This window comes from Anolis carolinensis, chromosome 5 (genome assembly GCF_035594765.1).
Source record: "Anolis carolinensis isolate JA03-04 chromosome 5, rAnoCar3.1.pri, whole genome shotgun sequence".
Lineage (NCBI taxonomy): Eukaryota > Metazoa > Chordata > Lepidosauria > Squamata > Dactyloidae > Anolis > Anolis carolinensis.
This window is the reverse complement of record NC_085845.1, coordinates 7,625,404-7,697,304: the sequence shown is the minus strand read 5'-3', so window position 1 is coordinate 7,697,304 and position 71,901 is coordinate 7,625,404. Positions and strand designations below refer to the sequence as shown.

Genomic DNA, 71,901 nt, shown 5'->3' with positions numbered 1-71,901 from the left:
ACAGATACAGTAGAGTCTCGCTTATCCAACGTAAACGGGCCAGCAAAACGTTGGATAAGCAAATATGTTGGATAATAAGGAGAGATTAAGGAAAAGCCTATTAAACATCAAATTAGGTTATGATTTTACAAATTAAGCACCAAAACATCATGTTATACAACAAATTTGACAGAAAATGTAGTTCAATCAGCAGTAATGCTACGTAGTAATTACTGTATTTATGAATTTAGCACCAAAATATCATGATGTATTGAAAACATTGACTACAAAAATGCATTGGATAATCCAGAATGTTGGATAAGTGAGTGTTGGATAAGTGAGACTCTACTGTACATGCATCCACCTTCATTGAGGTCTGATGCAAAAGACATACATCTGCTTTCATTTATGACCAAACACACATTGAATACAAAATGGAGTCCTGAGTCTGAACATGCTCAGTACAATCACATGTGTAAAATCCCTCCCACACCAAAGAGATAAGTCAAACTGGCAAATCAACATACACATAGAATACAGGTTAGTAAATATATATACATTTATAAATCAAATAGTGAGAGGCCTGAGAGGTTGTTATTTCCAACTTTCCCCTTCTTCCTTGACATCCTTTACCACAAATTTACAAAAGCACTGCTCAGTACAATTGAGAATCTGAGCCCTCCTGACAGATGGCCATCCTGCCTCTCTGTCTTCTACACGACCTCATTTCAAATATTTAAACATGGCTATCATGTCCCCTCTTGACCTTCTCTTCTCCAGGCTAAACATGGCCAGCGGCCGAAAGCACTCCTCATAGGGATTCATGGTTTCCAGGCCTTTTGCCATTTTGGTCGCCATCCACTGGACAGGATCCAGCTGGCCAATCTCCTTCTTGAACTGTGGTGCCCAGAACTGGACACAGGGTTATTATTCCAGGTGAGGAGGTCTGAGAAAAGCAGAAGAACGGGGTATCATCCCCTTGATATGCACACTATGCTCCTATCGATGCAGCTTAGGACCACATTGGCTTTTTTAGCTGCCGTGTCACGCTATTGACCTTTATCCACCTTGTTGGGAATCTATGAGCTGTTAGACTAAAAAAATAATCTTCTTTTGGGGGTGATTCTGAAATGGCAGACAAAGGTTTGAGGAAATGAGACAAAGAGAGTTCCAGTGGCTGTAGAAAAAAATGACGTTTATTCTCAATGGCCAGTGAGAATACAGCAATAAGAAAAAGGAGACCTTCCCCTGTAATCAGGAAAGCGAAGGTACTGGAACAAAGGATCACAGGTTCTTATATACCCTTTTCCCCTCCATCTACTATGTCATCTAGGCATTATCCATCAAAAAAGTGTCAAAAAGTCTTACTGGGCACTTAACTAAAAGCCATCTTTGCATTTTCCTAAAATATAGACTACTTCAAGACCTCTAACCCTCCATTAGGCGTTATCTCTGGAATTTCCCATCTCAGCTTTTAGGGGTTCTCATTAATTAAGGAGTTCCCCCTTATCTTAGCTGTCAGAGACCCATTAGCACTCCCCTCATGACGCCAGGACTTATCTTGACATCCCAAAAAGCCTTAATTTGTCTCTTGTCCATTAGCTTATCTATTCTTGTTGACACTTAACGTATGTCCCTGGCACTCAGAGTGAACTTTGGTCTTGCTTTTGCTGAGCAGAGTGTATTTTTAAGGCTACACACACAATCTGCTGGTGATTACATATATTCCTATTTCTATTTCTTAACATGATTACATTCAATATATATATTTTCCAATACAAGTATTATATTTTCCCAATACACCTTCATCAATTCCTCAAAAATACAGCAGAGTGGCAGAACCATGATTCATAAGCAGCAGAAACTTGCGTGAGGTGAGTTTGGGGAAGCCTTTGTTCCTGAGGATGGCAAAGGATTGCAAAGTCTCCTTGAAAGTTCAAAAAGCATTTATTGAGGTAAAAAGAAATCCATTGTGGATAGAAAGGGTTTAGGAGCTAACTAGCTCTCTAAGCTAGCACTAAGGAAGGTAAGCAGGTAAAAATAACGAAGAATATCCGAATAGCTACATTTTGCCAGGAGAGTGGCAAAATGTGTCCTTCTTAGAGTGAAGACAAAGGAGGAAGAGATATGGCTACTGGCCGCATGGTCCGAGCCTTTTGGGGCAATAAAAATTCCAATCTAGATAGAGGAAGTTACCTCATCCCTGAAGGATCACATTGGTAAAACAACATAAACGGGCCAGCAGAACGTTGGATAAGCGAATATGTTGGATAATAAGGAGGGATTAAGGAAAAGCCTATTAAACATCAAATTACATTTTGATTTTACAAATTAAGCACCAAAACATCATGTTTTACAACAAATTTCACAGTTCAATATGCGGTAACACTATGTCGTAATTAATGTATTTACGAATTTAGCACCAAAACATCGCAATGTATTGAAAACACTGACTACAAAAACATGGACTACTAAAAGGCAGACTGCGTTGGATAATCCAGAACTTTGGATAAGAGAATGTTGGATAAGTGAGACTCTACTGTAGGTCTTCTTTTGAGGATCTCAATTCTTGTTAATTCGGAGATATGAGATTTTCCATGTAAGCCATGAAGATGGAAATGCTAAATGATGGCCCGATTCCAGCTAAAATATTCAAATGTTTTTGGCCGCATCCTTTTGGATTTGAACTCAGTCCATCATCACAGCTGAGAATGTCTCCCAAATTGAATCTGGACCCCAGGTAGAAGGAAACGTGTACATTTTGCATCTCAAACCAGCCAGGCAGCTCCATAGACCACGGTCTCCTCTTCCTCTCTGAATTCAGGGCTCTGAAGATATCAAACTGTGTCACGGGGAGGACTGCACATATCTGAAGATCCCAAGAGACAAAATCGTGAAGACTCTCCTGGTAAGTAACAGGGAGCTTAGTTCGGAAGACCTCCAGAAGAACATCTCTCCCATTTTCCTTTACTCCGTGCCATTCAACATCTAGAACCACCCCAAATTGTAGCATTGTAGAACTATGCTATCCATCCATCACAGGGGTGTAGTGACAAGGGGGATGAAGCCATTGCATTGAGACGTGGCAAGTAGTGTCAAACTGAATTAATTCTACAGTGTAGGTGCAATCAAATCCCATCCACCTTAGCTGGAATAGCAAGTGCTGGGATTCTCAGGACTACAGCGTTTTGCCTAGCCCTGTTGTATGGTGTAATGGATCTGGCCTACCTTAGTAAGTTAGTATATGTCCCACCTCGAAGGATTGACGTGTGTCCATTTTGTAGGCCAGGGAGATAGGCAGCCATTTTGTGGGTCTTATTTGTGGCAAAGCTTGTGGGAGGAGCCTTCGAGCATCTATTTGCATAGATACTACTGGATTGACTGTATACAAATGAGAAGTTGCTGAGCCACAGGAGGTGGGCGGAGCCAAAGTGGCAGTTAGAGAGCTGACTGAACTTTCTTTTTCAGTTAGCTGGAAGCAGTTAGTTGAGTTGGCTTAGGCCAGTGATGGCCAACCTATGACACGCGTGTCAGCACTGACACGCCTAGCCATTTTTGCTGACACGCTGCCGCATCCATTGTTTCCATGGTGTAGTTCAGGCACATGCAAACTTGGGCCCTCCAGGTGTTTTGGATTCCAACTCCCACAATTCCTAACAGCCTCAGGCCCTTTCCTGTTCCCTCTCAGCAGCTTAAGCTTTGCCCAAGTTTGCCCAAGTCTGGTGTAGACATACCCTAAGTCAGTGATGGCCAACCTATGACACGCGTGTCAGCACTGACACGCCTAGCCATTTTTGCTGACCCGTTGCCGCATGCAGATTGATCGGATGACTAATGTCTTTTGTGGCCAAATTTGGTGTGATTTGGTCCAGTGGTTTTGTTGTTTACTCCATGGGAATTATGCACCTTACATATATCATTCTATTATTATTCTATTATTATTGTAGTATATTATTATATTATTACTATATTATTATTATTATTATTCTTTATTCATGACTACATTGAAACTACAATAGAGAGAAATCAGCGTGGAAACTGTAAGAGGCACCATAGATTGTTGTACATGGAAATAATGGTAGTAAATAGTTTTTGATTTATTAAATACAGTTATATATTACAATTATATATTTTTGTTATTTAAACTATATATATTGTGAAATTATGGTTTTTTTTCTCGAAGTGACACACCACCCAAATCATGCTAGGGTTTTTTTTGGTGAATTTTGACACACCAAGTGCAAAAGGTTGCCCATCATTGTTATACGACTATATTGCAATATTATTAGTAATTATACAATTATAATAGTGAATAGTGAATAGTGCTTAGGCAGTGAGTCAGGGAGGTTTTAAAGTGCAGTTAGTCAGGTTTTGGAAGTCCAGTTAAGAAGTGTAGGTTTTGGAAGTCAGTTTTAGGAGAAATATAGTAAATGCCTTTTATAGGAAGGAAAAGGCTGAGGAACTATATCGAACAAAGTCTCATAGAAACTAATGCATAAGGAATATCTTCAAATGAGAATAATCAAAAGCCATTGTTGTAACCACCAAGCATCTGTACTGTATATATATTACTGAAACCATTACACTTATGTGCCTCACAAGTGACAAATAAACAGTTGTTGTTTCACCTTATTCAAAGTCTCTCTCACTCTCTCTCCAAGTCCCAACATAATAAAAGTAAGGCTCCTGAACACATGAACGGTGGCAGCAGAGATAATATTTGAAAACCCATTGAGATATATATATATATATATACTAGTTGTGCCCGGCCACGCGTTGCTGTGGCTAGGACTTTATTTTTCTTTTCTTTTTGTTGTATGAACGTAGAGGCATGGATGAGAGGTTGTGCTGTCAATTTTCGAGGTTGTGGGGTGTTTAGTTTAGTTGTTTTGTCCGGTGCCGTGATTCCATTATCCATATATATATATATATATATACACACACACACACACACACACACACACACATATATAGGTGGCAATGTATTTTTGTGTTTTTAAATATGGCTTTCTTGGAAAAGGCATAGATGGTGGCATTTCGATCACGTGTATCATTATATTATCTTTTCTTTAAACAGGCTGACATGCTAGCAAGACTTCAGAAGAAAAAATGACTCTCTTTTGTGCATTTTGGTAAATGTTATTATGTGTCTAAAGACATGTGGCACCCACCTCTCGCCACCTTAATGTGCTCTTTTTTGTAGACGTTGTATATGTGCAAGCACATTTTTATAAACCCTGTAGTAGCTTCTATCCCTTTTTTTCTCAGCATGTAAACCTTCACTATATTAGCAGCAGAATAGTATTTCCGTTGAATGTATGCGATTGTTGAATAAAATATTTTATTTTGCTACATAGACCCATTTGTATGCATTTGTATTCTACATACCTCAACTATAACATGTTTAAGCACATTGCCAATGATTATAATAATGATGATAATGATGTGGTTCACAAGAAAGATTAGAATACTAAGAGATAAAGTAGAAAAAAAGTAGAAAAATGTGGGAGGGACAGAGAAAAGGTTGGTTTTGTAAAGAGTAGAAACAGAACCATTGAATCACAGAGTTGGAAGGGATCTGTAGTCTAAACCTCTACTAGCCTAGAAATCCATAGAATCATAGGATCATCCAACTCCCTACTATTTATTTATTATTATTTATTTCCATCATTTCTATCCTGCTCTAGTCCAGGAACTGATGATAGAATCATAGGACCATTAAGTGATAAGAATTTGAAGGCATCTCAAGGGACTTCTAGTCCAACTCCCTACTAGTCCAGGAACTGATAGAATCATAGGACCATTGAGTGATAAGAATTTGAAGGCATCTCAAGGGACTTCTAGTCCAACTTCCTACTAGTCCAGGAACTGATAGAATCATAGGACCATTGAGTGATAAGAATTTGAAGAGATCTCAAGGGACTTCTAGTCCAACTCCCTACTAGTCCAGGAACTGATAGAATCATAGGACCATTGAGTGATAAGAATTTGAAGAGATCTCAAGGGACTTCTAGTCCAACTCCCTACTAGTCCAGGAACTGATAGAATCATAGGACCATTGAGTGATAAGAATTTGAAGGCATCTCAAGGGACTTCTAGTCCAACTCCCTACTAGTCCAGGAACTGATAGAATCATAGGACCATTGAGTGATAAGAATTTGAAGGCATCTCAAGGGACTTCTAGTCCAACTCCCTACTAGTCCAGGAACTGATAGAATCATAGGACCATTGAGTGATAAGAATTTGAAGGCATCTCAAGGGACTTCTAGTCCAACTCCCTACTAGTCCAGGAACTGATGATAGAATCATAGGACCATTGAGTGATAAGAATTTGAAGGCATCTCAAGGGACTTCTAGTCCAACTCCCTACTATTCCAGGAACTGATAGAATCATAGGACCATTGAGTGATAAGAATTTGAAGAGATCTCAAGGGACTTCTAGTCCAACTCCCTACTAGTCCAGGAACTGATGATAGAATCATAGGACCATTGAGTGATAAGAATTTGAAGGGATCTCAAGGGACTTCTAGTCCAACTCCCTACTAGTCCAGGAACTGATAGAATCATAGGACCATTGAGTGATAAGAATTTGAAGGCATCTCAAGGGACTTCTAGTCCAACTCCCTACTATTCCAGGAACTGATAGAACCATAGGACCATTGAGTGATAAGAATTTGAAGGGATCTCAAGGGACTTCTAGTCCAACTCCCTACTAGTCCAGGAATTGATAGAACCATAGGACCATTGAGTGATAAGAATTTGAAGGGATCTCAAGGGACTTCTAGTCCAACTCCCTACTAGTCCAGGAACTGATAGAATCATAAGACCATTGAGTGATAAGAGTTTGAAGGGATCTCAAGGGACTTCTAGTCCAACTCCCTACTATTCCAGGAACTGATAGAATCATAGGACCATTGAGTGATAAGAATGTGAAGAGATCTCAAGGGACTTCTAGTCCAACTCCCTACTAGTCCAGGAACTGATAGAATCATAGGACCATTGAATGATAAGAATTTGAAGGGATCTCAAGGGACTTCTATTCCAACTCCCTCCTAGCTGATTCCATCTTCAGTATGGCCTCCTTTATTTATACATGGCTATGATGTCTTCCCTAAATCTTCTTGTCTCTAAACTATAGATACTGATTCAGGGAGGGAGACTCATTATTCTCATCCAGAAAGCCCTAGGGCCTCTGACCAAGCTACAAATCCTAGGATCCTTTAGGATGGAAACTGGCAGTAGAAGAATTATAATTTTGTAGGGTGAATTACTTGTGAGAGTTTATTAGTAAGCTTTAAGAGTCAGAAACCAATCCAAACATGCAGTAATTGCCATCAAAAGCTGAAACTTTTAATCACAATAATAAGGAAACAGTAGGTAAACATTTCACGTTCTTTAGAGGTTGCTTATATATTGCTTGAAAGTGTCCTTCTTGAATAAATGGCAGGTTCCATCTGCATAGAGAAGAAATATGTGATATATTAACATCTGATCATAGGCAGACTCTGCCTGTATTTCCACAGTCAGAAGAAGAAGAATGACCAGGAGTGGATCTACATCAGGCATGGGCAAACTTGGGCTCTCCAAGTGTTTTGGATTTCAACTCCCAGAATTCCTAACAATTCCTGTTAGGAATTGTGGGAGCTGAAGTCCAAAACACCTGGAGGGCCCAAATTTGCCCATGCCTGATCTACACTGTAGAATTAATGCAGTTTGGTACTACTTTAATTGCCATAACTCAATGCTATGGAATGCTGGGATTGATAGTTTGTAGTGCTCTATAGCATCCTTTGGCAGAGAAGGCTCGCAACCTTGCAAAACTACAACTTCCCTGATTTCATAGCATTGAGCTGTGACAGTGTAAGTGGTGTCAAACTGCATCAATCCTACAGTGCAGATGCACCCAAAGCGAGGCAAAGACTTGTGCCCGTATCCGTCTTAATGCAAGACCTACTTGTGAGATGGAACTTGTGGGCAGGAGATGGAAATGAGAGCTACTCCCGGATCCTCCTCTTTGTGGGTATATACGACTTATGTAACTGAGCTTCACCCTAGAAGAAGAACATGATGAAGAGACACAGCAGAAAATCATGTGGTGCCTCAAGATTATATCCGTCATTACAGTATACTTGTTATGTTGTAGATGACGGGAGAGATAACGCAAGAGAGATCCTTTTGAGAGGCCAAAAAGTCCGGTTTATTATATTCAGCTGAGTCTCTGGAAGTGGAATCTCTTCCAAAAAGCAAACCAGAGCTCCGATCAAGGCGTGGACTTGCCTTTTATACATTTTCAGACAAAGAACATGCTTCTACATACATCTCCTCATTAGTACGTCACTTCACATGCTTACATACATGGGCATAAAAATCACGATCAGCATTTTCCTATCTTAAGCACTCTTAAAAGCCTGTAGCAAGTCACAGACACCAAAAGAGAGATCCATCAAGAGGCTACTCTTGACCTGTCAAGCTGTACTAGGAATCAATTCACACTGGAATGTATAGAAAACTGGCCCCCCTTCTCCCAGCTTGTCCTAAAATTTAACACAGAGAGTCTGATTTTTCTACATTTCACTGCTTCTAATGTGCATACAATATATATCTAAAAATCCATATTTTTCAGTTCCTCATCAGTTACAGTTGACATTATGAAATTCCTGGAAATGTAAGCTAGAATTTCATAAATAGTCCCTATGAACTGAGATTCACATTAGGATATTTCTCTGATTTTTTATTGTGAGAGGGCTAAGAGCAGACCCCAGGACAGAATCTTCACTCAACAACAACAACAACAATAACAACAACTTTATGGCCAAACAATAAAGTGTCACCAGCCAGAAGCCTATAAATATCTGGGCATACTATAGCTGGACAATATCAAACATGAACATGTGAAGACTGTGGTCAGCAAAGAATACACACAAAGGGTCAGAAAAATTCTCCAAAGCAAGCTCAATGGAGACAACACTATCAAGGCCATAAACACCTGGGCCTTACCTGTCATAAGATATACTGCTGGTATCATAAATTGGAAAAACAATGACATACAAATACACAGGACAAAGGTAAAAACTTCCCCTTTCATCTCAGCCTTTCTGGAGCCGATGCTCAACTCTGGCCATGGGGAGGTGCTCTTGTTCCATTTCCAAACTGGGGAGCCTGTTGTCCATAGACACCTCCTGGCCGTGTCGCCGGCATGGCTGCATGGGCACCTTATTACCTTCCCGCCGAAGCGGTACCTATTGATTTACTCACATTTGCATGTTTTCAAACTGCTAGGTTGGCAGGAGCTGGGGCTAACAACGGGAGCTCACCCTGACTTGCAACTTCAAACTGCCAACCTTTAGGTCAGAAGATTCAACAGTTGAATGGTTTAACTTGTTGCGCCACCGCAACCCCTTATAGCAACTCAACAACAACAACAACAACTCTATGATTTTTTGTTCCTGGGTTATAAATGTCATTTCCTAATTAGTTCGATCGTAAAAACATGGAAAAGGTTTATTAAACTGTAAAAACTTTGCTTGTGCGGGAGGGACATCCTGCAGCATATTTTGCACTAGCTTTTCAATGAATATCATTTCATCATCAAGTCTCAACCAATTCAACCTCATTTGTGCCACAAAAACAAAGCTTTTGGAGTAGAACAACTACTATCAAAGTGAGGACCACACAATTAAACAAGCAATAACACTTTCAATCCGGGAACAGAATTTCTTTTCAAATTTTGTTACATAGCGATAGGTGATAGTAATTAATGGCAGGAGGCTTCTGCAGATATGCCCACTCGTTTACATAGTGCTAGATCAGTGGTTCCCAACCTTTTTGTGACCAGGGACCACTTTGACCAGAGCCTGGAGTAGAACCAAAAGGGTTACGAATCAGCTTTTGATCAACTTTAGATTCAGTTTGGTTATTTGGGGTGCTGATTCAGAAAATTGCATTGGATAGACCACACCAGCTGTAGTTTATGATACAGAACATATGCCATCCAGTAGTCGCCATCTGCTCGCCTGCAAAAAACCATATTTAATAACCTAGAGATGATGTGGTCTATCTGATGCAATTTTCTGAATCAGCACCCCAAATAACCCCAGGAACAGGTCTAAAAACGAAAACACGAAGGCTTCCAGGTGCCACATGGAACGGCTCCGCTCAGGGGGAGGGAGAAGGAGGAGAAGCAGCAGTCAGGAGGCTTGTGGTTGTGCCTTTCATGGATAGTCAGCCTCTCCTCTTGACATCCTAGTTGCCTCGGCACTATAAGATGGTTTCATGAGACCAGTCGCTCTCATTGCAACGATGTGGTAACTAACGGTGAGGTCCCCAAGAACCGTATTTTAGTTCTTGGGGACCTCAGGTTGGGAACCACTGTGCTAGACGCATAGCAAAATCGAGATTCGCTTTTTTGGATTTCACCAAAAAAAATTAAATCCTGCTGACTATTTTAAAGCTTTCATTGGTTGAATTTGTGGGTGCAGAAGCCATGGATCTAGAAGGCGGTGAGCATCATATACCCACATCATTCTTGATTGATCTCTTTCCTCCTCGGGGGCAGTTTCTTATATAGCATGGTTCTGGGGGAGCTTCTTCATTGCAAAGTTCGCAATCGTCTGTGGCTCCTGGAGAAAGCAGCAAGGAGAGAAGGCAGAGGAGGCAAAGGACAAGGGCCGTCTTCCTCATTGCGACTCAAAAAGCCCAGCACAGCACTCAGAGACTGGCTTGATCTTCTGTCTCCTCTTCCAGTTTCTATATCCAGTTCCTATCCAGCAGTCCTCTAATATTTATACCAAGCACAGCAAAAAAAAAAAAAAAAAGTCTGGGGATGACAAGTGGACCTTTCTAGTCCCACGTCATCATCTTAATGCTTCGTATAATTATTGCAAGTAGCGCCTTGAGCAGGTTTGCTAAAGAGAAGGATTTGTCTCTTCCTCCCTTTGTCCACATTAAATGGCTTTGATTCTTCCTTTTGCGAGTCAGCCCAGCATGCAAGGAACTCATATTTTCCTGCATGGCATAAATCCAGAGCCATTAGGTTGGCTATAAGGATGTGCATTGATGCCCGTCAAATTCATAGCTTGGAAAGAGAGAGAGCGGGAGAGCCAACCTGCCCAAGATGGTCCTTGTGATAGTAATGCCATGCAGTCAGTGAGGATGAAGAAGATGACGTGGAACTAGAAAAAGTCCATTTTACGATCTACTCAAGTTAGGCACAGATTACACAGCACTGTCTCTTTGCGGCACTGTGTTGTGACTCAGCTGGAACCTCAGAGTGACTCTGATGGGGATTATGGGATTCAGGTTCAAAATGATTCTGATGGGAATTATGGAAATTCAGGTTCAGAGTGTCCCTGTTGTAGAAGATGAGGAACAGGGAGTTTTTCCCACAGCAGGGAATGATGCTGATACTGAAACTAAAAGGTAAAGGTTTCCCCTAAGTCCAGTCATGTCTGACTCTGGGGCTTGGTGCTCATCTCCATTTCTAAGACAAAGAGCCAGCGTTGTCCGTAGACTACTCCAAAGTCATGTGGCCATTGGCATGACTGCATGGAGCGCCGTTACCTTCCCGCCGGAGCGGTACCTATTGATCTACTCATATTGGCATGTTTTCAAACTGCTAGGTTGGCAGGAGCTGGAGCTAACAGCAGGCACTCACGCCGCTCCCGGGATTTGAACCTGGGACCTTTTGGTCTGCAAGTTCAGCAGCTCAGTGCTTTAACACACTTCACCACTGGGACTCCAGATACTGCAAATTGACTCAGAAAACGAGAACAATTCTCAGCCTGATACCCTGTTTCCCCTAAAATAAGACATCCTCAGAAAATAAGACCTAGTAGAGGTTTTGCTGAATAGGCTAAATATAAGGCCTCCCCCGAAAATAAGACCTAGCACCGTTTGTGTTTGGAAGCATGCCCGCCAAACAGAACACCAGAGCATGCAGGTTTGGTAAATGTACGTACAATAGATTGATGTACATGGAAATAATGGTAGTAACAAGAAATTCTTGATAAGATTCACAGTTTGGCTGGTTATGCTGGTTTGTGGTGACAACTAATGTACAGTATATAATAAATGTTCATTTTTTTGTTCAACAATAAATGTGAATTTTTCTTCATGGAAAAATAAGACATCCCCTGAAAATAAGACCTAGAGCATCTTTGGGAGCAAAAATTAATATAAGACACTGTCTTATTTTCGGGGAAACACGGTAGTTCTCAGCCTGATAGCTTGCAGACAGATCATAGAATCATAGAATCATAGAATAGTAGAGTTGGAAGAGACCTCATGGGCTATCCAGTCCTACCCCCCTGCAAGAAGCAGGAAATCGCATTCAAAGCACCCCCGACAGATGGCCATCCAGCCTCTGCTTAAAAGCCTCCAAAGAAGGAGCTGCTAACGAGCTGGCCGGCCTTGAATCTCTAGATCGAACTGGCTGTTTGGAATTCAGGGTTCGAAGGAGTGTCAGAATAGCAAACAAGAAGGAGGTCAGAGGCCAAAGAAATGCTTTCATGCTATGCAAAGGGCATTAAAACAGCATGTTGGGAGATAAACCTTTGTCAAAGCAACTTCTTGCTCAAGTCAAGAAGCAAGTTCTTGTTTCCTGGATTATCTTGCAGCCTTTGTGTATTCAAGTTCATGGGACTTTGTCATGCTCTCTTGGGACCTTGTGTATTCCTTATGATTTCTTGGATTATTCTTTGAAGCCTTGTTTTGTAATAATCTTTTGGAACTTTACTTTTCCTTTTAAAGAACTATTTATCTTCTATTTCCTAATAAACTACAAAAAAACTTCAACCTTGTGTGCAGCCTGGTGTATATAGCAAGGTGTAACTAGCCTGAGGTGCGACACACTGCAACTTTGGACATCTGAATGTGCAACAAAATGCTGTATGCTCAGTGAGCATCCATGGACAATATGTGTCCATACACAAGGTACATGGGCAGCAATACACAGCCATGTGAAACCATTTCCATAATGGGAGGGGGGATTTATAAAAAGATTCTGGCCATATAGTAACTTTTTATTGTGTCAGAAGCAACTTGAGAACATACAGTAGAGTCTCACTTATCCAACATAAATGGGCCGGCAGAATGTTGGATAAGCGAATATGTTGGATAATAAGGAGGGATTAAGGAAAAGCCTATTACACATCAAATTAGGTTATAATTTTACAAATTAAGCACCAAAACATCATGTTATACAACAAATTTGACAGAAAAAGTAGTTCAATATACAGTAATCTTATGTTGTAATTACTGTATTTACGAATTTAGCACCAAAATATCATGATGTATTGAAAGCATTGACTACAAAAATGGCTTGGATAATCCAGAGACTTGGATAAGTGAGGCTTGGATAAGTGAGACTCTACTGTATTTACTAATTTAGCACCAAACTATCACGATGTATTGAAAACATTGACTACAAAAATGCGTTGGATAATCCAGAACGTTGGATAAGCGAGTGTTGGATAAGTGAAACTCTACTGTACTGCAAGTTGCATCCGGTGTGAGAGAATTGCCCATCTACAGAGACATTGCCCAGGGGATGCCCGGATGTGTTACCATCCTGCTGAGAGACTTCTCTCATGTCCCCACAAGCTACAGCTGGCAGATGGGAGCTCATCCCATCTCACAGATTCGAACCGGCAACTTTCAGGTCAGCAGTTCAGTCAGCACAAGGGTTTAACTCAGTAACTGGGGAAAATATAAAGAAACTGGTGTTGTCTTGGGACCAGACAGAACTCAGCAAAGGCAAACGAACAATGGGAATTGCATACCAGAGTTACCAAAATCCATTTGGTAGAGGAAATATTCCTTTGGACTAATTGCAAACCAAGCAGAGAAAGGTGCCTCAATGGGATACCTGTGATATATATATATATATATATATATATATATATATATATATACACACACACACACACACACACACACACACACACACACACACACACATACAGTAGAGTCTCACTTATCCAAGCTAAATGGGCCAGCAGAAGCTTGGATAAGCGAATATGTTGGATAATAAGGAGGGATTAAGGAAAAGCCTATTAAACATCAACTTAGGTTATGATTTTACAAATTAAGCACCAAAACATCACGTTACACAACAAATTTGACAGAAAAAGTAGTTCAATATGCAGTGATGTTATGTTGTAATTACTGTATTTATGAATTTAGCACCAAAATATCACGATATGTTGAAAACATTGACTACTAAAATGGCTTGGATAATCCAGAAACTTGGATAAGCGAGACTTGGATATATATATATTCTCCCACAACTCCCTCCAGGTTAGAGCAGGCATGGGCAAACGGGTTTTGGACTTCAACTCCCACAACTCTCACTTGAGTATAAGCTGAGGGGGATTTTTTCAGCCTTAAAAAGAGTCTGAAAAACCTGGCTTATGCTCGAGTCAGGGCTGGCCTTAGGTAATTTTCAAGTGTAAGCAAGCAGTATTTTTGGGCCCCCCCCCCCCCCCCCCGACAAACCAATCACTGAAAAATAAAAGGTAGAAGGTAGAGGTGAATAGAACACACACACGGCACATATGGTCCCTGCATATGTGTTTGTATGTGTGTGTGTATATGTATCTTATATTATATCTTATCTTATACACATACACACAATGTGGAAAATATGTAGCAAGGTAGATAGATAGGTAGGGAGCCACGGCAGAAGAACCTTTCCTGGAGCAAGGCCTAGTAATAATAATAATAATAATAATAATAATAATAATAATAATAATAATAATAATGCAGACTGTGCAAGGAAACCGACGAAACCATTGATCATATCCTCAGCTGCTACAAGAAAATTGCACAGACAGACTACAAACAGAGGCACAACTATGTGGCCCAAATGATCCATTGGAACCTATGCCTGAAGTACCACCTCCCAGCAGCAAAGAACTGGTGGGATCACAAACCTGCAAAAGTCTTGGAAAATGAACATGCAAAGATACTGTGGGACTTCTGAATCCAGACTGACAAAGTTCTGGAGCACAACACACCAGACATCACAGTTGTGGAAAAGAAAAAGGTTTGGATCATTGATGTTGCCATCCCAGGTGACAGTCGCATTGATGAAAAACAACAGGAAAAACTCAGCCGCTATCAGGACCTCAAGATTGAACTTCAGAGACTCTGGCAGAAACCAGTGCTGGTGGTCCCGGTGGTGATGGGCACACTGGGTGCCGTGCCAAAAGATCACAGCCGGCATTTGGAAACAAATGACAAAAACATTGACAAAATTACGCTCTGCCAACTGCAAAAGGCCACCCTGCTGGGATCTGCACACATTGTCCGAAAATACATCACACAGTCCTAGACACTTGGGAAGTGTTCGACTTGTGATTTTGTGATATGAAATCCAGCATATCTATCTTGTTTGCTGTGTCATAATAAAATAATAATAATAATAATAATAATAATAATAATAATAATAATAATAATAATAATAATAAATCACACAGACCTAGACACTTGGGAAGTGTTCGACTTGTGATTTTGTGATACGAAATCCATCACATCTATCTCGTTTGCTGTGTCATACAACGTCGTTGTGTCAATAATAATAATAATAATAATAATAATAATAATAATAATAATAATAATAAATCATCCCAACAAAGAATTCCCCCAGGCAGGAAGCAGCCAAGCAATTGAAACATTTATACCTGCCTCCTACAGACAAGAGTTCTTTCTTTCTCCCACCCTGGACTTTCCGCATATATACAAACCCACTTGATTAGTTTCCAACCTCTAAGGATGCCTGCCATAGATGCAGGCGAAATGTCAGGAGAGAATGCTTCTGGAACATGGCCAGACAGCCCAGAAAGCTCACATCCACCCACTTGTCTTTACTGTATTACACAAATGTAATGTGCACCTCAATTTTGGAATAGTCATTTAGGCAAAAAAAAGGTGTGGCTGAGATTGATGCAAATATGATGATTTTAGCCTTCTTACTCAGATAGAAGCTTGAATAGGGCTACAGTAACTAGGGTTTGGCATTTTAGATAATATACTCAGCATGATAACTATGGTCCTTGTCCTCTGCTGAGCATGAGAATGATGAGCAGACCTTCTTTTCAATCTCTGACAACTCTGATGGCAAAGCTGGGGTGATTTACTTGAAGTGGGGACAAACTTAGTAGATGTGGGCGAAACGTCAGTATTTTAAAAACTCTAAAATCAGGACAGTAAATAAAGAACCCCACAAAGGAATTCCAGACAGGAAACAATCAGGACCAGCTAACACCTCCCAACAAGGCAGAAAGCAGCCAGGCAGGTTGTGGCACCACAACATTACATCAGTTATTACAGTATCATTGTTGCCGTCAGTTGCATCAAAGGTCTGAAAACATAAACCTGAATTTCATGCATATCTGTATAGTTCTCATGGACTTAAAGGCACATTGGGATCTTTCTCTAAATGCATGTTGTGGGAGGGATAAAATGATATCTCAGTCCAGAATCTTAACATCATGATGATGATGATGATGATTTCTTACCTGCCTCTTGTCAGGGTATTGTGTTTTGTGAAATGTTAAAATCAATCTGGGTTATTAGAAATGCCTTATGTGTTAGTTTTTCCGGCAAGGCATTTCAGCAGTTATGGAGTTAATGAGAGTCTGCTATGATTGATGTATCACAGGACCAATAGGGTCAAGTTTGTTTTGACCGGGACTTTCTTTCTTGTTCCTGTGGAATGCAGAGGAGTTTCCTGAGCAGAAGAGCAGTGTGCTGTGTGTGCATGAGTCACTTCGGCAAGCACTCATGGAGAGAAGGACTGATTTGCTCTGTTTGTATATAGACATGTAAATAAAGATATATTGCCGTTGGATTTCCAACCGAACCCTCGACTGCTGGAGTGTGTTTGTCCAGTGCTGTTTTTCCACACCGGGAGACAGTCTGGAGAAGGAGGTGAAGACCGGGATGGTGAATTTTTGGATTTCACTCTGCTACCCATCATCCCCTGACACTCTCCTCCTGACTAGAGGCAGAGAACAACATACCGTATATACTCGAGTATAAGCCGACCCGAATATAAGCCGAGTGTGATGACTCATGGGCCTTGTAGTCCTGCTCAGGACATTGTAATTCCTGATGAAGATGAAAACTTGGGTTTTTTACCTTCCCAGTCTGAACTGGATTCCTCTCAGCCAGATCTTTCCCAGGCAGATCTGGGAACCTTGCACCTGCAAGAAAGTTGTCTCCCAGAAGTATGTCAAACAAGCCCAGAGCCTACTTCTCCCGTATTCTTGCGCCGGGAGTTTTGTAAACAACAGAGAAGTTTAGATTCAGCTTCGCGCAGGAGTGCGAGGATTGCAGCTAAGAATGTGGCCAATTAAGACTGCTTCTCGTGAGAATCTTTGGGGAGTCTCACATCTGGTCTCAGAGTTAGCTTTCGGTTCTGATTCCCAGAGAACTGCTTCGGCGGGAAGCTAGACTCTATTTAGGTGTTTTACCCGCGTAGTAACTTCGCGGAGTCAATTCGTCAGCCTACGGAGCGAGTTGTGTCTGGACAGCGCGCTCCGGTTCAAGCCTCGCTCCTGCTCAAGCCTTGCCTTGCTATCCAGCCTTCGCCTTGCTTCCCAGCCTTTGTTTATCTACGGACTTTGCCTTGTTTCCCAGGATCAATCCTTGCCTTGTTCCACGGATTTATCAAGTTATTCCACGGACCTTGTTCTTGTTCTTAGTTACCTTGTTCCACGTTCAAGCCTTGTTTCAAGTATCAAGTTATTTCCTAGCCTCGCTCAAGTTTCATGGACTAAAGGACCTTGTCATCTCCCCTCACTTTGCTTGGCAAAGTGAGTGTTTCGGTTATTGGATTACAACTTTGGACCTTAATATTTCTTATTGGACATTGCTTTTTTGGACTAATTCTGACCTTTCCTGAAAGGTCTAATTCTGGACTATTTTCTACACTTGTTTTTATTAACTTTATATATTCCTACAATAAAGATATTAGATAGATTCTGGCCTCTGTGTATGGTTATTGGTGCTCTGCAGCCTGGGTCGTGACAGTTTGACTCCGCCACCCTAAGCACCAATTAACCTCGGCCAGAATGTCTACCGGAACCGTACCTGGGCCGAGCGGCCAGCCGATTACCTACACCATCGACAAGGAAGAGGTGGACCGAATCCGTGATAAGCTCAATGCACAGGATGGAGAAATAAGGGGTTTGAAGGAACGCGGAGTTCGTCTTCCGGCCATGGCGTTGCCAACCAAGTTTACTGGAGAAGCTTCTAAGGTTCATGTCTTCCGTCGCCAATGTCAAGCTTATCTGGAGGCCCGTGCTGCCGAGTTTCCCCAAGAAGACATCAAAGTGGCATGGGTTTACAGTCTTCTAGACGGGCCAGCGGCCAGCTGGGCGACGGCACTGTTCGACCAAGCCTCTCCACACCTAAGATCAGCGCAACACTTCTTGGACCACCTCAAGGAGACTTGGGGAATCGAGGACAATTTGGAGGCAGCCGGTCACAAACTCCGTCGCCTTTTCCAAGGAGACAGACCTATGTCTCAGTATATAGCCGAGTTCCGAGTGCTGGCCCACAACACCGGCTGGAACGATGTAGCCCTCAGGGGACAATTCCGGGAGGGTCTCAACATTGAAATGCTGGAAGAAATCTCCAAGGTGGATCCTCCCCAGACCCTCGAGGCACTCATTGATCAATGTTTACGGGCTGAAGTCATGATTGCCAACAGGAAACAGTGGGTTCGAGGCCAGGGCAGTAGAGCCGGGGCAAAACCCCCCGCTCCCGCCAGCGTTCAGCCACGTCCGGTGTGGAGACCCCCACCGCCAACCCCATACCCCAGAGGAGGCGAGGAGGTGCCGATGCAGTTGGGCAATGTGCGTCCCAGACTAGATGCCGCCGAGAAGGCCCGTCGTCAACGCTTAAACCTCTGCTGGTACTGCGGGAACGGGGGCCACTCCGCCAGAGAGTGCCCAGCCAAAGGGAAGCCTGCCGCCCGTCTTGCGGCGGCGTCCTCCACGGAGACGAAGGCGTCTGAGCCGACTGGCACACAGCCGGCGGGGGAAGCCAACGACCGGGTGTAGAGGGGCTCGCCAACCCGGTCAAAAAATCCATCCAAGAGCCGCCAACCGGGGTCCTGTTCCTTCTCGTGGTCACATTATGGTCAGCAAAAAGGGGACCCGTCATGATCCACGCCATGATAGACTCTGGAGCTACCAACAATTTCATCGATAGAGAGTATGCCGACTCTCTGGGATTACAATATCATGATTTCAAGAATGCCCGTGTGGTGCAAGCCATAGACGGCCGTCCCCTCAAGACGGGCCCCGTAAGTCAGTGGTCGGAACCCACCAGGATGTGGATAAGGGAACATATGGAAGAGATTTCCTTCTTTGTTACCGAGGTTCCCCATTTCCCTGTGATTTTGGGAATTCCATGGCTGACTCTCCACGACCCTAACATCTCCTGGTCCAACAGAGAACTGCAGTTTGCTTCACCGTACTGCCAAAACCATTGCCTCGTAGCCAAGGTATGCCATGCCACAGACACCGAGCCCATCATCACCTTGCCAAAGAAGTACTCCGAGTATTGGGATGTATTCAATGAGAAAGAAGCCGAAAAATTACCCCCACATAGACCTTATGACTGTGCCATTGACTTGGTGGAGGGGGCCCCGATCCCGCGAGGGCATCTCTACTCCCTGACTGAACCAGAGCAAGAAGCTCTCAGGGAATTCCTAGAGACAAACCTTCGCAAGGGATTCATCAGACCCTCTCAATCCCCAGCCGCCTCCCCAGTGATGTTTGTGAAGAAGAAGTCAGGGGAACTACGCTTGGTGGTGGACTACAGAGCATTGAACAATATCACCAAGCGGAACAGCTATCCCCTGCCTTTAATCTCGGATCTACTGGATCGGCTTCGAGGAGCCAAGGTTTACACCAAGCTGGATCTTCGGGGGGCTTGCAACTTAATTCGCATCAGGGAAGGGGACGAGTGGAAGACCGCCTTCCAGACCAAATTCGGATTATTTGAGTCCCGAGTTATGAATTTCGGTTTATGCGGAGCCCCCGCAACGTTCCAGCATTTTGTCAATGACATTTTTCAGGACTATCTAGACAGGTTCTTGATAATCTACCTGGACGATTTTTTGGTGTTTTCCAGATCACAATCAGAACATGAGAACCACGTCAAAATGGTGTTACAACGATTGCGGGATCATGGACTTTATGCCAAGCTGGAAAAATGCGCTTTTGATCTACAAGAGGTAGATTTCCTTGGTTACCGCATCTCGCCTCTAGGGCTTTCCATGGATCCAGCCAAAGTTTCAGCAGTATTGGAATGGCGGCCGCCAACTAACAAGAAAGAGGTGCAGCGTTTCTTGGGGTTCGCGAACTACTACCGCAAGTTCATTCCAGATTTTGCCCGCTGGTCCGACCCCATCACTAGCTGCATCCGTGGAAAGCAGCCTTTCCGCTGGACTGATCAAGCAGAGAAAGGGTTCCAGCAACTAAAGAAACTATTCACCTCCCAGCCAATTCTACAGCACCCAAATCCTGGAACCCCTTTTGTGGTGCAAGCGGACGCCTCTGATGTGGCAATTGGGGCTGTACTCTTACAACCGGTGGGAGATCACCTCCACCCCTGTGCCTTTTATTCTCGTCAACTAACCACACCAGAGAGGAATTACACCATTTGGGAAAAAGAACTACTGGCCATAAAGGCAGCCTTTGAAACTTGGAGACATTGGCTAGAAGGGGCCAAATTTCCCATTGAAGTCCACACTGATCATCGTAATCTAGAACATCTAAGAACTGCCCGCAAACTAAATCAGAGGCAGCAACGTTGGGCTTTATTCTTTGAACGTTTCAACTTCCAGATCCATTATGTGACCCCAGCCCAAACCAAGCAAGCAGACGCCCTGTCACGTAAACCGGAATACGCTGCAGGACGCAAGGAGACCTTTGAATCCCAACTGCTACAACCTGAGAACTTTGCCACGCTCACGGTGGGGAACACCAAATCCATTCCCATTGGTTCAACTTCCCCTACTCCAGGACCCATCTGTGCTCAAGAAATCAGGGCTAGTCAGCAAGCAGATGCCTGGGCGCAGGACCAACTTCGCCAAGGTCTGCATTTCCCCTTTTCGCTTAAAGATGGGCTGCTCTGCTATAGAAATCATGTCTATATCCCACCCGGACCGGGCAGGGAAAAGGCGCTTCGTCTGTGTCATGACTGCAAACCAGCAGGGCACTTCGGACTATTTAAAACTATGCATCTGATCCTAAGGGATTTTTGGTGGCCCAAGATCCGCAAGGATGTGGAAAAATATGTCAACACCTGCCCAGTATGCCAGCGCTCCAAGATACGAAGGGAAAAGCCCTCAGGGCTTTTACACCCCCTTCCTACCCCATCTCGCCCATGGGAAATAATTTCCGCGGATTTCATCACTGACCTACCACCTTCCTGTGGGTTCACCACGATCTTAGTGGTGGTGGACCTATTCACCAAGTTAGCCCATTTCATTCCCTGCGAAGGCCTCCCCACGGCCAAGGAAACTGCGGATTTATTTCTTCAACATGTCTTCAGACTACATGGATTGCCCAAGAGTTTAGTCACAGACCGTGGATCTCAATTCACCTCTCGTTTTTGGAAGGCACTACAAAAACTATTGGGCATAGACTCTCGCTTATCTTCAGCTCATCATCCCCAAACAGATGGGCAAACGGAGCGCACCAATGCCACTTTGGAGCAGTATCTTCGCTGTTATGTAAACTATCAACAGGACAATTGGGCTTCTCTGTTACCACTGTCTGAGTTTGCCTACAACAATGGAGTTCAAGCTTCTACAAAAGAAACGCCGTTCTTTGCAAACTACGGCTTCCATCCACGTTTCTTTCCCCCTGTCATTGAAACTTCAGAGGTTCCCGCAGCAGAGGATTGGCTGCAGGAACTCACAGCGGTGCAACAACTTTTGCTCCAGCAACTGGACCAAGCCAAGGAGGACTATAAACGCCACGCTGACAAACATCGCCAGCCGGGTCCCGAAATCAAGGTAGGAGATCGGGTTTTCCTGTCCACTCGCTTTCTGCCCTCCCACCGCCCTTGCCGGAAGTTAGATGCCCGTTTCATTGGCCCCTATCCAGTGGTGGCGCAATTAAACCCCGTGACTTTCAAACTCCAACTTCCGCGTTCAATGCGCATTCACCCAGTGTTTCACCGCTCCCTGCTCCTTCCGGCGGATGGTGTGCGTCCTGATACAGACCAACCGGCCCCCCCTCCTGTTTTGATGAATGGGGAGGAGGAGTTCGAGGTTGAGGACATTTTGGATTCTCGCTTTCACCGCCGCCGCCTACAATATCTCATTGACTGGGTGGGTTTTGGCCCTGAAGAACGCTCTTGGGAAGACGCCTCCACAGTCCATGCTCCTGATCTAACCCGTCGCTTTCATCAGACCTATCCCGCCAAGCCGCGACCTCGCGCCTCGGGGAGAGGGCCCCAGTTTGGGAGGGGCCTTGAGGAGGGGGATAGTGTGATGACTCATGGGCCTTGTAGTCCTGCTCAGGACATTGTAATTCCTGATGAAGATGAAAACTTGGGTTTTTTACCTTCCCAGTCTGAACTGGATTCCTCTCAGCCAGATCTTTCCCAGGCAGATCTGGGAACCTTGCACCTGCAAGAAAGTTGTCTCCCAGAAGTATGTCAAACAAGCCCAGAGCCTACTTCTCCCGTATTCTTGCGCCGGGAGTTTTGTAAACAACAGAGAAGTTTAGATTCAGCTTCGCGCAGGAGTGCGAGGATTGCAGCTAAGAATGTGGCCAATTAAGACTGCTTCTCGTGAGAATCTTTGGGGAGTCTCACATCTGGTCTCAGAGTTAGCTTTCGGTTCTGATTCCCAGAGAACTGCTTCGGCGGGAAGCTAGACTCTATTTAGGTGTTTTACCCGCGTAGTAACTTCGCGGAGTCAATTCGTCAGCCTACGGAGCGAGTTGTGTCTGGACAGCGCGCTCCGGTTCAAGCCTCGCTCCTGCTCAAGCCTTGCCTTGCTATCCAGCCTTCGCCTTGCTTCCCAGCCTTTGTTTATCTACGGACTTTGCCTTGTTTCCCAGGATCAATCCTTGCCTTGTTCCACGGATTTATCAAGTTATTCCACGGACCTTGTTCTTGTTCTTAGTTACCTTGTTCCACGTTCAAGCCTTGTTTCAAGTATCAAGTTATTTCCTAGCCTCGCTCAAGTTTCATGGACTAAAGGACCTTGTCATCTCCCCTCACTTTGCTTGGCAAAGTGAGTGTTTCGGTTATTGGATTACAACTTTGGACCTTAATATTTCTTATTGGACATTGCTTTTTTGGACTAATTCTGACCTTTCCTGAAAGGTCTAATTCTGGACTATTTTCTACACTTGTTTTTATTAACTTTATATATTCCTACAATAAAGATATTAGATAGATTCTGGCCTCTGTGTATGGTTATTGGTGCTCTGCAGCCTGGGTCGTGACACCGAGGCACCTAATTTTACCACAAAAAAACTGGGGAAACTTATTGACTCGAGTCTAAGCCGAGGGTGGGAAATGCAGCAGCTACTGGTCAATTTCAAAATGAAAATAGACCCCAATGAAATTATATTGAGGCATCAGTAGGTTAAAGGTTTTGAATATTTACCGTATTTCAAAGAAAAACAGTAAACTTGCTCTCTAAGTGGAAAAGTAGGGTAAAAAAACAATAATAATAACAACAACAACTTCATTTGTACCCTGCCCTATCTCCCCATGGGGACTCAGGCCAGCTTCCAACATAGTAACAGGCAAACATTCAATGCCTACATAAACAATGCAGAGCTAGATATAGATCTATAATTATATCTACTAATTTCACATATGCATTTCCCCCTGAAACGTTTGCAAATCCTCTCTCTATATGTGTGCAGTTCCCTCCTGCAATATTTGCAAGCCCTATATATCTATATTTATATATATCTATCTAGACATCTCTCTCTATATAGATAATTATATCTGTATAGGATTTGCAAAGACTTACAAACATATGAGGGGAAAATTCATATATAAAACTAAGATAGATAGATAGACAGATAGATAGATAGATGATAGATAGATACAAATATTTAGGCACATAGGGATTGCAAAGGTTTGCATTGGGAAATGCCTATATATCTGTAGTAGAGATTAATAAATATTTCAGGGGAAAATGCTTTTATAAGATTAATGGGTAGATATATATTCTTCTTCCTGACTTGAAAGGGCTTCTTTCCCTTTTCAAAACATTCCCTTGGTTAAGAGTGAGGGAAGCTTTGGAAAAGTAAACACTGATAAGGGAGGGTAAGATGAGAGATAAATATATCATATATTGCAAGCAACGGCCTCCAGGCTCTGCTGTTGGCTTGATCTTGACCCGATTATAAGCCAGGGGAGGCTTTTTCAGCTCATAAAAAGGGCTGAAAACTCGGGTTATCTTTGAGTATATACAGTAGTTTGAATACATGCAAACATAAGACCATTGAAAGACTTATATTAAAATCCTATTGTTTATCAAAGAGTTGGAGGAAAACTCCCAATGCTTCCCTAGAAGATAGCAACTCTATTGCCACCTAGTGACAAAATTATATAATGGCATTATCCACCCCATAAGAATTCAGGCAGCTAGTGATTATTGCAAGAAGGAGAGAAAATAGCCTTTGAGGGTTACTTTCAAGGGGATTTTGGGTACCTAACATTCTAGATTTCTGGGACCTGTATACTTCTGTTTCTCTTGTTATTTTCTGTTATTTTCTCATTGCTAGCTAGACAGTATGAATGGAGGCTGCCTGAGTCTACCAGAGAGGCTAGAAGACACTGAAACTTAATGAAGGATGATTGATGGGTGAAGAGTAGCAATATGGTATCTCTTATATAAAATAGGAGACAGCTCATTGCTGAATAGAATCTGAGGCTTTTGAGGCTTCAATATTTTCAAGTTGAATCCGTGGATGCAAAACCCATGAATATGGAGGGCCAATCTATATATATAAAAGAGTGATGGCATCACGGCAATTCACAAAACAACAAAAGTACAGGCCCCCCAACCTCAAAATTTGACAACACAACCCATCATCCACGCCTCAAGGTTGATACAACAAAAAGAAAAGAAAAATAAAGTCCTAATTAGAGGGAGAGCAATAATTTTTTTTATCCAATTGCTGCCAGTTTAGAGGGCTAATCTCTGCCCACTTGGTTGCCTAGCAACCATGGGACAGCCAGGTTTCAGTTAGGGGACAGGCAGATTTAGGCCTCACTTAGGCTTCTTCCACAGATTATCTAATTTGCACTGGATTATATGGCAGTGTAGACTCAAGGCCCTTCCACACAGCTATATAACCCATTTATAATCTTATATTATCTGCTTTGAACTGGATTATCTTGACTCCACACTACCATATAATCCACTTCAGTGTGCATTTTATACAGCTGTGAAGAAGGAGCCTCAGATAATCCAGTTCTGAGCAGATAATATAAAATTAGAAATATAGAAATATAGAAATGCTTTTGTAGTCAGTGTTTTAAATTCATTGTGATATTTTAGTAGTAAATTTGTAAATACAGTACAGTAGAGTCTCACTTATCCAACATAAACGGGCCGGTAGAACGTTGGATAAGCAAATATGTTGGATAATGAGGAATTAAGGATAACCCTATTAAACATCAAATTAAGTTATGATTTTACAAATTAAACACCAAAACATCATGTTAGCCAACAAATTTGTCAGAAAAAGTAGTTCAGTACACAGTAATGCTATATAGTAATTACTGTATTTATGAATTTAGCACCAAAATATCACGATATATTGAAAGCATTGACTACAAAAATGCGTTGGATAATCCAGAACGTTGGATAAGCGAGTGTTGGATAAGTGAGACTCTACTGTAAATACTACATAGCATTACTGCGCATGGAACTACTTTTTCTGTCAAATTTGTTGTATAATATGATGTTTTGGTGCTTAATTTGTATAACGATTACCTAATTTGATGTTTAATTGGCTTTTCCTGAATCCCTTCTTATTATCCAACATATTCACTTATCCTGCCGGCCTGTTTACGTTGGATAAGTGAGACTCTACTGTATATTTCTAATCTTATATTATCTGCTCAGAACTGTATTATCTGAGGCCCCTTCTTCACAGCTGTATAAAATGCACACTGAAGTGGATTATAAGGCAGTGTGGAGTCAAGATAATCCAGTTCAAAGCAGATAATATAAGATTATAAATGGGTTATATAGCTGTGTGGAAGGGACTTGAGTCTACACTGCCATATAATCCAGTGCAAATTAGATAATCTGTGGAAGAAGTCTAAGTGAGGCCTAAATCTGCCTGTCCCCTAACTGAAACCTGGCTGTCCTTTGGTTGCTAGGCAACCAAGTGGGCAGAGATTAACCCTCTAAACTGGCAGCAATTGGATAAAAAAATTATTGCTCTCCCTCTAATTAGGACTTTATTTTTCTTTTCTTTTTGTTGTATCAACCTTGAGGCGTGGATGATGGGTTGTGTTGTCAAATTTTGAGGTTGGGGGGCCTGTACTTTTGTTGTTTTGTGAATTGCTGTGATGCCATCACTCTTTTATATATATAGACTTAATGTCAGGGGAAAACCTTTACCCTTTACCTTAACTACCACCAATTCCTCAATACTTTATTTCCCATACCACCATACTTCGCCACAGCAACGCGTGGCCGGGCACAGCTAGTAGTATATAGAATGGGAATGTATAAAGATAAAGATATAAAGATTGTCTCAAAAAGAAATGAATATGTAAATGAAAATAATCCTCGTGTTGATGGTGGCATCTCTCGTATAAAATAGGAGACAGCTCATTGCTGAAAAGAATCTGAGGCTTTTAGGGCTTCAATATTTTCAATATTTTCAAGCCATTGATGGTTGAATCTGTGGATGCAAAACCCATGAATACGGAGGGCCAATAGCATCATATACTTACATCATTCTTATTGGATCTCTTCCCCATCTCAGGGCAGTTATGCCTAAAGCACTCTTCTGGATCGAGATCATCATTACAAAGTGGACAAATCACTGTATTTCTGGCTTCTGGCAACAGAGGCAAGGGAAGAAGGCACAAGAGGCAAAGGACGAGACCCGTCTTCCTCATTTTTATTTTAAAAGCCCAGTGTTGCACCCAAAGACTGGATTCTTCTTCTAGCTCTTCCTTGGGTTTCTCTATACAGCTCTCATCTGAAGGTCTTCTGATATTTATACCCAGCCAAAAAGGCTTGGGGTGGCAAACGGACCTTTCCAGTCCCACACCATCTTCTTTGTCCTCATTGTTGCTTCATATCATGACCACAACGAACCTTTTAAGCAGAGAAGAAACTGTCTCTTCCTCTCTGTCTCCAAACCATAAATTTAAAGGGGATAAATGCACATCCTTATAGCCAAACTAATGACTCTGGGGTCATGCCGTGCAGGAAAATATGAGTTCATTCCATGCTGGGCTGATTCGCAAAAGGAAGAATCAAAGCCTTTTAGTGTAGAGAAAGGGAGGAAGGAACAAGTCCTTCTCTTTAGCAAACCTGCTCAAGCCGTTCCTTGCAATAATGGTATGAAGCACAAGGAAGACAACATGGGACTAGAAAGGTCCCCTTGTCATCCCCAGACAATGTGTTTGGTATAAATACTAGAGGGTTGCCAGATAGGAGCTGGATATAGAAACTGAAGAGGAGACAGAAAATGGGTATGAATACATTTCCTTGTAGACAATTTAGTGTTTCTGGGGTCATGCCATCCAGGAAAATATTGAATTCCTCCCATGCAGGGCTGATTCGGAGAAGGAAGCATCAAAATAATGTAATGTGGAGGCAGCAAGAGAAAGAGACAAGGTGTTGTGGTTCAACCTGAGAAAATGCTGGAACCAGATGCAGCCAAGGAGGGGGGAAAGGAGGGGTTTTTAGAGCAAGATGCTGTCTCTGAGACTCCGTGTGAAAGTAGAGATGTTTTGAAATCCAACAACCAGGAAGGTGATCTTTCAGCTACAAGCAGTCCTGATAACATTAGCTCATTCAGGGGAGCAGTTGACTTAGGTACAGATTCGAGACTGCTTCTGAGGGAACAGAGATTCAGGTGCAGAAGATCAGAAAGAATTTGTGTGTGAGAGAGTTAGAAGCTGGCCTCTCAAGGTCAGAAGAATGTGTTCATGTTTTGCAGTCCTTAAAGCAGAGAGAGTTCTGTCGGGATTTTAGATCAAGCAACATTGCGATCCATGTGAAGTACTCCAGTCTCATTCCTAACTCAGGCCTTAGCTCAAGACCCAAAATTCATGCTTATGTTTTGGCTCCTTGCTTCATGGAATGTTTTGGGATTCATGGTCATGTTTTGCTCCTTGTTTTCTGGATTGATCCTGTGATTTATGTTCACGTTTTAAGCCTTGTTTCCTGGATTTATCCTGCCTTTGGGTTGTTTTCTTGTGTACAGTTTTACCTGGCTTATTGTGATGAGATTTGCCTTCTATATTAACTCTTCGATTTTGCACTTTACTTCCTTCATGGTGTTTTTTCCTTTTTATATGTGTTTTCTTAATAAACTGTTTTGACTATCACATTTGCTTTTTTGGTGGGTGCTGTGAGCAAGGTGAAACCCTGCTGAGGTGCAACACAAGTGGGGTATTATGTGGTTTCCAAGTTGTATGGCCAAAGTGTTCTAGAAGCATTGTCTCCTGTTGTTTTGCCTACATTTCTGGCTGGTTTCTTCAAAGGATCTGATGGAAATAAAGCACGTGCAGTATATATAACTGTGGAATGTCCAGGGAGGGCATAAGAAACTACTGTCTGTTAAACAAGTGTAAAGGTTGCAATTAGCAAGCTAGATTTGTGTTGTGACTCAGCTGGAACCTCAGAGTGACTCTGATGAGGATAATGGGATTCAGGTTCAAAATGTCCCTGCTTTGGAAGATGAGGAAGAGAGAGTTCATTTTCCCACAGCAAGGGATGATGTTGATGATACTGAAACTAGTCAGGTGCAAATTGACTTAGAAAAGGAGGACAGCTCTCAGTCTGATAACGAGGCTCAGCAAAATAACGAGCAGGCTGGCCTTGATGAAATGGGCTCCTTAGATTGAGCTGAACGTTTGGAATTCAGGGTTCGGAGGAGTGTGAGAATCGCAAACAAGAGGGAGGTTAGAGGCCAGAGAAATGCTTTCATGCTTTGCAAAGGGTATTAAAGCAATGTGTTTGGAGACAAACCTTTGTCATAGCAACTTTCGTTCAACCAAGAAGCAAGCTCTCGTTTTCCTGGATTATATTGCAGCCTATGTGTGCATGTTCCTGGGACTTTGTCATGCTCTAATGGGACTTTGTTTATTCCTTGTGAGTTCCTGGTTTATTCTTTAAGGCAGTGATGGCCAACCTATGACACACATGTCAACACTGACACGTCTAGCCATTTTTGCTGCCACGCTGCCACATGCAGATTGATCGGATGACTAATGTCTTTTGTGGCCAAATTTGGTGTGATTTGGTCCAGTGGTTTTGTTGTTTACTCCATGGGAATTATGCACATTACATATATATATATATATATATATATATATATATATATATATATATAATATCATTCTATTATTATTCTATTATTATTGTAGTATATTATTATATTATTACTATTATATTATTATTATATTATTCATTATTCATGACTACATTGAAACTAGAATAGAGAGAAATCAGCGTGGAAACTGCAAGAGGTACCATAGATTGTTGTACATGGAAATAATGGTAGTAAATAGTTTTTGATTTATTAAATACAGTTATATATTACAATTATATATTTTTGTTATTTAAACTATATATATTGTGAAATTATGGGGTTTTTTCTCGAAGTGACATACCACCCAAGTCATGCTAGGTTTTTTGGTGAATTTTGACACACCAAGTGCAAAGGTTGCCCATCACTGCTCTAAGGCTTTATTTTGTAACCCACTTTTGGAACTTTACTTTTGCTTTTTAAGAACTTTTTATCTTCTATTTTCTAATAAACTGAAAAGACTTCAACCTGTGTGCACTTTGGTGTATATACTGTGTTTCCTCTAAAATAAGACCTCCCCTCCGTCCTGGCCCTGCTCCCTTCGCCCCCAAGGCTTCTGATTGGCTCCTGGAGCCAGGGCAAGGGAGGGTGGGAGGGAAGGAAGAGGGCTTTCCACTCGTCCTGCTCTTTCTGCTTCTTAAAGGTACAGGACGCATAGGGATTCTCCTATCATCCTTATTCCTATCCTATGCCATGAAACTTATTATTTTATACTATTATTCTATTACCATATTATTATCATCATATCTGTTACTATTATTATATCCCATTATTATATTATCCTATTAATATATTTTATATCATTATTGTCAGCTCACCACAGCCGCTCCTGAATGAACACACGAGACTCTCTGTGGTATCACCAGGAACTTTTACTGTAGGAAACATGAACATCAGAAAAGCCAAGAATGGGAGGCTCCGGCCAACCCTCCTTTATATACCCTCCCCCTCATTTGAACAGTCTCTTCCCGCTCAGTAAAACCCCGCGCAAATTCCCCGCCAAGTCCATCAGCCGTTTCTCCTCCGAGTCCTGGGACGCAGGTGTCTTATCAATGTCAGTGACCCTGAAACTCAGAGCCACATCCAGGCTCTAGTAGCAGGGTTCTGACATGGCGTCCTCCTCCCCTTCGTCCTGGAAGGAAAAGATTAAACACAACTATTGTTCTCCGCTGTCCAGAGTTCCTTTATACTTTTTTAACAGGCTGCAATGGAATACCGGGTGTACCTTTCCTAGGTCCTTTGGTAGCCTCAGCTCATAGGTCACTTCGTTTATTCTTTTTGCTACCCTGAATGGCCCTATATAGCGTGGAGCCAATTTCTTGGATGGGAACCCCAATTTCAGGTTTTTTGTGCTCAGCCAAACCAGATCTCCTTCGCCCAATTTGTCCCCCTCTCGGCGCCTACGATCCGCAAAGAGCTTGTACTTCTTTTGTGTTTCCCGCAATGCCTCTACCACGGTTTGCCACCCTTGCTTGATTTTGGCCGGCCATTCCTCGTCGGTCTGGCCCTCCCCTTCCTTCCACTCGGGTAGCCTGGGGAAAGGTGCCACCTCCTGTCCGTATACTATTTCGAATGGGGCACGACCTGTGGCCGAATGTACGGCCCCGTTAAAAGCCATCTCAGCAAACGGAAGAAGGTCCGCCCAATCATCCTGTCTATAATTGGTGTACATCCTTAAGAATTGGCACAGTGTCTGTTGGGTACGTTCGACCCCCCCGTTGGTCGCGGGATGAAAGGCCGAGCTCAGGTTCCTTTCTGCTCCTAACAGCTGTAAGAATTTTCCCCAAAATTTTGCAGTAAATTGGACTCCCCGGTCACTAATTATCTTGTCGGGACACCCATGTAGGCGATATACATGCTTCACATACAAATCAGCAAGTTTTTCAGCTGAAGGGAGTTTTGGCAGAGCCACAAAGTGTGCCTGTTTTGAGAATAGGTCCAATATTGTCCAAATGTATCTGTGGCCTCTGCTGGGGGGTAGTTCGCCTACAAAATCCATGGCTACGCATTCCCATGGCCTCATGGGCTCCACCACCTTCTGCAATAGCCCCTGGGGCTTCCCCGGTGGTGTTTTTCCCTCTGCACATAATTCACACTGCGTGACGTATCCCCTGGCGTCTTTCCTCATTCCGGGCCACCAGCATTGTTTGGCCAACAGTTTAATAGTCCTGGTGGGGCCTAGATGACCCGCACCCTTGTTATCATGGTACTTCCTTAACATTTCTCGTCTTAAACATTCAGGAATATACAATTTCTTATTTACAAACACCAAATCCCCACACAATTCTCCCTTTTCTTTGTTTGTTTGTAACCATTTGTCCATTCCATACGCTCGCTTCAACTCTTCCTCCCATATTTCTCCTCCCCCCGTGGAAATGGCAGTACGTTTGTTTTCTTTGGCCGCTTGTGCTCGAGTTAGTACTGCCAGGCCCCATTGCTTATCAAGAAAAATACTCCCTTCAGATTCCTGAATTCCTCCCCCGTGCTGAGGCATCCGAGAGAGAGCGTCAGCGAGTATATTATGTTTCCCCTGGAAGAATCTGAGTCTGAAATCAAAACGGCTGAAATATTGGGCCCATCTAATTTGCTTCGCTGATAGTTTACGAGGGGATCTTAGATACTGTAAATTTCTATGGTCAGTCCACACCTCAAACGGTGTTCCACTTCCTTCCAGAAAGTGTCTCCAGCACTCTAGTGCTTTTAGAATCGCTAAGGCTTCTCTCTCCCAAATCGGCCAGTTTTTTTCTGTATCGCTAAACTTTTTTGACAGATAGCCACATGGCTTCAGGTTCCCCCCCTCGTCTTTCTGTAGCAGAACTGCCCCATATGCCCGGTCTGACGCATCGCAATGTAATACAAAGGCTTTAGACATATCAGGGTGCTGTAGGACAGGCTCCTCAGTAAAACGCTTTTTAAGGGCTTCGAAAGCTTCCTGGCATTCTATTGTCCAGGTCAGTTTGGCCCCTGGGGCCTTCACTTTGGCTGTTTCTCCCCTACCTTTAGTCTTTAACAAATCCGTTAATGGCAAAGTGAGGCGCGCAAAGTCCTTGATAAATGTTCTATAGAAGTTTGCGAACCCTAGGAAGGATTGCAGCTGCTTCCGTGTTTTAGGGGCTTCCCACCCCCTCACGTCTTCTACCTTCGCAGGGTCCATCGCCACTCCCTGGGAGGAAATCCTATACCCCAGAAAGTCTATCTGGTCTTTATTGAACTCGCACTTGGCAAGCTTCGCATACAGTTTTGCTTCTCTCAACTTTTGCAGGACTTCCCTGACTAGTTCTATGTGTTGCTCCTTAGTCCGAGATACTAACAATATGTCATCTAAAAAAACAAAGACTCCCTTGTACAACAATGGATGCAACACTTCGTTGATTAATTGCATGAACGCGGCGCCTCCGCCGCACAAACCGAAAGGGAGCACACGATAATTGAATAATCCGAATGCACAGGAGAAGGCCGTCTTCCACCTGTCCTCTGGTTTAATCTGCAATTTATGGTACGCTTCAATTAAGTCCAATTTAGTGAATATCTGTCCCTCCGATAACTGGGCGATCAAGTCCTTCACTAAAGGTAGGGGGTATTTATTTCCAGAACTGATTGCATTCAGGCCCCTGTAGTCAATGCAGAGCCTCAGCGTTTGGTCCTTTTTGCGCCTGAACAACACAGGCGCCCCTAGAGGGGAATTTGAAGGCTCTATGAAACCCCTCGCTAGGTTTTTATCAATGTATTTTCTCAGTTCCTCCTTTTCCCTAGCCGACATTGGGTATATTTTTGCCTTAGGAAGCTCTGCTCCTGGGACTAGCTCTATCTTCACTTCAACTCTCCGCTTCGGTGGGAAACTGTCTGCTTCCTTCTCATCAAATACGTCCACAAAATCCCGATACTCTGGGGGTAATTTATCTGCCAGTTCTGCTATCCTGATAGAGTCTTCCTCCCCCCTTTTCCCCGGCTCCCTTTCCACTTCCTGGCTCCCTCCTTCCAACTTCATCCTGAAGATCATGCTCTTATCCTCCCAGTTGATTTGCGGGTTGGCCTGCCCCAGCCATGGCATGCCTAGTATAACATTATAGCTGGCTATTTGTGATATCACAAATGACACCTTTCCTTCCCAACTCCCTATCTTACACTTTACATCTTCGGCACTGTACTTAGCTAATGATCCCGATGCTGTGGATCCGTCCAACTGCGAAAAAGCTATTGGGGATTCTAGGTTCGTTCTTTCGCATCCCAATCCCTCGGCTAATTCAGGGGAGATGATGTTCCTGGAACATCCACAATCCACAAATGCTTTGCAGGTTGCTTGTTTGCTGCCACTTTCCAGCTGAATGGGGACCACTATCATGGCTTTGTCCTGACTTACCAACCCCCCCGAGTGGTGCCTCATCGGTGGTTCTTCCTCGGCGCGTTTCCCTGCCACGGCTCTTGGTTTGGGCGGGCCTCCGCCTTCCCCTTTTCTCTGCCAGCACTCGGCAGCCCTGTGGCCCAAACGGCCGCACACGAAGCAGCCCCTCCTGCTGGTGCTCACGTTCCCTGTCGGCTCCGTTCTCCTCCCGGCTGGGGTTGATCCCTCCTTCCGGCTCCCCTCTTTCATCTGCGGCCGCTGCTGTAGCCCTCCTCGGTGCCTCCTCGCCTGGGCCAGCGATGTCTCGATGCGCCCCGCCAGCTGAATCCATCCGCGCAGTGTGTCAGGCTCATCACGATGCACCGCCCAGGAGAGGATCTCCCGCCTGAGCCCCTCTTTGAAGAGTTCTATCTTTGTCACTGCAGACCATTCCGGCACCTTTTCAGCGAGGCATTGGAACTCCTCCGCATACTCAGATACCGACCTCTGCCCCTGGGAGACGGTCTTCAACTCCTCCCTCGCCCGGATCTGCTCCAGTGGATCTCGGAAACGGGTCTCCAGGGCCCCCATAAAGCGTCGGAGTGACCCCAGACATGGGTCGCGCCGCGCGTGTAGTTGAACGTACCAGCTGGCCGCTCCCCTCTTCAACACTGCACCAATGGCCCGTACCCGGCTGGATTCCGTTCTAAAAGTGTGGGCGTTGTCCTCCATATAGCCCCTCACCGTGGTCAGGAAAAAATCCAGTTCAGAGGACTCTCCCCCAAACTCGATCCTTAGTTCCTCTCGTCTCGGTAGGGGTCCCTGTGGTGGCAATCCCCAATTCTCCGCCCGTCGCAAGCCCCCTTGCGGGCCAGTGGGCCCCGCTGCTGCTTCCCTTTGTCCTGTGCCACGCCCGGCATTCGCCAGGGGCACCAGGGTCTCAGTTGGGAGCGTAGCCGGGATTCTCGGAGGCTTTTCCCCTTCGTCGTCACTCTCCTCCACCCGCGTCAGGCTCGTTTGGATCTTGGGCCGGGCACCGGGCTCCTTTCGCATTTCCCTTCCCTTCGGGGCTGGGAGGTCTGCAAAGCCCTGGCTGCTTCCCATGCTCACGTCCCACATTGAGCTAGCCCGGAGTTCCCTTCCTCGCTCCGGCTCCGCCAAAACCGCCAGGCGCTCCATCGCCCTCGACATCACTGCCAGGGTGGTCTCCATCGCCGACATCCTCTCCTCCAGAAACACCATCTTTTGCGGGCCTGGGGAAGGTGAACCTTCCTCTCCTCCGGTGCTATCTCCCCGCACCACTCCGCGCCTCTGGGTTACCCCATTTGGCTGGGCATAAGCGGTGGATGACGCCAGGGCCGCCAGCTGGTGGAACTCAGCGTCCGTCTCGGGAGTGGCCCTTTCCGACCTTCCTCCTCCGGCGCCCAAGAGCTCTTCATCCTCCACTTGCATGTTACACCTCACCGCTACAGCGGGATGGTGTCCGATTCTTGGCTTAGTGTCAGCTCACCACAGCCGCTCCTGAATGAACACACGAGACTCTCTGTGGTATCACCAGGAACTTTTACTGTAGGAAACATGAACATCAGAAAAGCCAAGAATGGGAGGCTCCGGCCAACCCTCCTTTATATACCCTCCCCCTCATTTGAACAGTCTCTTCCCGCTCAGTAAAACCCCGCGCAAATTCCCCGCCAAGTCCATCAGCCGTTTCTCCTCCGAGTCCTGGGACGCAGGTGTCTTATCAATGTCAGTGACCCTGAAACTCAGAGCCACATCCAGGCTCTAGTAGCAGGGTTCTGACAATTATATTATTATTCTATTATTATTCTATTATATTTTCATATTATTATACTAGCTGTGCCCGGCCACGCGTTGCTGTGGCATTGTCTGGTGGTGTTGGTGAGAAATTTGAGTTAGTGGTGGTATTGAATGTCTGTTGTATAGTTGTCTTTATGTTTAGTATGTATTTGGTTGTTTGTGTAATGTGAAAGTGGTGAGAGTAGAGGGGGTCTTGGTCGCTGTGTAGTATTGTATAGTATACATACGTTGTCCAAGTGTTGTGAATGGTTAGATTGTGTCTTGGTGCATAGTAGAAAGGGTTGGGCTGGATGGCCGTTAGGGGTGTCTCCAAAGTATTGGATGGTATAGTTCTATGATTATTATTATTCTTATTATTGTTGCTGTTATCATCATGATTATTATCTTTATTATCATCATTATTATTGTATAGTGGGTGGATGGCCATCTGTCAGGAGTGTTTGGATTGTGTGGTCTTGTATGGTAGAAGGAGGTTGTACTGGATGATTCTTAGGGGTGTCTGCAAACATAAGGATTCCGTGATATTGTTATTAGTATTATTATTATGAAGAGGCTGTATGGCCATCTGTTGGGAATGTTTGGATTGTGTTCTCCATGGCAGGAAGGGGTTGGACTGGATGGCCTTTAGGGGTCTCTCCTATCTGTGTGACTGTAGGATTCTATTATTATTTTTATGGTGGAGATTGTGGAGATATTGGATGGCCATCTGTTGGGAATGTTTGGATTGTGTTCTCCATGGCAGGAAGGGGTTGGACTGGATGGCCTTTAGGGGTCTCTCCTATCTGTGTGACTGTAGGATTCTATTATTATTTTTATGGTGGAGATTGTGGAGATATTGGATGGCCATCTGTTGGGAATGTTTGGATTGTGTTCTCCATGGCAGGAAGGGGTTGGACTGGATGGCCTTTAGGGGTCTCTCCTATCTGTTTGACTGTAGGATTCTATTATTATTTTTATGGTGGAGATTGTGGAGATATTGGATGGCCATCTGTTGGGAATGTTTGGATTGTGTTCTCCATGGCAGGAAGGGGTTGGACTGGATGGCCTTTAGGGGTCTCTCCTATCTGTGTGACTGTAGGATTCTATTATTATTTTTATGGTGGAGATTGTGGAGATATTGGATGGCCATCTGTTGGGAATGTTTGGATTGTGTTCTCCATGGCAGGAAGGGGTTGGACTGGATGGCCTTTAGGGGTCTCTCCTATCTGTGTGACTGTAGGATTCTATTATTATTTTTATGGTGGAGATTGTGGAGATATTGGAGGGCCATCTGTTGGGAATGTTTGGATTGTGTTCTCCATGGCAGGAAGGGGTTGGACTGGATGGCCTTTAGGGGTCTCTCCTATCTGTGTGACTGTAGGATTCTATTATTATTTTTATGGTGGAGATTGTGGAGATATTGGATGGCCATCTGTTGGGAATGTTTGGATTGTGTTCTCCATGGCAGGAAGGGGTTGGACTGCCTGCCTTTCCTTTTCCCTGCCAGCCTTGTGATCGAGGTGACCACCCTCCCCCCCCCAGGACTTTGTAAAAGATAGTTCAAAAACCAAGACTTTATGTTCTATATTCCATATATTTATAGTAGAAGGTGATTGAGACTTTTTTACTGGAGTTTACTGTGGATTATCCCTGCACTCTGAGGCAAGAGATAACAACTTCATGAATTGTAAGATAAAACTTCACTTTAATGAATTTCCATATTGGGTTCCCCAGATGTTGTGAACTTCGTTCTTATCAAATGTTTTCAATTGTTTATATCATTCATGATTCCCCTTTATGCAATGTAACCCACCTTTATGGATTCTCCCTTATTTCCTCGAAATCTATCTATCTGCCTATATGTGTTTGTACTCTTTAGGATCCCCGGAAAATATGTATTTTTCCCAGCTGGGTTTATGTTCCAACTTTATTTTATTTTTCATTTTATTTCACATAATTGGCAAATCATGAAATCAAATGGGAAATATTTTGACCCCAACATGAACCCTAGCCCCTATGACCCAGGCCTCCCTTCCCAAAAACAAAAGGATAATCTGCTACAGCTTAACCCAATCTAATTCAGATTGCATGGACAATATAAGGCTGAGTCACCAAATTCGGAGTATAGTCCTAAAGGTGATTCAGCCCCCAAGGCAAACATTGTCATATCTCAGGAAATTCCAGGATGCCCCACGTTGAGCGCCCTGTGGAGCCTGTCAATTTTGGCTCATCATCACCCATCACCACTTCCCGTCTGACACCCCAAGGCATATCTAAAATCTGTGAATGTGACAGGACCCTGGACATCCTTGATGGGTGCCATTAATTCCTTTAGAAATCGGCCGGGCAAGGATTAATCTGATATTTCCTGTCCTGTCACTTCATTGTTTCAATAGCTCCCGCCTCCTCCTCTCTGATTGGCCCGAGTGGGGACAAAAAGCGGCTCCCCATTGGGCCAGCAGAGCGAGGCGGGAAACGAAAGCCCGCCTCGTTCAACCTCCCAGCCTATCCGCGATCAGATGGGCGGGGGAGCGGGGCGGGAAATTCAAAGGGCTGTCAGACCGAAACATTGTATAAATATGGCTTTATTTGAAACATATGATACGCTAGTAGACTGAATGATCACTACTAGTGTCCTTTTCAGCTGAATTGCTCAATAAAGATTCCTTGGCGGATTTTCCTTCATCTTTGGCGGACCTTCTTCATTTCGGCTCCAGGTTGTATTGCGGCTCATATTCTCCTTTTGGCTTCGCCAAGGTCCGTTCCCTCAGGACCGGGTCGGGTCTCTCCTTAAGGGCCCGATCCCCTAAAACGCGGTCGACAACAGCCTGGAGAATCCAGAAACTTGGATAAGCGAGGCTTGGATAAGTGAGGCAGTATTGTAAATAATTCAGAGGATGGGCGGGCGCTAGGACCCAGGGGACAGCTTTGGGCAATTCCCTGCCTTCCCTGTTGCGGCCGCCATTAGAGTTTCTCTTTTCCCTGCCTGGCATCATGGCTCCCATGGTGGGTTCTGGGTTCTGCCGATGTGGAGGTGTGTGACGTGATTTTGTGTTGTTTCAACCTGAAGGCGTGGATGATGGGTTGTGTGGTTAAATTTCTATGTTGGGGGGTGTTTAATTTTGTTGTTTTGCTCGGCGCTCGAATTCCATCACTCTTTTATATATATAGATTATTATTCTGTTATTATTATATTCCATTTTATATTATCCTATTAATATATTTTATATCATTATATTCTATACTATTATTCTATTATATTATCATATTATTATTTTATTATTATTAGCATATTCTGTTTTATTCTTATATTCCATTTTATATTATCCTATTAATATATTTTATATCATTCTATTCTATTCTATTATTCTATTATATTATCCTATTATTATTATATTATTATGCTATTCTGTTATTATATCCCATTATTATATTATCCTATTAATACCATATTATTATCATATTCTGTTATTTTTATTTCCTATTATTATATTATCTCATTAATATATTGTATATCATTATATTATTATTATATTATCATATTATTATTATAGTATATTATATTATTCATCATTCATGACTACATTGAAACTAGAATAGAGAGAAATCAGCGTGGAAACCTTGTGAAACCTAAACTGCAAGAGGTACCATAGATTGTTGTACATGTAAATAATGGTAGTAACAAGAAATTTTTGATAGGATTCATAGTTTGTCTGGTTATGCTGGTTTGTGATGACAACTACTTTACAGTATATAATAAATGTTCATTTTGTTGTTATAAATGTGAGCTCTTCTTCATGGAAAAATAAGACATCCCCTGAAAATAAGACCTAGTGCATCTTTGGGAGCAAAAATTAATATAAGACCCTGTCTTATTTTCGGGGAAACAGGGTAGCATATTCAAACTGCTAGTTGACCGTAGCTTGAGAGCTTCTCCATTTCAGTGCTCTCCCTGCAAGCTCAGATTCCCAACTGACAAACCCAGCCATCTGCCAGCAAACCGATACATTGTTTGAGGCGTGGCTTGCCTCTGAAAAAAGCTCAGCTCCCTTTTTGCAGAGATGTTTTGCAAGCAACTTTGCAAGGATTTCTTTACACACACACACATAGCAATTTGGCGCAATAGTCCTTGGCCTGAGTGGTCCTCACTAGCCCTTGATTGATTGCTGACTGGAGATCATCTGTGTCTGGGTGGTATTTATGAGCCACTGCTTTCATTCTAGTGCTTTTCAATACTGGTAGCCAAATTTTGTTCATTTTCATGGTTTCTTACTTTTTGTTGACAGGCAACCCTCGGTATCCATGGCTTTTAAAACCTGAAAATTTTGGTTTCAATAGTGTTACAGTTCCCTAGCTTGTCTGTCTCCCCTCTCCCTTTGTTCACAGATTAACTTTAAGGCAGAAGACAAAACAAAACAACTCACAGTAATTCCAGCCTAAAGGAAGAATCTTTAATCAAGATCAGCAAAAATCAAGCAAACATTTCATGTTCTTCAGAAATGGCTTATAAACTGCTTGAATATATCCTCCTCCTTAGATGAATGGCAGGTTCTAGTTTTTTTTGAAAATGTCATCTGCATAAATAGGAAATAAATGAAATTAACACATCATCATGGGCTGCATTTCAATATATTCAGAAAAAGAATGATGACCAGATGTCTGGAGTTGGCAAAATGAATACATTGCAAATAAAGCTTCTATGCTACCCCTTCCCCCTTGAAATTCTCCTTCAGTTCCCAAATTTTAAAAAAATCCATTAAGCATTTATTTATTTATTTACAGTATTTATATTCCGCCCTTCTCACCCCGAAGGGAATCAGGGCGGATTACAATGAACACATATATGGCAAACATTCAATGCCAACAGACAAACAACATTCAGTTTTTAGACAGACACAGAGGCATTTTTAACATCTTTCCAGCTTCACGATTCCGGCCACAGGGGGAGCTGTTGCTTCACCGTCCATTGGTGGCTGTTCTTCCTCATTCTTTTCCTCGTGAGCAGTTTTATGGTGTTGTAGATTAGTTAAATTAGCCTCCCGCATAAAGCGTACCTTAAATTTTCCCTACTTGACAGATGCAACTGTCTTTCGGGGCTGCTAGGTCAACAGCAAGCCGGGGCTATTTTATATATATATATATATGGTTGGAGGCTTAACCCGACCTGGGCTTCGAACTCATGACCTCTCGGTCAGTAGTGATTTATAGCAGCTGGTTACTAGCCAGCTGCGCCACAGCCCGGCCCGGAATAAACACTAAAAGAGAGAAAAATAATACAACAAACACATAGAAAAGGAACACGAGGAAAAGAATGAGGAAGAACAGCCACCAATGGACGGTGAAGCAACAGCTCCCCCTGTGGCCGGAACTGTGAAGTTGGAAAGATGTTAAAAATGCCTCTGTGTCTGTCTAAAACTGAATGTTGTTTGTCTGTTGGCATTGAATGTTTTCCATATATGTGTTCATTGTAATCCGCCCTGAGTCCCCTTCGGGGTGAGAAAGAAGGGCGGAATATAAATACTGTAAATAAATAAATAAATAATTCCGGGGCAGTTGTGTAGTCTTTTATCATTGGCTATTGTATCCTTATATTATCACTTTACAGTTCTCAATTCTTAAATAGTTTGTAACTAATTCCCAATCTGTTTGTTTTTTGGGTTTGCCTTGAGTGTTCGATAATAAGTATGTTAATTTGTCTGCACTCATAATTTCCAAAATTTTAATAAACCAGTTTTTTATATCAGGACTGTTTTTTTTCCCCTCCATCCCTTAGCATATGTTATTCTTGCTGCTGTTATCAGATAATTAAACAAGATTTCTTTATTTTTTCCCCTCTACGTTGTCATACATACCCAGGAGGAGGAACTTGGGGTCTAAACTAATCTTAATTTGAAGTATTTTCTGTATAATCCTATGTATTTCTTTCCAGAATTCTTTTGCTTTTGCACAAGTCCATCAACAGTGGAAGTACGTGCCTTCCTTTTCACCACACTTCCAGCATTTATTTGAAGTAGACTTATAGTATTTTGATAATTTCTGTGGGGTCAGATACCACCTATAAAAAATTTTCAGCCAGCTTTCTTTTAGGTCTACCGAGTACGTAAATTTTAGCCTACGATTCCAAGCTCTTTCCCATTCTTCAATTTTTATTGGCTTCCCGATATTTTTTGCCCATTTAATCATACAATCTGTAATGAATTCCTGTTCAGTTGCCCATTCTAATAATTTTTGGTAGATTTTGAGAGGAGTCATGCCTTGATATCTATGGAAGATCCACCTTCTAGATGGAACTTGTGGGCAGGAGATGGAAACGAGAACTACTTACCTATATTCAAGTTTTTCAAAATTTCATGTACCATTTTTCCTTTTTCAGGATTGGCTTCACCCTGGAAGAAGAACATGATGAAGTGATACGGCGGGAAACCATGTGGCACCTCAAGATTACATTAGTTATTACATTATCATCGTTGCTGACAAAGATCTGAAAACATAAGCCTGAATTTCGTGTATGTATTATCTGTATAGTCCCCATGAACTCGGAAGTATATTAGAACTTTTCTCTAAGTTCATGTTGTGAGAGGGCTGAGATGATATCTCAGTCCAGAATCTTAACATTGTTGTTGTTGTTGTTGTTGTTGTTATTTCTTACCTGCCTCTCCTCCTGACTTGAGGCAGGGAACAACATGGTTTAAATACATGAAAACATAAGACCATGGAAAGACTTACCATATATACTCGAGTATAAGCCGACCCGAATATAAGCCGAGGCACCTAATTTTACCACAAAAAATCTGGGAAAACATTGACTCCAGTATAAGCCGAGATACCAATAAAATTACATTAATTGAGACATCAGTAGGTTAAATGTTTTTGAATATTTACATCAAGCTCAAATTTAAGATAAGACTGTCCAACGCTGATCAAATCATTATTCTCATCTTCTTCAGTGTAAATGTGCTTATGTATCCTTTTAATATTAATAGAGTAAAATAATACATGTAATACAGTAGAGTCTCACTAATCCAAGCCTCGCTTATCCAAGCCTCTGGATAATCCAAGCCATTTTTGTAGTCAATTTTTCCAATATATCGTGATATTTTGGTGCTAAATTCGTAAATACAGTAATTACAACATAACATTACTGCGTATTGAACTACTTTTTCTGTCAAATTTGTTGTATAACATGATGTTTTGGTGCTTAATTTGTAAAATCATAACCTAATTGATGTTTAATAGGCTTTTCCTTGATCAGTCATTATCCAAGATATTCGCTTATCCAAGCTTCTGCCGGCCCGTTTAGCTTGGATTAGTGAGACTCTACTGTAATAATAATAATAATAATAATAATAATAATAATAATAATAATAATAATAATAATAATAAATACAGGAAAATAATACATGTAATAATAGTAAATGTAATAATAATAATAAGATCAGAGTGAAATAATACATGTATTATTAATAATTAATACATTAATTGAGGCATCAGTAATTTAAATGTTTTTGAATCTTTACATCAAACTGTAATTTAAGATATGGCTGTTCAATTCTGAGTAAATCATTATTTTCTTCATCACTGTAAATGTGCTTATGCATCCTTTTAATAATAAGAGTGAAATAATAATAAATGTAATAAATAATAATAATAATAAATGCAGTAAAATAATAAATGTAATAATTAATAGAGTAAAATAATAAATGTATTAATAATAATAGAAATAGAGTAAAATAAATGTAAAAGTAACAACAATAATAGAGTAAAATAATAAATGTAACAATACATTATTATTATTATTATTAATACCAATAATAATAGAGAAAAATAATAAATAAATAGAGTAAAATAATAAATGTATTAATAATAATAAAAATAGAGTAAAATAAATGTAAAAGTAACAACAATAATAGAGTAAAATAATAAATGTAATAATAATAATAGTGTAAAATAATAAATGTAACAATACATTATTATTATTATTATTAATACCAATAGTAATAGAAAAAAATAATAAATAAATAGAGTAAAATAATAAATGTATTAATAATAATAAAAATAGAGTAAAATAATAAATGTAATAATAATAATTAATAGAGTAAAATAATAAATGTAACAATACATTATTATTATTATTATTAATACCAATAATAATAGAGAAAAATAATAAATAGACCACATATATTTGAGTATAAGCCGACCTGAATATAAGCCCACCAGGACCCTCACCCAAGTATAAGCCGAGGAGGTTTTTTTTTTCAGTCCTAAAAAAGGGCTGAAAAACTAGGCTTATACTCGAGTATATACAGTATATTAAAATAATTTCTATTGTTTATCAAAGAGCTGGAGGAAAACTCCCAACGCTTCCCTAGAAGATAGCAACTCTATCGCCACCTAGTGACACAACTATATAATGGCATTATCCACCCCATAAGAATTTAGGCAGCTAGTGATTGTTGCAAGGAGGAGAGAAAATGACCTTTGAGGATTACTTTTAAAGGGATCTTTGAAACAGATAAAGGATTTCTGTTTCTCCTGTTGTTTTCTCATTGCTTGTGATGCCTCATGGGCCTTGTAGTCCTGTTCCTAGTGCTATCGTGGCAGATGAAGATGAAAACATGGGGTTTTCGCCGGTTCAACAAGAACCGGAGTCCTTTCACCTGCCGGATGTTGATGTTTGTCCTCAAGAATTCAGTAAAACAGACCTTGGGCATTCCTCGCCTCCGTTTCCCAGGAGGGAATCTTACTCTAGAGACAGAGGAGTCAGAGAAGCAAATCGCAGGAGTTTACGGATCGCTGCCAAACAACAGGCTGATTAGGCCTGCTTCCCTTGGGAAATTCCAAGGAGTCTTGCATCTGGACAGAGTTGGGTTTCGCTTCTCGTTCTCTAGGGAAAGAGATTGTTGGTGGGAAAACGAGACCCAATATAGGTGTTTGACGCCGGAGATTCTTTGCAGAGTCAACAGAGCTGCTTCAGGAGTGAGATCGTGTGTGGACTTCGTAACCCCAGTTCCTTGCTTCCCGGATCAAGAATTCAAGTACTGCCTTGCTTTGCTGTTATCCACGGACCTTGTTCCAAGATTCACTGTTTGCCTTGTTTCTAGTCATGGACCTTGTCAAAGAACCAAGTCTATTTCCAGCCTTGTTGTCAAGCTTCCTTGGACCTCTAAGACTCTGACATTTCTCCACACTATTGCTTGGCAATAGTGTGTGTTTCGGTATTGGATAAAGAACTTTGCACTCTAATATCATTTATTGGACAATACATTCTTGGACTATATTTGACCTCATTTGAAAGGTCTGCTTCTGGACTATATTCTTCACTTGTTTTTATTGCTTTTATATATTTCCTTAATAAAGATATTAGATAGAGATTGGCCTCCGTGTATGGTTCTTGGTGCCCAGCTGCCAGGGGTCTGACATTGCTAGACAGTATGAACGGAGGCTGCCTGAGGCTACCAGGGAGGCTAGAAGACACTAAAAGTTAATGAAGGAAGATTTACCGGTGAAGAGTAGCAATATGGCATCTTTCATATAAAATAGGAACAACGCATTGCTGAAGAGAGCCTGGGTTTTTTGGGGCTTCAATATTTCCAAGCTATGAATGGTTGAATCCGTGGATGCAGAACCCGCGGGTATGGAGTGCCAATACCATTGTATACTTACTTTAATCTTAGTGGATCTCTTCCCCCTTTCACTGCAGTTAGGATTTGGGCACCCTCCTTTGATAGAAGGATTACAAGGACAATCGACGTTTTTTCCAGCTTCTGTCAACAGAGTCAAGGAGAGAAGGCACAGGAGGCAAAGGATGAGGCCCATCTTCTTCATGGTTATTCAGAAAGCTCAGTGTTGCACCCAGAGACTGGATTATTCTTCTGTCTCCTCATCGGGTTTCTATACACAGCTCCCACCCAATATTTATATCAGAGATGGTGGCAAATGGACCTTTCCAGTCCCATGTCATCTTTGTCCTCACTGCTGCTTCGGATCTTTATCGCAAGGAACATCTTAGGAAGAGAAGATCCTGTCTCTTTTCTCTATGGCTCAAAGCAATAAATTCAAAGGGCATAAAAACATTTCCTTGTGGATAGTCTAGTGTTTCTGGAGTCATGTCATCCAAGAAAATGTTGAGTTCCTTCCATGCAGGGCTGATTCGGAGAAGGAAGAACCCAAAGAAAGAGACAAGTTCTTCTCTAGCAAATCCGCTTAAGATGTTCCTTGTGGTAATGATAGGAAGCACAAAGAAGATGATGTGGGACTGTTGTTTATTCATTCAGTCGCTTCTGACTCTTTGTGACCTCCTGGACCAGTCCACACCAGAGCTCCCTGTCAGCTGTGGTCAAGCCAGTCCCTTCACGGATACCATCCATACATCTTGCCCTTGGTCAGCCCCTCTTCCTCTTTCCTTCCATTTTCCCCAGCATCATTATCTTCTCCAAGCTTTCCTGTCTTCTTATGTGGCCAGAGAAATTCATCTTTGCCTCTTATATCTAGACGTGGAACTAGAAAGATCCATTTGTGTCCTGTTTTGTCTTTCAAGAACAGCCTTAAAACACTGTGGTAAATAAATGAAAACTGCTTTACTTCAGCAAAACACTCAGTGGAATAATGCAAAAGGAAGCAAGGAAGTCTTAGGGCAAGCACAGTTCTTAGTCTGTGATAAATTCCCAAATCAAATAGCAATCTTACTTCAGACAAAGAAACAGCAATAAATCCTTAGGAGCAGTTTCCCAGAAGCAGACTTGAAGCAGGCACAAGGGGAGCGAAGAGTCAGTTTGTTACCAGCAAGAGCTGTCTGCACCTGCTTCTGCTTTACAGCTCTGAGTCCCTTCACAGCTGCTAGGGCAGTTCATAATTACTCAGCTGCATTTCTGGCAGCTATTGTAGTTGAACAATTCTGTTCTGTTTCCTTTCGCCTTTCCTGAAAAGTGGGTACTTGCAAAACCTCCTCCTCAGATTCCAACTGCCCCTCTGATTCATGTACACTTTCCTGCTCCCCTTCCTCTTCTGAAGAAGAGGAATTCCTAACAATTTGCCATCTACAAGTCTTCTTTTGACAGCTCCCCAAGGAGCAGATTGAATAAAACTTCTATCATTTGCCTTCACACTGGTGAGATCCTGGTTCTTGACATGGAAAATTTGCCATTAGAGGAGCTCACCAGGCTTCCCTTGGTATGTGTGAGTTTGCTAAAACTCTAATTTTCAGCTTCAAGAGGAAGGCCAAAGCAAAAGCCCTCTGAGCAAACCCTGACAAGAAAACAGTCAGGGTGGTGTGGATGATGGGATTGGGAGTTGAATCGATCATCCATCACCCTGACTGATGTGGTGAGTCAGTTCTCTCCATCTGCTCACCCGAAGGACCACTTTATGCAGCAGCAAAGTGGCACCAACAAAATGACAGCTGAGTCGTTGACTTTACTGCTGATCCCAGCAGGTCTAAATACTTTATTATACAAATATATACAGTTGCTGAAAGCCATAGCTCTCCACACTCATGGCACTTCTTCTCTCTGTTATCTGTACAAGCCCAGCAACTCCCACATTCCTCGGTTCATGATGAAAGTTCTGGTTAAACAGTTCAAACGGAAGCCCTGACCTATTGGTCCTGTGGGCAATCATTCAAGCTGGCTTATCCTTAACCCTTGTGCTGCTGGAATGCTTTGCCGAAAACACACAGTTCCAAACACCCAACATGATATAACATTTCAATCTAACAATAGAAACACACTAACAAAAACCCTGTGACAGATTTGCCTGTGTGGCACTAGAAGTCAGAAACAACTTGATGGCACATGCCAAAAACATCATGCAACAACTAGTATTCTTAAATCGTTAATAAATGAGAGCCCCTGCAGCCCCTGCTTTAAAAACACATTCAGTGGGAAAGCTACACTGTCTGTTAAGTCAGCCAGCCCAGATTAATGCAAAATATAAAATACTAGCTGTGCCCGGCCACGCGTTGCTGTGGCGTTGTCTGGTGGTGTTGGTCAGTCTACATTAGGTTGTATTTATGCTGTGACCTCCACCCTTCTTTATACTCACATTAGTAGTAGTATTTGAAGTCTGTTACCTTCTTCAATTTTTGTGTTGATTGATAATTGCTTGAGATTCCTGTTGTCTTTGGTTTGTTGTTAATCGTGACGTCTGATTCTGCTGAGTGCGGTTTATATCTTATTGTGGTACAATAGTCTTTTTTTTGTTTTGCCTGTGTAGGTGTTTATTATTGTTGTTGTTGTAGTGGTCATGAAGGTGATGCGTTGTTGTGAGTTTTGTGGGTCCGGATTGTGGTTTTGTGGTGTGGTTGTGTTGTTACATCCGGGAGGAAAGGCTTTTGCGTTGTGTTGTCAAGTTTTGTATTTCTGGGGCATTTAGTTGTGTTGTTATAGTCATGATGCATTGTTGTGAGTTTTATGGGTCTGGATTGTGGTTTTGTGGTGTGGTTGTGTTGTTACAACCGGGAGGGAAGGCTTTTGCGTTTTGTTGCCAAGTTTCGTATTTCTGGGGGGTTTACTTGTGTTGTTATAGTCACGATGCTTTGTTGTGAGTTTTGTGCGTCCGGATTGTGGTTTTGTGGTGTGTTTGTGTTGTTACAACCATGAGGCAAGGCTTTTGTGTTGTGTTGTCAAGTTTTGTATTTCTGGGGCATTTAGTTGTGTGCCAAGTTTCGTATTTCTGGGGCGTTTAGTTGTGTTGTTATAGTCACGATGCATTGTTGTGAGTTTTATGGGTCCGGATTGTGGTTTTGTGGTGTGGTTGTGTTGTTACAACTGGGAGGGAAGGCTTTTGCGTTGTGTTGCCAAGTTTCGTATTTCTGGAGCGTTTAGTTGTGTTGTTATAGTCACAATACGTTGTTGTGAGTTTTGTCGGTCCAGTGTGGTTTTGTGGTGTGATTGTGTTGTTACAACCGGGAGGCAAGGCTTTTGTGTTGTGTTGCCAAGTTTTGTATTTCTAGGGCATTTAGTTATGTTGTTATAGTCATGATTTGTTGTTGTGAGTTTTTTGGGTCCGGATTGTGGTTTTGTGGTGTGGTTGTGTTGTTGTAACCGGGAGGCAAGGCTTTTGCATTGTATTGCCAAGTTTCGTATTTCTGGGATGTTTAGTTTTGTTGTTATAGTCACTGCGCCCACAACTTTATCCTTTTATATATATAGACTAGCTGTGCCCGGCCACGCGTTGCTGTGGCGTTGTCTGGTGGTGTTGGTGAGAAATTGTTGAGGTAGTGGTGGTATTGAATGTCTGTTGTATGGTTGTCTTTATGTTTAGTATGCACACTGAAGTGGATTATATGGCAGTGTGGAGTCAAGATAATCCAGTGCCAAGCAGATAATATAAGATTCTAAATGGGTTATTTAGCTGTGTGGAAGGGCCTTGAGTCTACACTGCCATATAATCCAGTTCAAATCAGATAATCTGTGGAAGAGGCCTAAGTGAGGCCTAACTGTGCCTGTCCCCTGGACTGAGTAGGTTGCTAGGAGACCAAGTGGGTGGAGCTTAGCCTTCAAACTGGCAGCAATTGGATAAAAACTATTATTCCTCTCCCTGTAATTAGGACTCTATTTTTCTTTTCTTTTTGTTGTATCAACCTAGAGCCGTGGATGATGGGTTGTGTTGTCAGATTTCGAGGTTGGGGGGCCTGTAGTTTTGTTGTTTTGTCCGCTGTCCTGATGCCATCACTCTTTTATATATATAGACTGTCTTCCTCCTTCTTCTGAGATATCTCCGCGATGGACTACCAGCAGCAAACTTCCCTCTTAGGCTCATTTCTCATTTTATATGTTTGTTTTAAAAATCTGTAGATATGCACTGATTTGTGCCATTTGGCCTGCAGTACTGAATGTCCTGCAAAGACAATATCTCCCTGGCCTATTAATAAAACACAGCCTTCCGTGCTACCTCTGCTTATGTTGACAACCTTCTTGACAGCCTTTGACCTTCTTATATCTTTTATTCCCCATCCTATCCCTGTATGCATATCTGTATAACCAAAATATATTGAAAAATATGAGACAGCAACAGGGTCATCGCCTCCCTGTTGACTCCATAGAGGAATTTCTTGGATTTTTGGATTGGGCTAATCCTTGGGCAAAGGTGACAACCAAAGACTCATTGTGTGTGTGTGTGTGTGTGTGTGTGTGTGTGTGTGTGTACAGCAGGAGATTTCCATTCTCGTCCTAGTATTTGTCAGGGGTTAATCGTCACCACCCTGACTTATTTATGAGTCAGGTCTCTCACCTTCTTCTCACCAGTCAGACCACATAAACATTGGCAAAGCGGCACCCACTAACAACACCTCAGTCGTAAATTATCTGCTGATCCCAGCGGTACTATATTTTTATTTACAGACTATATACAACACTAAACACCATCACTATCAGGACTCATGTTCCCAGGAAAGGGCAAAGCATGGCACGTCCTCTCAGTAAGCCGAGTCTCTAATCAGTGCTAATAAGGCACTCCCAACATTCCTCAGTCATGACGAATGTTCCGTCCATGCAGTTGAAACGGAAGTCTTGACCCATTGGCCCTGCAGGCAATCAATCAGGGCTGGCATATAATTAACTCTTGTGCTGCTGGAAAGCTTGCCGGAACACAAAGACGCAATCCAACAGCAACAATTTGATTTAACATTTCACACTCTAACACCAAAAAACACTGACGGTATTGCTGATATACTTATCCATTGATTGTCTTAACTGAGCTGAGAGATGGCTGGCCGTGGAAATAGAAACTCAAAGTATGTGCAAACATTGTATAACTTTATTTTCCACCCAAGGCTAGATTGAGGGAGATCAGCCCCTTTTGTTCGGAAAGCCCGCACCCTTGTTTTTCCCAAGAGATTTCCTCCTCAACAGAGACTTTACATAACTTCATGTATTTCATGTTGTGCTCGTACATTTTGGCGCTAGCCGTATTTGCATCCTTTCTGGGGCTGCTTTCACCAGTGAGTATATTCCTCAATCAGGAACGTCAAGCTTTAGCTTAGGCTCACCAGGTACGGCCGCTCTTAACCGTGGTCCTAATCTAAATTCGACCTCAAGAGCAGTGGTATTTTCAATGTCATGTTTACTTGTTATATTGAAAGGAAGAATGCTTGCAAAGACTCTTCCTCCCTCCAAATATTGGTCATTTGAAAACAAATTATAGCTGAATCTAAAAAATAGTTGAGAGAAAGTATTGAGATACTCAGAGGTGGTTTTGCGCTCCGTTTCCTCTGTTGTGACTCAGCTGGAACCTCAGAGTGATTCTGATGGGGATTATGGCATTCAGGTTCAAAATGACTCTGATGGGAATTATGGAATTCAGGTTCAGAGTGTCCCTGTTGTAGAAGATGAGGAAGAGGGAGTCTTTCCCACAGCAGGGAATGATGTTGATGATACTGACGCTAGCCAGGTGCAAATTGACTCAGAAAAGGACAGTCCTCAATCTGATAGCAAGCAGATTGACGCGAATGAGCTGGCTGGCCTTGACGAAACGGAATCACTAGATCGAGCTGGCCGTTTGGAATTCAGTGTTCGAAGGAATGTGAGAATAGCAAACAGGAAGGAGGTCAGAGGCCAAAGAAATGCTTTCATGCAACAACAGTGTGTTGGGAGACAAACCTTTGTCAAAGCAACTTCTCGCTCAAGTCAAGAAGCAAGTTCTTGTTTTCCTGGATTATCTTGCAGTCTTTGTGTTTTCATGTTCATGGGACTTTGTCATGCTCTCTTGGGACCTTGTCTATTCCTTATGATTCCTTGGATTATTCTTTGAAGCCTTGTCTTGTAACAATCTTTTGGAACTTTACTTTTTCTTTTGAAGAACTATTTATTTTCTATTTCCTGATAAACTACAAAAGACTTCAACCTGTGTGCAGCCTGGTGTATATAGCAAGGTGAAACTAGCCTGAGGTGTGACATCCTCCTCCTAATACCTCTGAGACCACCAGGTTTTTCCTTGTATTTAGGATGATTTATAAAAGAAAACACCACTGTTAATTTAATGCAGAAAACGACAGGTTCTTCTTTGTCAGGATTTGTAAATTACCTGACATTGCTTAAGTAATAACAAGGTTAAATCCTCAAGCCTAACCATATGTGAAAGTGCCATCTCACTATAATTAGGTTGTGGAGGCTGATGTTGGGCTGGGCTTTAGCTCAGCAGCTTAAACCACCAATAAATCTTGTCAGTCGAGAGGTTGACAGTTCGAAGCCCGGTCAGGGTGAGCTCCTGGTCTTTAGCCCAGCTTCCATCTACCTAGGGGTTCGAAAGCAAAATGTGAGAAGATAAATAGGGACCGCTTAAAAGTGGGGAAGTATTAAGGTTGTAGGAGAGTTGCTGTTGGAGTGGAAAGAGAAAAACTGTAAAGTTGGTATATATTATACTGTATATATGTACTCTGTATATATTGCTGCAACAAAGAAGAGCAATGCCTTCCTGCATATTTCTGGAAAAAACAACTGTGTCTGTGTGTTCATGTTCTGGCAGAAATCCACTATACTTATCTGTGGTATCTGGTCCTGTAACTGGAGTCATTAGAGTCCTTTCTGTACTATTAGTTGTTTTATTATTGTATAAAACCTTTTCAAGATGTGCTTTGGAGATAAAGTCAACCAGGAACAGGCAGCATTTGATGGCAATGATGCCAGCCTCATGAGACTAGAAAGATGACGGCTCAACGTCACCTGCAGCATTTTAAATTTATTTTATGTTTTTTGCCCTTTTCTTTACCTGGCTTGACATTTCCCCCTTGGAATATTCCCTCAGCTGAATGGGTTCTAGTGTCCAATTAAATATTAATACTAATGATACTACATTATATTATTTAATTATTATATTATTAAACCCTGGTGTCCAATTTAATATTAATACTAATCATACTACATTATATTTTATTATTATTATATTACTTTATAATATAATATTTATTATTATATTTTATAATATAACTAGCTATGCCCGGCCATGCGTTGCTGTGGCGTTGTCTGGTGGTGTTGGTGAGAACTTGTTGAGATAGTGGTGGTATTGAATGTCTGTTGTATGGTTGTCTTTATGTTTAGTAAGCATTTGGTTGTTTGTGTACTGTGAAAGGGGTGAGGGTAGAGGGGGTCTATGTCCCTGTGTAGTATTGTATAGTATTTATACGTTGTCCATGTGTTGGGAATGCTTGGATTGTGTCCGGCTGCATAGTAGAAAGGGTTGGGCTGGATGGCCCTTGGGGGTCTCTCCAAACTCTTGTGCCTGTCTCCTGGGCTGAGTGCGTTGCTAGGAGACCAAGTGAACGGAGCTTAGCCTTCTAACTGGCAGCAATTGGATAAAAACAATTATTCCTCTCCCCCTAATTAGGAATTTATTTTTTCTTTTCTTTTTGTTGTATCAACCTAGAGGCATGGATGATGGCTTGTGTTGTCAAATTTCGAGGTTGGGGGGGCCTGTAGTTTTGTTGTTTTGTCCGCTGCCCTGATGCCATCACTCTTTTATATATATAGATATTTATTTTATTATATTATTTTATAATATAGAAAAACTATTACATTAAGTTTGTCTTAATTTGCTTTTAATTACTGCCTTTCAATATAAATATCAAGGCAATACAGGGTTTAGTATAGTACATTATGGGGTATAGTATTAGGCCTATTTTAATAGGCACGTTCAAACAACAAGAAACGTTTATCTTGCATCTAGCAATTCCTATGGAGAGTTTACTACAATCATCATCATCATCATCATCATCATCATCATCTGACTTTGGAACTCCCTCTCAAGAGAGACCTGGATGCATTGAGTTTTTTCTTCCTATCACCTTTCTTGTTTGACTGATACTTCTGCCCGAGTCCTCCATTTCTGTTCTTCTCCTGTGAGCATGGAGAGAGACGAGATGTCTGCTGTGAGTTGGCTAGTTAGATAGCGAGGCCCTAGTCCTGTCTAGTTATGTCGTTCTTTGAATAACGTCTTCTATAACTTTTCAACCTTGGCTCTGTTCCTGAATTGCTGAAGCTCAATCGCTCTACTGCTGGCACTACTGCTATTGTTGACGCTTTACTTTTTTGAATGCTTCTTCCTTTTTTTGCAAATTACCCACCAACATTACAAACTGGAGACAGGGTAAGTCAAAATTCTAAACAAAATCCATTTATTTATAACAGAAATCCCTCTTCAAGAAGGCGCTGCAAAGTTCTGGAAGTGCCAAGCTCCCCAAATACACATCGTTTATTTAGTTATCTCAAAGCATATTGAGATATTGAGGAAACATTATTCTTTGTCCACTCCCCAAGGAATAGGGAGTCCGGTGTTTGGACGGAAAGGATGATTAAATGGAAAGGAGAGGTTATTTGAGAAGAAAAAAGTCACATTCCTAAGGCAAAATGCTGCGTTTGGCGATCCTCCCTTCCTTATCGATGGCGTAGTTGTAGTTGCGGGGATTGTCCAGACACTCCTCGATCCTCTGGTCCAGGTTTTCCAGAGTGATGAAGTTCTTGGCATCTTCCTGTATCAAGAAGAGAATAAAATAAAGGAGTTATAGGAAGGCAAGCGTTTAAAAAGGTCACGACAACATGCTCAGGATTGTGCCCAAACATTCAATTTATCAAAAGTTGAATGGGCTTTAATGAAGTCTCTCCTCCAAATTTAATGAATTCCGCCTTTCAAAATATTAGTTAAGTCCGCCATAAATTTGAATGTTGGCGTCTCTCATGGGGAAACGCTCCTTTAGGGTTGCAGTGAGTTTTCCGGGCTGTATGGCCATGTTCCAGTAGCATTCTCTCCTGATGTTTCGCCTGCACCTGTGGCAAGCATCCTCAGAGGTTTATTCAGAGGTCTGTTGAAAATGAGGCAAGTGGGGTGTATATATACCTGTGTAGGTGAAAGAACTCTTGTCTGTTTGAAGCAAGTGTGATTGTTGCAATCAGCTAGCTTGATTAGCATTGAGTAGCCTTGCAGCTGCAAAATCAATCAGTGAGGGTAACTGTATTGAGGTAGCCTAGCTGTTGTTGCCTGGAGGCATCCTTTGTTTTGGGAGGCATTAACCGGCACTTGATTGTTTGATGTCTGGAATCCCCCTGTTTCTGTGTGGTGTTCTTTATTTATTTATACTCTCCTTTTATTAATGGCATTCATGAATAGCATTGAATGTTTGCCACTTTTTTTTGTGGAAACCCCCTTGGGTCCCCTATGGGAGATAGGGCAGGTAATAAATTATTATTATTATTATTATTATTATTATTATTATTATTATTATTATTATTATTGTATGACACAGCAAACAAGATAGATATGCTGGATTTTGTTTCACAAAATCACAAGTCGAACACTTCCCAAGTGTGGTTGTTGTTATTATTATTATTATTATTATTATTATTATTATTTTATTGATACAAAGACACAGTAAACGAGATATATATGCTGGGTTTCATATTACAAAATCACAAGTCGAACACTTCCGAAGTGTGATGTGTTGTGCGATGTATTTTCGGATGATGTGTGTAGATCCCAGTAAGGTAGCCTTTTGCAATTGACAGATTGTAATTTTATCAATGTTTATTGTTTCCAAATACTGGCTGAGATCTTTTGGGACGGCACTCATTGTACCGATTACCACCAGGACCACCTGTACTTGTTAATGCCAGAGCCTTTGCATTGCAGTAGAGTCTCACTTATCCAACATTCACTTATCCAACGTTCTGGATTATCCAACACATTTTTGCAGTCAATGTTTTCAATACATTGTGATGTTTTGGTGCTAAATTCGTAAATACAGTAATTACTACGTAGCATTACTGTGTATTGAACTTTTTCTGTCAAATTTGTTGTATAACATGATGTTTTGGTGCGTAATTTGTAAAATCATAACCTAAGTTGATGTTTAATAGGCTTCTCCTTAATCTCTCCTTGTTATCCAACGTATTTGCTTACCCAACGTTCTGCTGGCCTTTTTATGTTGGATAAGCGAGACTCTACTGTATTATGATTATTATGATTATTACTATAATTTGAAACACAACAAGATGAGTCCACAGCAGACACTCTGCTGGCTGGTGTACTGGATCACACGTTGAACACTTCCCGATTATTATTATTATTATTTGCTTAACTTTAAAAGTGTATTACTTTGATTTTAAAATGTGTTACCCCCTATATCAGGGGTCCTCAAACTTTTTAAGCTGAGGGCCGGTCCACAATCCTTCAGACTGTTGAGGGGCCGGATTATCATTTGAAAAAAAAATACAAACAAATTCCGATGCACACTGCACATGTCTTATTTGTAGTGCAAAAACAACAACAACAACAACAACAACAACAAGAACAATGAAAGAACAATACAATATTTAAAAATAAAAACAATTTTAACCAACATACATTTATCAGGATTTCAATGGGAAGTGTGCTCCTGCTTCTGGCCAATGAGATAGTTAAGTTAATTAGGATTGTTGTTGTTGTTGTTGTTGTTGTTGTGTACCTTTCAGACTTTGGGCGAACCTAAGTCTAAAATTTATTTATTTAATATTTATTTATTTACTACATTTGTATCACACCTTTTCACCCCAATGGGGACTCAGAGTGGCTTACAAATTATATGTACATACAATATATTATATTATTAGCATAGCACAATATTAGCATTAAATATTACTATATTGAACTATATCACTATACTGTAATATTATTAGTAATATTATATGTAATATAGAATATATAATTAATATTATTATATGGTATTATTATTAGTGTTATTTTGTATTACATTATAATATTATTATCAATATTATATGTATATACAATATATTATATTATAAAACTGAGGGCAGGGGCCAGGTAAATGACCTCAGAGGGCCGCATCTGGCCCCGGGCCTTAGTTTGGGGACCCCTGCCCTATATGAACTCCTACAAAAGCATGCAAAAAAAAAACCCTTTAATGCATATCCGTACTCTGAGGTTTGTGTCATCATATCCAGGTCCAAAAGCCGGCTCCAGGATTTTCTGTACAAATACCTGCACAGCAAAACTATTTTCTTCCCATACCGGTTTGAAGCTGCATTAAAATGGTCGGGACCTGAACGGGAACTGGGGTGGTTTGTGGTTGAAAGCTGACTTTAGCAGTTTGAATACATGCAAATGTAAGTAGATCAATAGGTACCGCTCGGGCGGGAAGGTAACGGATCTCCATGCGGTCATGCCAGCCACATGATCTTGGAGGTGTCTACGGACAATGGTGGCTCTTTGGCTTAGAAATGGAGATGAGCACCAACCCCCAGAGTCGGACATGACTGGGCCTAATGTCAGGGGAAAACCTTTACCTTTACCTTAGCGACAAATAACAACTTGGGAGTGGCAAAAGATTGTTCATGGAAGCAATGGCAAAGTCGGAGAGAGGGTCTGCAGCCCAGAACACCCTCCCCAAGGATCTCAGACAGGCCCCTACACTGGCAGTCTTCAGAAAGAACTTGAAGACCTGGCTGTTCCAATGTGCCTTCCCAGATTAATAGGAAATCTCCAATACCAAGTCCTATAAGCACTTTATTAGAACTTAGATTGCATATCGCACCCTGCACTTGCCCTATAAGCCTTATATTTCACCTGTCACATCAGCACTTTTAATCTTGTACCCATTACTCTGGCCCGGCCCAGTTTTATTGTGTTTTAGCGTATTGTTTACTGCTTGTTGTTTATACTGTTTTAATTGTTTTAATTTGCCTTTTGTTTTGTATTGTTATATTGTGTGTTGAGGCCTTGGCCTTTGTAAGCCGCATCGAGTCCTTCGGGAGACGCTAGCGGGGTACAAATAAAGTTTAATAATAATAATAATAATAATAAGGGTCCTCACCTGCAGCTGGAGCACCTCTTGCTCCCTCTCCCTAATGAACTGCTCCCGCAGGGACTCCTGGTACTGGGCTCCTCTCGACCGGCGCTCTTGCTCTACGATGTCTTCCTGTCGCAGGCGCTCCTCTCTAGGAACAAAACACAGCACATTTGTAGGTTTCATTTTGGCCTTCAGACATTATTACTCAGTTAGTTAGCCATCGATAGCTATGTAAGCAATCTTAAGGCAGGCATGGGCCAACTTCGGCCCTCCCTCCAGGTGTTTTGGACTTCAACTCCCACAATTCCTAACAGCCGGTAGGCTGTTAGGAATTGTGAGAGTTGAAGTCCAAAACACCTGGAGGGAGGGCCGAAGTTGGCCCATGCAAGCCTTAATACTCCTATATACTCAAGTATAAGCCGACCCGAATATAAGCCGAGGCACCTAATTTTACCACAAAAAAACTGGGAAAACATTGACTCCAGTATAAGCCGAGGGTGGTAAATTTCAGAAATAAAAATAGATACCAATAAAATTACATTAATTGAGGCATCAGTAGGTTAAATGTTTTTGAATATTTACATAAAGCTCTAATTTAAGGTAAAGACTGTCCAACTCTGATCAAATCATGATTCTCATCTTCTTCAAAGTAAATGTGCTTATGTATCCTTTTAATAATAACAGAGTAAAATAATACATGTAATAATAATAATAATAAATACAGGAAAATAATACAAGTAATAATAATAGAGTAAAAAATAAATGCAATAATAATAATAATAAGATCAGAGTGAAATAATAAATGTATTAATAATAAAAATAAAATAGAGTAAAATAAATGTAATAGTAGCAACAATAATAGAGAAAAATAATAAATATACCATATATTCTCGAGTATAAGCTGACCCAAATATAAGCCAACCAGGACCCTCACCCGAGTATAAGCCAAGGGGGGCTTTTTCAGTCTTAAAAAAGGGCTGAAAAACCAGGCTTATACTCGAGTATATACAGTATATTAGAGCATGGAGTCAAAAATTTAAGAGGGATATTGACAAGCTGGAAGGTGTCCAGAGGAAGGCAATTCAAATGATCAAAGGTCTGGAGACCATGAATCCCTATGAAGAGTGGTTTGAAGACTGATGGATCTTTTCAGCCTCCTGAAGGCAGGGTAAAACCTCTTTATAAAGGCAGGCTTTTAAAGAAGAAGGTTTTAAAGATCAAGTCAGAGGGTACTGTGGTTTCTAACTTCAAATATGTTTCAATGGTTTTTAACTGGGATTTTTTATAAAAAAGACTGTTTTCATTTAATTCTATTTGCATGTTTGTATATTTCAAATGATATGAAAATGCTTTTATGGTAAGCCGCTTTGAGTCTCCTTCAGGAGAGATAAAGTGGAATATAAATAACAACAACAACAACAACAATAAAGGCTGAGAGGAGATACGGCTGCCATGTTTAAATATGTGAAAGGATGTCATAAGGAAGAAGGAGCAGAATCTGGCTAACAGTATTTAAAAAACTCAAAAATCAGAACAGTAAATAAGAAGCAACACTCTGAAAACAGAGGAGTTCCAGACATGAATCAACCAGGGGCAGCTAACGACTCTGAACAAAGGATGCCCCACAGGCAGGAAGAAGCCAGATGAAGCTATTCAATGCTAATTAAGGTGATTAACTACAACATTCACACTGGCCTCCAACTGACAAGAGTTCTTCTCTCACTTTCCACAGATATACAAACCTTCCTTGCTGAGTTTCTGCATACCTAAAATCTCTAAAATCAGGACAGCAAATAAAGAGCAACACTCTGAAAATGGGAATTCCAGACATGAAACAATCAGGGCCAGCTAACACCTCCCAACAAAAGATTCCCAGAGGCAGGAATCAGCCAGACTTTGAAGCTGCAAGGCTGTTCAATGCTAATCAAGGTAATGAATTGCAACATTCACACTTCCAACAGATAAGGGTTCTTTCTCCCATCCTGGACATCATTCCCATAGATTATATATAAACCCTACTTGCCTAGTTTCCAACAGACTTCCCAGCCTCTGAGAATGCCTGCCATAGATGTGGGCAAAACGTCAGGAGACAATACTTCTGGAACATGGCCATACAGCCCGGAAAACATACAACAACCCTGTGATCCCGGCCATGAAAGCCTTCGACAACACAGGGAGCAGAATTGTTTTCTGCCGTCCTGGAGACTAGGACTCAGTGAAGCCATGGGTTCAAACGACAGGAAAGGAGATTCCACCTGAACATTAGGAAGAACTTCGAGACTTTAAGAGCTGTTCAGTAATGGAACTCACTGCCTCAGAGTGAGGAGGAAGCTCCTTCTTTGCAGGCTTTCAAACAGAGACGATATGGCCATCTGTCAGGGGTGCTTTGATTGTGCTTTTCCTACCTGGAAGAAGGGGGTTGGACTGGGTGGCCTGTGCAGCTTCTTCCGATTCTATGATACTATGTTGGATTCAGGCCATTTTCTTAAAACAACATCAACAACAACAACAAGACCCATGTTGTGTCCTCACCTGCGTTCCCGGAGACGCCTGTTCTCCGCATCGTTCCACTCCATCAATTTCCGATGCTCCTCAGCCGCAGCCTCCTCCCTTTGCTTCCCCACCAGCCCAAACCTCTCTCCATACAATTGGCGCAGGTAGTCTTCTTTGAACTCGGCTCTACGCAAAAACAATGTAAAGCAATATTAAAATAGCATGACTAGGAGGCAGGAACATCCCTACAAAGAAACAGTGAGTAAATGTGTTGTTGAAGCCTTTCATGGCTGGAATCATTGGGTTGCTGTGAGTTTTTCGGGCTGTATGGCCATGTTCCAGCAGCATTCTCTTCTACTGTTTCGCTTGCATCTGTGGCTGGGCATCCTCAGAGGTCTGTTGGAAGCAAGGCAAGTGGAGTGTATATACCAGTGGAATGTCCAGGGTGGGAGAAAGTGTTGGATTATGGTTGTATGTGTATGAAATGTAAATCAAGTGTTTTCTGCTGTTAGGCAAGAGTGTGTGTTTCAGCAATGAAACAATTAAAAACAGGCTAGTTTTGACTGACAGCCTGTTGTGACTGCTATAACCTATAAGGCATGATTTCCAGCCTTTGGAGGTCGGAACTTCCTTCGGACTGAGGAATGTGTTTCCTTATCTCTCTGTGTGTTGAGCTGTGCTTGCTGAGGCAAGAGACTATAGAAGGATGCCAGCTCAGAGTGATGGCTTTTGCTATGCTTTGTAAATATGTATTATAGATATTGAATAAATGTTTGGACTTTAGACTACGGATGTCTTTGAGTCTGACATTGAACAGAGGAATTGGTATGGCAGATGACTGCAACCAATTCATCAGGGTGCTGGAGCAGATGATTGATGGAGTTTGAAGAAACCCACCCGGCACGCACGCTGACACCTGGCTCTCTGCCTGCATCACCCACCACGCTGACAGAAAGAACCAAGCTTGTTTGAAGCAAGCTTGATTAGCATTGAGTAGCCACGAAGCTGCAATCAGTGAGGGTATCTCCATAGAGGTAGACAGGCTGTTGTTGCCTGGCGGCATCCTCTGTTTGGGAAGTGTTAACTGGCTCTTGATTGTTTGTTGTCTGGAGTTCTCCTGTTTCTGAGTGGTGTTCCTTATTTACTATCTTGATTCTGGTGTTTTTTTTTTAAATATTGGTAACTGGTGGCGCAGCGGATTAAACCGCTGAGCTACTGAACGATCTGACCAAAAGGTCGGTGGTTTGAATCCAGGAAGTGGGGTGAGCTCCCACTGTTAGCCCCAGCTTCCACCAACCTAGCAGTTCGAAAACATGCAAATGTGAGTAGATCAATAGGTACCGCTCCGGCGGGAAGGTAACGGAGCTCCATGCAGTCATGCCGGCCACATGAGCTTGGAGGTGTCTACAGACAATGCTGGCTCTTTGGCTTAGAAATGAGGATGAGCACCAACCCCCAAAGTCGGACACAACAAGACTTAATGTAAAGGGAAAACCTTTATCTTTGCTTTAACCAGATTTGGTTCATTTTAATGGTTTCCTCCTTTCTGTTGAAATTGTCTACATCCTTCTTGTGGATTTCGATGGCTTCTCTGTGCAGTCTGACATGATGGTTGTCAGAGTGGTCCAGGTATTTTGGCATTCTCAGATAATATTCTGTTTCCAGGTTGGTTCATTAAGTGCTCTGCTATGGCTGACTTCTCTGGTTGAATTAATCTGCAGTGCCCTAATGTTCTTTTATTTGTGTCTGGGCAATGCATAGGAATGGCTGGTTTTAAATGCTGTTATATACTGGTTTTAGAGGGCCTTATAGTTTTGTTTATCTCCCTATGTTTGCAGTATGGTGTTATATTGTTTTTACATAATTGATATATAATTATTGTCTAGGTTATATCATTTATTGTATTTGTTTATTTTGTTGTAAGCTGCCTCGAGTCCCTCTGGGGAGAGCGGGTGGGATATAAATAAAGATGATGATGATGATGATTATTATTATTATGCTGCATTTGGTGGTCTCTATGTAGACTTGTCCACCGCTGCATGGTATACGGTAGACTCCTGCAAATAAGAGGTATCCTCTAACCACTGCAATCAATCAAGTGCCAAGTAACATATCCCAAAGAGAGGGTGCCCCCAGGCAACAACAGCCAGGCAACTTGCAGATACCCTCACTGAATGACTTTGCAGCTTGCTAACTGCAATATTCACACTTGCTTTAAACAAATAAGGGTTCTTTCTCCCACCATGAATATTACACACACATACACAAACATATACACATTTCACCTGCCTGTCAACACAACCTCTGAAGATGCCGTTAGCCACAGATGCAGGCGAAACGTCAGGAGACAATGCTGCCGGAACATGGTCATACAGCCCGAAAAACACACAGCAGCACATAGCGAGAAAGTTCTGATAATTATTATTGTAATTACAATAACAAATCGTATTTATTACGCACCTTTCCTAATGGCCCGAAGCTGGGTGCAACACAGTCAAAACATAACATGCATGCAACAAAATGTGTATTTCAATGTGCAACACTATAAAACACACACACCAGCTCTGCAATCTGTTAAAGCTGGTCCTCTATTCTTTGGAATTAAGCTCAATTTGGTCCCATTTGCATTAACTAATCAGCATGTCCTCTATCCCACCCTCCAAATTCATGAATAAACAGGCTAAATAGCAGTGAGTTCACCTTGCCCCGCCTCTAAAGACCAACAGACACTCTGATTGGTCCCTCACCGTGATTGACAGCTCCATCTGCATAACTGGCTTTCATTCTATCACCCAAGACATTGATACAAATGCTTTTCAAGGCAGAACACCTTGCCCCGCCTTTAAAGAGGAACCGACGCTGATTGGTCCCTTACCGTGATTGATATCAGTCTCGACCAATACTGATCAGCGAGATCTATTATATCATGAACAGAACGGGATTCAAGGCTAGAAGATCTTGTCCCGCCCCTACAGCCCAATTGACGCTTCCGATTGGCCGCGCTCCGTGACCGACAGCGCCCCCACCCAACCCCCGCTCACCTGATGGCCCCGACGATCCGCCGATACTGTCGGTAGCGCTCGGTGACCACTAACAACTCGGCCGGGTCCACCGGGGGCGGCACTTTGATCCGCCCGGCTTTGGACTTGGCCGGAGGGTCCGTGCGGGACTTGCGGCCTCGCGAGGGGACCGTCAGGAGCGGCGCGAAGCTCGGGTTCCAAAGGCAGGCCTGGCCCGGCGGAGGCAAGAAGCGCCTCAGCATCTCGGTGGCTGTGAGGGGGAAAATGGCGGAGGGGAAAGGCAGACGGGCCGGAAGTGATACTGAGGCACCACGGGAAATGTAGTCTTATCTCCTATTTCTACTGAGCAGAGCCCAGCTAGGCCTCTTACCGGAAGTACAGGAAGAGTGCTGTAGGAAATGCATTTCGACACACTACTTTGACTGCCAGGAACCAATGTTGTGGGATCCTAACAGTTGGAAAACACACACATATTTGCTGTTTCTTTTTTTAACCAAATGTTTATATGCCTTTATAATATATTTAGAATAGGGATTAAATTATATTATTAGATAGATTTAAATATTTCTAATGTATATTTATAGTATTCTTGGGTTGTTCCTTTTTTAACCAAAAACATATGACTTTTAATGTATTTAGAGATGGATAGCTAGATAGATATAAATGATTTTAATCTATATTTATGGCAGTCTTTGGTTCCAAAACATATATATGTGTCTTTTAATATATTTAGATATAGAGAGATAGATAGACATGATTTTTATTATCTATCTATCTTTCTATTGTATATATATACAATATAATTTACAATAATATATAATATTATAATATATTGTATATGCATATAATATTAATATTATTATTTTGTAATACAATGTAATACTAATAATACAATATAATAATATTAATTATATATTATATATTACATGTAATATTATTAATAATATTACAATATATAGATATAGTACAATATGGTAATTTATTGCCAGTATTGTGCTATGCTAATAATATAATATTGTATGTAAATTTAATTTGTAAGCTGCTCTGAGTTCCCTTCGGGGTGAGAAGGGTAGGATATAAATGTATTAAATAAATAGATAAATAAATATCTTGGGTTGTTCGCTTTTATTAACCAAAGGTATATGGCTTTTAATGAATGTAGAATAGAATACATTATATTATATTAGACAGATAGGAATGATTTTAATGTATATTTATAGCAGTTTTGTATTGTTTCCTTTTTAAACCAAAGTGTAACTGTATTTAGATTAAGATAGATAGATAGATGGATATGATTTTATGTATATTTATAGCATTCTCGAGTTGTTCCTTTTTTAACCAAAGGTATATGTATTTTAATGTATTTAGAGATGGATAGCTAGATAGATATAAATGATTTTAATCTATATTTATAGCAGTCTTTGGTTCCAAAAGATATATATGTGTCTTTTAATATATTTAGATATAGAGAAATAGATAGACATGTTTTTATTATCTATCTATCTATCTATCTTGGGTTGTTCCCTTTTATTAACCAAAGATATATGCCTTTTAATGTATTTATAATAAAATAAATTATATTATATTAGACAGAAAGGAAGGATTTTAATGTATATTTAGAGCAGTTTTGTATTGTTCCTTTTTTAAACCAAAGTTTAACTGTACAGTAGAGTCTCACTTATCCAAGCCTTGCTTATCCAAGGTTCTGGATTATCCAATGCATTTTTGTAGTCAATGTTTTTAATATATTGTGATATTTTGGTGCTAAATTTGTAAATACAGTAATTACAACATAACATTACTGCGTATTGAACTACTTTTTCTGTCAAATTTGTTGTATACCATGATGTTTTGGTACTTAATTTGTAAAATCATAACCTATTTTGATGTTTAATAGGCTTTTCCTTAATCCCTCCTTATTATCCAAGATATTCGCTTATCCAATGTTCTGCCAGCCCATTTAGCTTGGATAAGTGAGACTCTACTGTATCTATCTATCTTGGATTGTACCCTTTTATTAATCAAAGATATATGCCTTTTGATGTATTTAGAATAGAATAAATTATATTATATTAGACAGAAAGGAATGATTTTAATGTATATTTATAGCAGTTTTGTGTTGTTCCTTTTAAAACCAAAGTTTTAAAAATGTTCCATGTATCTATCTGTCTATCTTGGGTTGTTCCTTTTTATTAACCCATTATGTAAATAAGCACACAACCCTTCCATTTTGTTAACCACAAGACAACTTATATATATGTTTACATGCAATGGACCTTTAAATAACTTTATTGAAAAGCTGGAACAACACAGATTACAGAGGTTTGTGATACAAGTTGTACTTCAGACAAAGGTCTTTGCCACTTCTCCCAACACACGTTTTGTTTTGCAGTGGAAAGTAACATCCCTTCGGCAGAGTTGTCTGCAAGTTCATAATCTAAAAGGGTTTTTTGCATGTTGTCTCATGCTTCGAATCGTCTCATTCTTGATCGCACCCAGAATCTATCATACAACCCTCTGAAAGAGAAAGGAAAATTATGTCAGAAAACATATATATGTTTGGGATGTTCTACTACTATGAAATCCTGGGATTTGTAGTTTGATGAGGCACCAGCTCTCTTTGGCAGAGAAGGCTAAAAGCTATGTAAAACTACAAATCCCAGGGCAGGTAAAGTGGCATCAAACTGCATTAATTCTACAGTGTAGATCTTGAGTTTTTGGTCAATGTAGAGCTATTTTATGGTGGGTTAGATAATAATGGAAGATTTCTATCAGAAACACAACTGTCTAGAGCTGAGAAATGTCAGAAGCACCAGCCTCAATTATATTATTATTATTATTATTATTATTATTATTATTATTATTATTATTATTATTATTATATCACATTAAATAACATTCTCTTGGTAGAAGAAATGATGGTGCATAACAGTCGCAGGATATTGGTAGGATGGTGAATTTGCTCTGGGTTTTAAATCCAAAATTTAAAGTAGAAAGGTTCAGCACTTTGGACAGATCCTTTAAAGTTAGTGTAAAACCTGAAGTCAGGCCCTTTCTACACTGTCCTTATATCCCAGGATCTGATCCCAGGTTATCTTCTTTGAACTGGATTATATGAGTCTCCACTGCCATATAATCTGGGATAAGCAGATAATCTGGGATCAGATCCTGGGATATAAAGACTGTAGAAGGGACTTTCGATCTCCATTTTGGCGATATAGGAATCCAAATCCGGAATGTTGCTTTGAGTCTCCATATGGAGAGAAGAAGCGGGATATAAATAAACATAATAATAAAATCCAGCATATCTATCTTGTTTGCTGTGTCATAATAAAATAATAATAATAAACCACTTCATCTATATAGAAACTACCAACCAATGCTGATGATGGACATATACAGGAAATATGATAATCTATAATCTGATCTCCACAAATATTCCAAATAGTAGTCATGATGTGTGTGTATGTCTATATATACAGTAGAGTCTCACTTATCCAAGCCTCGTTTATCCAAATCTCTGGATTATCTAAGCCATTTTTGTAGTCAATGTTTACAATATATCGTGATATTTTGGTGCTAAATTCGTAAATACAGTAATTGCAACATAACATTACTGAGTATTGAACTGCTTTTTCTGTCAAATTTGTTGTAAAACATGATATTTTGGTGCTTAATTTGTAATATCATAATCTAATTTGATGTTTAATAGGCTTTTCCTTAATTCCTCCTTATTATCCAAGATATTCGCTTATCCAAGCTTCTGTCGGCCCTTTTAGCCTGGATAAGTGAGACTACTGTATTATTATTATTCACCACTTCATCTATATAGAAACTACCAACCAATGCTGATGATGGACATATACAGGAATTATTGTTATGCGGAATATGATTCTCTATAATCTGATCTCCACAAATATTCTAAATAGTACTCATGATGTGTGTGTGTCTATATATATTTGTCTACATGCCACCTTTGTCCTGAAATTGGATCCAAAGTGTCTCAGAAAAGGATTCATTTAAACCCCACAACCGTGTTTTAAACCCAATTGAAGCCATCACACCAAAACAGTATACAGTAGAGTCTCACTTATCCAACGTAAACGGGCCAGCAGAATGTTGGATAAGCGAATATGTTGGATAATAAGGAGAGATTAAGGAAAAGCCTATTAAACATCAAATTAGGTTATGATTTTACAAATTAAGCACCCAAACATCATGTTATACAACAAATTTGACAGAAAAAGTAGTTCACTACGCAGTAATGCTATGTAGTAATTACTGTATTTACGAATTTAGCACCAAAATATCACGATATATTGAAAACATTGACTACAAAAATGCGTTGGATAATCCAGAATGTTGGATAAGCGAATGTTGGATAAGTGAGACTCTACTGTATATCATGGAAAAAGGTTAAAAATAAAACACCTCCGCCTCAATGTCTTATTGTGAGCAATTATACCTGGCTTGGAAACAGACCATTAGAAAGGGATCTAGGAGTCTTAGTGGATCACAAGCTGAACATGAGCCAACAGTGTGATGCAGCAGCTGAAATGGCCAACGCGATTTTAGACTACATCAATAGGAGGATAATGTCTTCATTGAGGGAAAGTGCAGCGATAGAACAGGCTACACTCTGTTCTGCTTTGGTAGACCTCACCTGGAATAATAACCCTGTGTCCAAGCAAGCAGGGAGGACGTTTGGCTCGATGTTTTTGGTCATTTTAGAGATCTAATATGCACCATTGCTCTCACCATTGTTGCAGCAGATGCCAGAGGACGCGCAGGTCCCTCCGCCGTTGCCGCAGGGCTTCCTGCCAGACTCGCAGGGCGTCGGGAGGAAGTTCTCTTCTTGGCAACGCAGCGTTTCGGCCGTGCCGAAGTAGCAGCCCAGCTCTTCCCCACAGCAGATGTTGGGCCCAAAGCAGTGGCCCCGGTTTCTAGGACCACAAGAGAGGCACTGGTGGGAAACACAAGCACAAAAGGTGACTTCACCCCAGGGCTGCTTGGCACATCGGGTTGGGCAAACACTTTGCAACTGGAGCGATTTGGAATTCCAGTCGAGTCTCACTTATCCAACGTAAATGGGCCGGCAGAACATTGGATAAGCGAAAATGTTAGATAATAAGGAGGGATTAAGGAAAAGCCTATTAAACATCAAATTACATTATGATTTTACAAATTAAACACCAAAACATCATGTTTTACAACAAATCGACAGAAAAAGCACTTCAATGCATAGTAACATTATGTAGTAATTAGTGTATTTACAAATTTAGCACCAAAACATCACAATGTACAGTAGAGTCTCACTTAACCAACATTCACTTATCGAACGTTCTGGATTATCCAACCCAGTCTGCCTTTTAGTAGTCAAATGTTTTTGTAGTCAATCTTTTCAATACATTGTGATGTTTTGGTGCTAAATACAGTAAATACAGCAATTACTACATAACATTGCTGTGTATCAAACTGCTTTTTCTGTCAGATTTGTTGTAAAACATGTTTTGGTGCTTAATTTGTAAAATCATAATGTAATTTGATGTTTAATAAGCTTTTCCTTAATTCCTCCTTATTATCCAACATATTTGCTTATCCAAGGTTCTGCCGGCTCGTTTACGTTGGATAAGTGAGACTCTACTGTATTGATAACATAGACTACAAAAACACTGACTACTAAAAGACAGACTGTGTTGGATAATACAGAACATTGGATAAGCGACGGTTGGATAAGCGAGACTCTACTGTATTATTGTTATATGTATACCCCAATTTTCTCTATAAATCAAAAGCCAAAGTAGGTTGTGTTCATTGATAACACTATGTAACAAATGTTGTTCCTGGTTCGAAAGTGTTATTTCCTGTTTCATTGTGTGGCCCTTACTTTGAAAGTAATTGTTCTACTCCAGGAAGTTCATTTTTGTGGCTGCCACAAAGTAGGTTGAATTGGTACAAGAAAGGAGATTCCACCTGAACATTAGGAAGAACTTCCTCACTATGAGAGCTGTTCAGCAGTGGAACTCTCTGCCCCGGAGTGTGGTGGGGGCTCCTTCTTTGGAGGCTTTTAAGCAGAAGCTGGATGGCCATCTGTCCAGGGTGCTTTGAATGTGATTTCCTGCTTCCTGGCAGGGGGTTGGTGTTAGGGATTCCTCTTCTTCAGAAGAGGAAGGGGAGCAGGAAAGTGTTCATGAATCTGAGAGTGAGTTGGAATCTGAGGAGGAGATTTTGCAAGTACCCACTTTTCAGGAGAGGCGAAAGGAAACAGAGCAGAGATGTCGTTCAGCTAGAATAGCTGCCAGAAATGCAGCTTAGGAACTGCCCTAGCAGCTGTGAGGGGACTCAGGGCTATAAAGCAGAAGCAGGTGCAGCCAGCTCTTGCTGGTAACAAACTGATGCTTCGCTCCCCTTGTGCCTGCTTCAAGTCTGCATCTGGATTTATTGCTGTTTCTTTGTCTTAAGTAAAACTACTATTTGATTTGGGAATTTATCAGATAATAAGAACTGTGTTTGTCCTAAGACTTCCTTGCCTCCTTTTCCATTATTCCATTGAGTGTTCTGTACTTGATGTTTTGCTGAAGTAAAGCAGTTTTCATTTACTTATCAGTGTTTTAAGGCTGTTCTTGAAAGACAAAACAGGACAGTTGGACAGGATGGCTCATGAGGTCTCTCCCAACTCTATGATGCTATGATTTTTTGGTTGAGACTCGATGAGATATTATATGTACGGGTAGCATATTTGACTTGGACCAAAGAGGTTGCTGTCTTCTGGCACAAAACTTGACTCAGGCAAGGCATTCGCTCAGTCTTTGTGCGCATAATGTCTATAGTTCCTCAGACAAGGCACAGAATATAAACGTGCCAAATAAAGGAATTCAGTGCTAGTTAGATTACTGAAGGTGCAAAGGAAATGTATTTTTTCTCAATATAATTTTTTCTTATTTAAATTTCTGCCTCTGTCAATTATTTTAGTCTAATTTGATTTATGGAAACACTGGGTTAATTCATAATCTGGGCCCGGGCTCAGCACAGCAGGCTAAGCCTCTGTGCTGCAGAAAAATCTTGCCGATCAAAAGGTCAGCAGTCTGAGCCCAGGTCGGGGTTGAGCACCCATCGTCAGCCCCAGCTCATCCATCCACCTAGTGGGTTGAAAGCAAAATGCGAGTAGATAAATAGGTACCGCTTTTAGCAGGAAGGTAATAAAGGCACCTTTGAGGGCATCGACTGGAGGAAAGCTCCTCGGCATGGAAGATGGAGCTATATCACCTCATGTGGCCAGAGTCGAGCACAGCCTCCAAGATGGGAAAAACTACCTTTACCTCCGTTTGTGTTGTTTGTCCTTGTTAATTGTATAATCGGCATTGAATCTTTGTTTTATGTGTGTTCTGTAAGCCGCTCTGAGTCCCCTTCAAGGTGAGAAGAGCGGGGTATAAATACTGTAAATAAATATATATTCATTGGAAAACTATAGCAAAATATGCTACAGGATGTCCCTTCTGCAATTTAATAAATTTTTCCCATGATTTTGTGATAGAACAAATTAGGAAATGACACTTATAACCCAGGAACAAAAATTGTGTTACATAGTGTAATAATAATAATACATCATACATCACACAGTCCTAAATGCTTGGGAAGTGTTCGACTTGTGATTTTGTGACACGAAATCCAGCATATCTATCTTGTTTGCTGTGTCATATTATGTCGTTGTGTCAATAATAATAATAATGATAATAATAATAATAATAATCATGTTATTTGTTACTCACCTCTCCTGATGACTCAAGGCAGATACAACACAGTTGAAACATATCAATATAAAATGCATGCAACAAGATACATACTTATATTGAAACACAGCATTATAAAATACCTATGCCCAAACACAAAGTACAGTAGAGTCTCACTTATCCAACACTCGCTTATCCAACGTTCTGCTGGCCTGTTTACATTGGATAAGCGAGACTCTACTGTATAAAGATCAACATACAGCAGCAACAGAATGCAAAATTTACGCTCATCACAAACTACCAATAATGAACAGAAATCGGTATGAAGACAAAGGAGAACAAAATCTGATGACATTGTAACTTCAGAACAAAATAAAAATGGATCAGTTGTCATCATTTGGCAGAGAACAGATCCAATTAATCTTCTGCCACCCAACTTCCCCAGGTGCGTTCACATTGTAGAATTAATGCAGTTTGACACCACTTTAGCTGCCCTGGCTCAATGCTATGGAATCATGGTGTTGTAGCTTTGCAAAGACTTTTAGTCTTCTCTGCCGAAGAGTGCTGCTGCTTCAACAAACTACAAATCCCATGATTCCACAGCATTGAGCCATGGCAGCTAAAGTGGTATCAAACTGGATTAATTCTGCGGTGCAGATGCCGCTCGAATCCTACCTTTCGGACGTCCATATCCAGGATGGAGCGCTTCCCTCCGATGGGGCAGTTCTGGATGTAGCAAGCGGAAGAGAAAGCCAGGATCCAGAACAAGCAGAAGGCTCTGGTGCTTTGCGACATGGTCCCGATCTTCATCGATGGCTCCTTTTGGGGGATGTTGGGTTGGAGAACCTCTTCAGGTGTTTGCCTCGGGGACGACAGGTGTATATATACCATACATCTCCATGCCGTCACTTTCCTTCTCACGCATTTCCATAAAAAAACGCAACGCATGGCTTTCCTCGTCAGATGTCTCCTTTAATCAGCCGAGGTCACAGGCGTGAGACTGGTTAAATGTGGATAATTTTCTCTTTTTTTGGGGTAGAAGATGTCTCAAAAGGCCAAGAAGTCTTCTTAATTGAAGAAGTTTTGGATGTTACGAAAGGTCAGGGAAGATAGCATTAAGACTTTGAATTGGGCTATCAAGAAATGCTCTTGCGTAAAATGATGGCCTTTAAGAAAGTTTTGAAAAATGTAACTTTTGATGGAGGAGGAAAAATTCCATAATGAGGAG

At 41.4% G+C, this 71,901-nt stretch overlaps 4 protein-coding genes and 1 long non-coding RNA gene across 5 annotated transcripts in view; 1 reads left to right on the top strand and 4 right to left on the bottom strand.

Moving 5' to 3' along the window:
• LOC134299345 (progonadoliberin-2) overlaps positions 1 to 5,337 on the top strand; it is an 18,030-nt gene extending 12,693 nt beyond the window's left edge. The window contains exons 3-4 of the mRNA XM_062981966.1: positions 2,804 to 2,887; positions 5,057 to 5,337. Of these exons, the coding sequence (XP_062838036.1) occupies positions 2,804 to 2,887; positions 5,057 to 5,092 (120 nt within the window). The 3' untranslated portion in view covers positions 5,093 to 5,337. The remainder of the gene's footprint in view (positions 1 to 2,803; positions 2,888 to 5,056) is intronic.
• A 1,970-nt stretch (positions 5,338 to 7,307) lies between these two features.
• LOC134299288 (uncharacterized) lies at positions 7,308 to 10,720 on the bottom strand. The gene is made up of 3 exons (XR_010006472.1): positions 10,498 to 10,720; positions 7,934 to 8,030; positions 7,308 to 7,433 (listed from the first exon to the last, which is right to left on the bottom strand). It is a non-coding gene; the product is annotated as an uncharacterized LOC134299288 (long non-coding RNA).
• A 19,675-nt stretch (positions 10,721 to 30,395) lies between these two features.
• Positions 30,396 to 35,665, bottom strand: LOC134299287 (uncharacterized). The gene is made up of 2 exons (XM_062981637.1): positions 33,904 to 35,665; positions 30,396 to 30,675 (listed from the first exon to the last, which is right to left on the bottom strand). The coding sequence occupies exons 1-2, from the start codon at positions 35,314 to 35,316 to the stop codon at positions 30,634 to 30,636; spliced, it is 1,455 nt and encodes a 484-aa protein (XP_062837707.1). The 5' UTR covers positions 35,317 to 35,665; the 3' UTR covers positions 30,396 to 30,633.
• Positions 35,666 to 53,750: 18,085 nt separating this feature from the next.
• On the bottom strand, positions 53,751 to 63,226 carry mrps26 (mitochondrial ribosomal protein S26). The gene is made up of 4 exons (XM_062982571.1): positions 62,965 to 63,226; positions 59,963 to 60,109; positions 57,455 to 57,578; positions 53,751 to 54,121 (listed from the first exon to the last, which is right to left on the bottom strand). Exons 1-4 carry the CDS (start codon positions 63,183 to 63,185, stop codon positions 53,990 to 53,992), a joined length of 624 nt encoding a protein of 207 aa, XP_062838641.1. The 5' UTR covers positions 63,186 to 63,226; the 3' UTR covers positions 53,751 to 53,989.
• A 1,990-nt stretch (positions 63,227 to 65,216) lies between these two features.
• Positions 65,217 to 71,532, bottom strand: LOC134299526 (neurophysin 1). The gene is made up of 3 exons (XM_062982572.1): positions 71,349 to 71,532; positions 67,702 to 67,906; positions 65,217 to 65,460 (listed from the first exon to the last, which is right to left on the bottom strand). The coding sequence occupies exons 1-3, from the start codon at positions 71,481 to 71,483 to the stop codon at positions 65,423 to 65,425; spliced, it is 378 nt and encodes a 125-aa protein (XP_062838642.1). The 5' UTR covers positions 71,484 to 71,532; the 3' UTR covers positions 65,217 to 65,422.
• Positions 71,533 to 71,901: the final 369 nt, after the last annotated feature.

Excerpts from the sequence above, each read along its gene's own strand:
- LOC134299287 (XM_062981637.1), bottom strand. The coding sequence starts at position 35,316 with ATGCAAGTGGAGGATGAAGAGCTCTTGGGCGCCGGAGGAGGAAGGTCG. Across the intron at positions 30,676-33,903 it reads GGCACCACTCGGGGGGGTTG|GACGAAGGGGAGGAGGACGC; the intron begins GTAAGTCAGGAC and ends TTTTCCTTCCAG.
- mrps26 (XM_062982571.1), bottom strand. The coding sequence starts at position 63,185 with ATGCTGAGGCGCTTCTTGCCTCCGCCGGGCCAGGCCTGCCTTTGGAAC. Across the intron at positions 57,579-59,962 it reads AGGCGTCTCCGGGAACGCAG|AGAGGAGCGCCTGCGACAGG; the intron begins GTGAGGACACAA and ends TTTTGTTCCTAG. Across the intron at positions 54,122-57,454 it reads AAGAGGTGCTCCAGCTGCAG|GAAGATGCCAAGAACTTCAT; the intron begins GTGAGGACCCTT and ends TTCTTGATACAG.
- LOC134299526 (XM_062982572.1), bottom strand. The coding sequence starts at position 71,483 with ATGAAGATCGGGACCATGTCGCAAAGCACCAGAGCCTTCTGCTTGTTC. Across the intron at positions 67,907-71,348 it reads TGGATATGGACGTCCGAAAG|TGCCTCTCTTGTGGTCCTAG; the intron begins GTAGGATTCGAG and ends GTTTCCCACCAG. Across the intron at positions 65,461-67,701 it reads TGGCATCTGCTGCAACAATG|AGGGTTGTATGATAGATTCT; the intron begins GTGAGAGCAATG and ends TTTCTCTTTCAG.